This window comes from Furipterus horrens, unplaced genomic scaffold (genome assembly GCF_987537825.1).
Source record: "Furipterus horrens unplaced genomic scaffold, mFurHor1.1.pri manual_scaffold_1, whole genome shotgun sequence".
Taxonomy (NCBI): domain Eukaryota; kingdom Metazoa; phylum Chordata; class Mammalia; order Chiroptera; family Furipteridae; genus Furipterus; species Furipterus horrens.
The window spans coordinates 217068256-217136698 of NW_028327171.1; the positions used below are offsets into that span (position 1 = coordinate 217068256).

Sequence of the window (68443 nt, forward strand, 5' to 3'; positions counted from 1 at the left end):
ACTGTCGATCTCTGGCCCTCCAGCGCCAGGGCCCCCTTCCTGGGTCCAGGGACACTGGAGAAGAGAATGCCCGACCCCAGCCCTCACTCTCCAGCCTCCCTTCTGCCTGGGGCTGGTGCACAGCTGCTCACCCCAGGTGGGTGGGCTCCCAGGCGCGGGCAGCTGTGTCCAGGCGCGGCAGACCCTGATGAGACGAGGCCCACCTGTCCCCCGTGGTTGGGAAGGCCCTGAACGAGGCAGTGCCCAGAGAGCTGGTGCATCTGCCGTGAGGTGGTCTGCGGACCAGTGGAGAGAAGGCGTCTTTATGAAGGCCCGCTGTCTGCTGATGAGGGTGTTTGCTTTTAAACGAAGTATGGGTCCAGAGAAGGCTGTTCTTCGTTTTGGGGACATGTGTAGGTGTTGCGTGTGGTCACAGATCTTCCCCGGGAGCCCATGGGTTGAGGCATCAACAGGGAGCAGGCTCCATCGTTCCCCACCCCCACCCCTGGAGAAGACACTCTGAAAGGGAACTGAGCATGTCTTTGCACAGGGCTACGTTGTCCCTTTGCGAGAGGCATCCTGGAAATGACAGTACGATGGCACCGGCCGGGACCTTCCGTACCAGGTTGCAAGGAAGTGGTGTGCGTGGACATCCTTGCCCCATTCCCAGTCTGGGGGAGACTGTGCCCCAAAGCTCATCCTGAAGTGGAGGTTAGCCTCAGCCGTTTGGTTCTTACAGCTGTCCTTTGTCACACAGAGAAGGCTTCCTTCTGTGACAGCCTGCCAAGAGCCTTTTTATAAAATCAGACGTTGGTGCAATGGACTTTTAATCTGTGACAATTATTATTTTAAAATATTCCCCCAAATCAATCTAATCTATCTTTTGCAGATCTGCAGATAATTGAAATCACACAGCCTTGTCTCTACTATACTATACTATACTATAGATAGACTTGCTTGCTTCAGTATTGTGTCTAAAAAGATGAATTAAACGTTAGTGCCCAAGTCTCTGCCTTTTTAAAAATTTTTATTTATTAATTATTAGTATTTAAGAGAGGGGAAGGGAGAGAGAAGGAGAGGGAGAGAAACGTGGATGTGCGACCCTCCGGATCGCAGGCCGGCGCTCAGTCCCCCGAGCCACACCAGCCGGCGTCTCTGCCTTTCATACGTTGTTGGTTTCCGCTTTGTTGCTGTAGGAACCCAACGCCTAAATGTGCACCCAACGGACCTATCATCTGTGTTCCACACAAGAGGCACAATTTTAACAGAAGCCAAAAACCTGTTTGCGAACATGTCACTTGAGAAAGGATTCCACTTCCTGGTCATGAGGCCATTAAACAGACACCATGGGTCTCACTGAGAGGAGAGCTGAGCCCTTGGTGAGGACGGGGGTGGCGGGGCATGGGCCCCACTGGGGTCCGAGCTTTGCCAGGCTCAAGGGCCGATGGACAGGTCAGCTTCTCTGGTCTGGGGCGGCTTCAGCCCCACCCCACCCCCGCTCCCCTGATTTCCTGGGCCCCCATTGCCCTAGCTCTGCTGGCAGGCCAGGAAAGGCGGTGTGCCAGCAAGGACCCCCGTCTGCGGTGACATCTGTGTGTGAGGTGACGCCCGTGTCTGAGGTGACTCTTCAGAGGTCGGAATGATCCCTGAACAGCTGGTGTGCCACCCAGCTCGTCTTTGGTCCATGCACCTGGACTGGGAAGGCCCTTGTAGAACTTGTCACCCTGTCGCATTCTGCCTGGTGTGTGTCCCCAGGCTGTCACCTCAGCTTTGTCCCGTCTGCATTGCTTAGGCTGGTGCTGAGGGGTAGCCCAGCAGGCACCTCTCCACCCTGGAAGTCCTGGGCGGTGTCAGAACTGGGAACCCACAAGGCCCCTCCCTGCCAGGGTGTCTGACCTTCCACGAAGCCAAGGGTCAGGGTGGGAGCGGGCCTCTGGGTGCCCCTCGCCCTGGACCAGCTGTGATGTCTGTAGCGCGTGCTTACGTGCGCCCTGCTTGGCTCCGTCCGTGAGTTCTCTCCTGTAACCCTCACCGCTCCGCGGGGCCTGGGTTCGGATCCCCCCGCTCCTTTGCGGAGGCTCCCGCGATGTCACAGTGCTGCAAGGCAGCGGCGGTGCTGGGCCTCTGTCACGCAGGCATGACCTTTGTGCCGCCCGCCCCGCCCCGCCCCGCCCCTGCAGGGCTGGGAATAAGGTGACCAGGGTCCAAACTCCAATGTCCCTCTTGTTCCAGAACACTCCTCTCCCTCCCCAAAGTCTGTGTCTGCGACGTGAGTGGCTGGCCAGGCGCGCCTGCACCCTCGGCTCAGGGCGCCTCTCCTGGGTGATTTCCCTCCGCAGACTCTGCCCGCGCCCCCTCCCCGCCAGCTGCTGTGTCTGCTCTTGCTCAGCGGCTTCTCCTGGGAGTCCAGTATGGAAAAACGCCACGTCCCCAGGCCAGAGCTTTTCAGGAATCACAAAGGGGGTTGGCTGGACCTCTGTCAAGTGGGAGACATCCCCTCTGAGGGTGGTGACGGGTCACCTGGCTGAGTTGCAAAGGCAGGAGCCCAGGTAACTGTGGCTTGACCACTGTGTGCCCTTCCTCCCCCCCGCCCCCCCCCCAACAGACCAAGTCCTAAGAGGGAGAGGAGGGAAAATGGGAGACCCCACCCCCACGGCGCTAGGAAGCTGCTGCTGCCCCTGCTGCAGGGGGGCCACGTGTAGGTGGGAGTATAGGGTGGCTCAGAGGAGAGGGGCTCCCTGGTATTGCTACCGTCAGCACCCTGGACTCTCAGAAAGCCTGACAGTTTGTCCCCACAATGAGTGGCACATCCGTGCTGCTGAGCAAAGCAAATGGCTGATGGTGGGGCCGACCCAAGACCCCGGCTACAAGGTCAGCAGTCTGAACCGGCTGGCATTCCCGCCCGCAACCCCGTCCCAGGAAGCATGCTCAAGGGAGTCTGTCATCCCTACTCTGAGGGAGTTCCCCGAGGCCTTGAACATGAACGAGGACACCCCACGGAGGCTCCGGCGCCCTGGGAGAGCGTGTGGGAATCCACGAGGCCTCTGATAAGGTGCTGTGAACCAAGGAAACACCGAGTGACCCCCTGTCGGACAGGCACTCCAAGGTGGCCAAGGGCTCCCCGGACGGGAGCAGTGCTCCCAAAGCTCTGCCTGGGACAGGAGGGGGGCAAAGACTGGGAACCCTGCCCCCATCCCAAAATAAGTGACTCTGGCTTTGGGACAAAGGGCATCGAGAAGGAAACAGAGGTTGGCTGAGCCCTCAGCCGGGAGGGCTGGGAGCCCAAGACACACGGCCAGGGTCTGTGGCGACAGTTGGGAAGGGACCGTCGGAGGGGACACGGAGGATGGCACATCAGCAGATGGTAACGGAAGACTGAGAGTGGGGGACAAGCAGAGGGCTGGGACCAGCTGGGAGGTCAGACCCTGTCACTGTCGCCCTTGTGGTCCACCCTGAAGGACGGGGAGATGCAGCAGCAGAGCTAGCACACTGGATCCTGGTTCGTGGGGGGAGTGCTTGCGGCTCCAGGGCCCACCCGGCGGGACTGCTCCTCGTCCACCTGTCCCTTTGTCCTGTGTGAGTCCTTCAGACCGAGAGAAGGAGGCCCTGTCCCCACTGTTCCCTCCTGGGTCACACATGGTGAGCTCCTGTCCACACATGCTGAACACAGGGGGACCCCAGACAGCCCCAGGCTTGCTGGACTTCAGAGCCCAGGTGGCTGTCACGGTCACAGATGCCGTTGGGTTCTTCAGGTACCTGCTCCGTGGGCGGCAGGAAGCAGGAGGCAGGAGGCAGGAGAGAGCCAGCCGACCCGTTCCTCACCCTTTGCCCCCCGGTGGGCAAAAGTCCAGGGCCTGGTTCTCGGCAGCCAGACCAGAGAAGTTCGGGGAGCTGAGTGCGTCAAGCTGCCGTGCGTCTGGCCTGTCCCAGGTGGCTCATCGGGAGGCGGTGGCCGGCTCGGAAAGGCCACGTCTGGCGTGTTCTCCCTTGTCCTTCCCCCTCGCTGCCCCGGGGATACGGCTCCGGGAAGGCACCTGATCTCACGCCTGTCCTCACACTGTCTCTTGGGCACCAGCACTAAGCCTCGGACACTGAAACGCGGGCTTTCAGGGGTTCGTTTGCCAATGAGCTGCCACCTGCCTCAGAGTCGCAGGGGCCTCACTGCTAGTGGCGAGTGGGATTGTAATCAGCAGGGTCCTTGGGCAAAGAATGGGTGTTATGTTTTCAAAGGGAAAGGGGAGGAAAAAAAGGCGAAGAACATACCACAGAGGTCACACAAGGCCACAAAGCTGAGGTGACTTACTACGTGGCCCTGTACCGGAGGAGCGGCTGACCCCAGGACCGCCCCGTCGTGCAGTGGCATGGCTGTTACTGAAGTTGTCACCGGCGCTCAGTCATGGCGGGGCCCGGACAGAGAGCAGGCACCGGGGGATGAGGTAGGTGCGGGGCCCCACCCGTGCAGGACAGTGGTCATGATATCCATCCTGGCGGAGTGGAGGAGCCCCTGAAAAGAGGAAGTGAGAGGCCAGCTTCAGACCCACGCTGTGAGCGCGCCCTTCCCCCCTGCCCCCCAGTAAACGGGCGGAACGCAGGCCTACATTCTGACCTCAGAGCTGCAAAGGAGACCAATGTCGAGGTCAGGAGCCACAGAGGGGATGATCCCGGGCCATGGATGTGGGCAACCGGGGAGAGGAGCTGGAACTTTCAATGGCCCGAGTTCTCGGGAGCCTCCTAGTTGGCAGAAGCAGTCCCTTCCCCCTCGCCAGAGAACATGCTGTCCTTGCCCGACGTGTCCCCTGGAGCAGCACCCCACCCGGTGATGCCTGTCTTCCTCAGACCTGCCCTCAGCACCCCCTTTCATCCGGGCCTCTGGCGAGGGTCAGGCCTCAGCGCAGGGAGAGCAGAGAACGGAAGCCATGCTCTGGTAAGAATGAGCCTGCACACCAGAGGGGCGGCGGGCCCGGCTAACGTGGGGCTGCGGGCCTTCTAATGTGTGCCAGCGGGCCCCAAGGGACACAGGATAGTGCGTCACCAGGGCATTGCAGGGGCCACTGGAGGCTAGGCTGGGGCTCGCGGAGAATTTACGGGCATGGAGTGCTCAGCTATCACTCAGAAGTCAGTGTTTTGTCAAGGACGCCAGGAACCGGTTCTGCTCATTTCTCATTATAACGGTGTGCTCGTAAAAATTTAACGAGGGGAAGCAGAACGTGTAGCCTTTGCCGGTTGCTGTGGTGTGGCCACTCCCACCGTGAACGGCTCTGAGCTAGCATTCTTACGAAAGGGGCAATGCCAAGGTCAAAGGGGTGAAGAGAAGAGCCCCCTCCCCCCAGCCCCAGGCTCGGTCCCACCCTGCCACGTCCGTGCTCCTTTAGACAGGAGAGTCTGGGTCTGCGCAGTGACGTGGAGAAATGGGTGTCCCATAGTTAACACCGAAGAGGTGATTGTTCCAAACTCTTTATCTGGAAGATTTAAAAAGGGGCTGTTGTTACCAAATAATTAACAGAGGTGGGGAATGGGGACCAGAGTAGTAAAAGTCAAAAGTACTGAATTCTTCATATTGCGAAGTTATTATATTTTTTATTTGACTCCTATTGATTTTCCAGTGTCTGCCTGTGATAATTAGATTAATAGGAGCTTCACGCCACTTTGCACAAACAGCCTCCGGAGACCTACCAAGCTTAGGTTTGTCCCCCGAACCTTCGTAGAAGTTATAAGCAGATAGTCGACAGAGCTAAAGTCAGGTGATAAAACAACAAACAAACCACAAAAAGACGATGTGACAGACGTGGGCCAGGTGTGACCATGAGGGCGACGAACAAATGGCTGAGATAGGAGCCGCGGGCCCTGAGGCGGGGGATCATAGTGGGGCCTTGGGGGTAAGAGCCACGCCGAGATGGTCGCCAACGCCACGGGGAGGTGAAATGCAGAGTGATGGGCTGGGATAGACCTGTGGAGCCCACAGAGGCCGGCCTGGCCCTGGGTCTGAAGGACAAGCAGAGTCTGTGCCCTCGGGGACGTGCCGTCTGCTTACATCACCCAGCCCGTCTTTGCCGAGGGGTCACGGAGGAGACTCTTCTGTCTGTGGATGGAGTGGAAGTGTTCTCCCCGCCCACTCGTCTTCCCGCTCTGTGCGTGCCTTTCCTGTTCTGTTTGTACAAACAACCCAGGGGGCCCGGCCGCTGATTCCTGTTCTGTTTCCCACGGATTAAAAAAACAGAAAACTTTTTAAGGAGGTTTGCTCACAGCCCACGCATCTCTCCCAAGTGGGGCTTCAGGCCGTGGAGGCGGAGAGCTGGCGCCAGGCCCTTGCCTACTGGCCAGGCCCCATGGGTGGGCGTGCCCTGGTGTGGGCAGGTAGGCTCCCTTCCCCGCCCCCTCCGCCTCCTGCTCACAGCTCTGGACACTGCTGCCCAGTGAGGCTTCTTCATTCAGCGCGCCTCTGGGTCACTTTGCAGGCCCTCCCTTCTCCGACACCCGCGGGCGCTGGGTTTGAACGTGGGGCTGCCCTGCTCACGCTCTTCATCGCGGGTGTCGTTGGGGGAGGACTCGGAGCCCTGAAATACAGGGTCGGTCAGCACTGCGTGGAGCCCAGTGTCCTGGCGATCCCCTTGAGTCGGACAGTCTCCACCTGTCCCCAGCTCTCAGGTCCTGCCTGTGCGCAAGTGGGGGCCACTGTGTGCCCATGCCGCCCAGTCTGGTCCTCAGATTTCATCCCGCCGCCTCTCCATCCTCACCGCTCGGGACTCCAGGGTTCTTCTGAGCCTCAGAACCCATCCTCTGGCTGCCCCCTCCCGGCACCTTGGGTGGCATTCACCCCTGGGACCATGAAGGGAGGCATTTTTATTCTGAGAGGCTAAGTCCTCCCTGCGTTGGGCGCTGGGGTTAGGAGTGCTCTTCAAATCCCTTTGGAGCACACTTGAGCTAAGAATAATCCCCCCCCCCTTTTTTTTCCAAGGATGAGCTTCACCTCACTCTATTGAAGGACTTCTTTTTTCCCCTCTTTTATTTCCACTTCTCTTCCCTCCCCCTCAATATTCAGGTCACCGAGATTTCAGGCCACATTTCTGTACCTGTAGAGACAAACTATCCTCTAAGACACTCTTTACCGGCCAAGGAAGGAACGCACTGCAGGTCACAGGTGGAGCTTCTAAAGCTCAGAATCACGCCCCCGGGTCTTTGGAGGGTGCCCAGGTCAAGGCCACATGACACCTGGAGGAGCCGTGTCTGCGCCTGGTGGCTCTGGGCCTCCAGCGGCAAGGCCGTGTGTGTGTGTGTGTGTGTGTGTGTGTGTGTGGTGTGCCTATCAGCAGGGACCAGCATCTTTCAGTGGCATCAAAAGACTGACCCATTTTCAGTAACCACCTTCCTGCAGCCGGCGAGGCCTTTGTTCGGTTTGTATGGAGACCTGAAATACGTCCGGGCGGAGCCGGGCTGTGTCGGAGAGCAGGGCTGGGCGCCCAGCGGGTGGAAAGCAAGCGCGACCCCGGCTCTCTCCACCTTCCTTTCTGGAAAATTTCTTTTTCTCAGTCATAATGTAAGCTTCTTCTCAAACACAAAGTCAGCAGTGGACAATGGGAATACCCTGAGAGCGTGCCCCCGGCTGGTGACCGGGGCTCGGAGCCGGCCCTGAAAGCCTTCATCCCAGAGATCGGGGTTGGGGGGCGTGCGGGCACTGGGCCCAGCGCCTGCACCTGGTCGCTTCGAGGCAAGACGGAGCCACAGGCACGCGGCCTGTGCGGAGAGCCTGCTACGTCCCAGCAAGCTGAGCTGCGTTCCGCTCGTTCGTGGAATCTCGTCGCTCTTCCGATGAACGCAATTGCTTCACCTCCTAACCTCCCGTGCTCCCGGGCAGGCGGCCGGGGCCTGGCGCTGCCTTTGCCGGCGCAGCGGACCTCTCCCCCAGGGGCTGGCGCTGCGCCTCGCACCCCCGGCCCTAAATTCACGACGGTGGTTGGGTGTAGCGTGAAACTTGCATTTTGACTGAACAAAGGGAATGACAGAGTTGGTGTCTATCTAAACTGTGAGTCAGATGTGGTCTTTCTGAGGAAATGCACTGATCTCTGCCTCAGTAAGGACGCAGAAATGGGGGTGTTCTCCCCCTTTTGGGGCGGCCTCAGGCCTGTTCCCAGCGGTCAGCAGCCGGCGCAGTGGGGTGTGGGTGCCGAGGGCCCGTCACGCCGCTGCGTGGATGAACCCCAGGTCTGGGAAAGGGCTGGAGGCCCTGGTTTTCTCCTGGAAAACCAGGTTAACAAGGACACCTACCTGGGGAGTTGTTTAAAAAAAAGTGTCGGCAGCCGTCCGTCTCGAGAGACGATGGCGTAGCTTCTTGAGAGTCTATCTGCACCGCCGAGAATGGCTGTGCAGTCCGACTCGGGAGTGACAATCCCTGCCGCACTTGTTACAGGTGAAGGCAGATGGCTGTTGTTGCTGCTACTGACGCTGCTTCCGCCTCGATCTTTTCTGGACCGCCTCCTCGTTGCGCGCAGCCTCCGCGCGTGACGTACCTTGCCTGACCGCGAGCCTCCAGGCTAGGTGGTCGTCTGCTTGAACTTCCCATGTGTTGAGATTGATGGAGTATTGTGTCATGTCCTTTTTGCAGATGTCTTTGAACCGCAGTTTTGGGCGCCCTGTCATCCTCTGGCCTTCTGCTAGCTCGCCGTAGAGGAGGTCTTTGGGGATACGGCCTGCATCCATTCTTTTGACATGGCCGAGCCACCTGAGGCGTCTCTCGCTAAGAACTGCATGCAAACTGCTCATATTGGCTCGCTTCAGCACCTCGGTGTTGGGGACCTTATCCTGCCAGGCGACATGCAGGACGCGTCGCAGGCACCTCATGTGGAAGCTGTTGAGTTTCCTTTCGTGCCTTGCGTAGGTGGTCCACGTCTCGCTGCCATAGAGGAGAGTGCTGAGTACGCAGGCTTGGTAGATGCGCAGTCTGGTTTTCTCAGTGAGGCTGGAATTGTTCCACGCTCGCCGGTTCAGTCTGGCCATAACTGTGGCGGCCCTGGCGATTCTCCGGTTGACCTCCAAGTCGACTGACAGAGAGCTCGAGATGGTGGACCCGAGGTAAGTGAAATCGTTGACAACCTCCAGGGTGTATCCGTCGATGGTGATGCATGGGGGAGTCCCCGTGCCTTGAGCCATAACGTTCGTCTTCGTCAGGCTGATGGCTAGTCCGAACTCCTTGCATGCGTGGGAAAGGCAAGTGACTAGCTGCTGGAGTCCCTCTTCGGAGTGTGATGTCAAAGCTGCGTCGTCGGCGAAGAGCATCTCACGGATGAGCACCTCTTTGACTTTGGTCTTGGCTCGTAGACGGGCCAGGTTGTAGAGCTTGCCATCGGATCTGGTGTGAATGAAGACACCCTCGCTGCAGTCCTTAAAGGCGTATTGGAGGAGCATGGAGAAGAAGATTCCGAACAGCGTAGGCGCGAGGACGCAGCCCTGCTTTACTCCGCTGCTGACTGGGAAGGCCTCAGAGGTTGCGCCGTTGTAGGACACCGTGCTGTGCATGTTGTCGTGAAAGGACATGACCACAGCAAGCAGATGTGGTGGACAGCCAATCTTCCGTAGCAAGCCGAAGAGTCCGCTTCGACTGACCAGATCAAACGCCTTCGTGAGGTCGATAAAGGCGAGGTAGAGTGGTTTATGCTGCTCGTGACACTTCTCCTGCAGCTGGCGTAGGGAGAAGATCATGTCCACTGTTGAGCGGCCAGCTCTGAAGCCACACTGGGACTCTGGGTAGACGCGGGAAGCAAGGGTCTGCAGGCGGGCAAGAGCGACCCGGGCGAATACTTTGCCGACGACGCTGAGGAGAGAGATGCCCCGGTAGTTGTTGCAGTCGCTGCGGTCTCCTTTGTTCTTGTACATGGTGATAATGTTGGCGTCTCTCATATCCTGGGGGATGTAACCCTCCTTCCAGCAGCGACAGAGTAGATGGTGGAGCGGCTGTAGCAGGACTGGTTTCCCGCTCTTTAGGATTTCTGGAGGGATTCCGTCGCTTCCTGGTGCTTTCCCGCAAGCGAGGCGGTCGATGGCTTTGCCGAGCTCTGCCGCAGTAGGTGGGGTGTCTAGCTCCTCCATGACTGGTAGGTCTGGGATGGCGTTAAGAGCAGTGTCTGTTACGGTGTTCCTCGTCGCGTACAGCTCGAGGTAGTGCTCGGTCCACCGCCGCATTTGCTGTTCCTGGTCAGTGATGACCTCACCTGTCTTGGACTTAAGGGGGGCGATCTTGGAGGGGATTGGGCCTGTTGCCTTCTTGATACCCTCATACATTCCTCGTGCGTTGCCTATATCGGCGGCTTCCTGGATGCTTCTGCACAGGTTTAGCCAATAGGTGTTGGCACAGTGGCGGGCGGTCTTCTGGACTTTGTTCCTGGCAGCCCGTAGAGCTTGAAGTGTACTGGGAGTGGGCGTGACCTTGTAAGCCAGTAGGGCCTTCCTCTTAGCCTCGATCACGGGTTCCATTTCTTCCCAGTGAGCCTCGTACCAGTCAGCGTTCTTCCGCTCTTTCTTCCCGTAAGCAATAATGGCGGAGTTGTATATGGCGTCGCGGAGACGTGGCCAATTGGATTCGATAATGTCATCTGCCGCCACTCCCTCGCCGAGTGCATCTTCCATCTTGTTGATGAATTGCTGGGTCTTAACTGGGTTGCTGGCACAACTGGTGTTGATGCGTGGGCAACCCTTCATCTTGGAGTGGTGCAACCTCTTAGGCATTATGCGCACCTTGCTTACCACGAGGGCATGGTCCATGTCGCAGTCTGCACTGTGGTAGCTGCGGGTGAGGAGGGTGCTGCCAATATCCGTCTTCTGGTGATGACGAGGTCAAGCTGGTGCCAATGGCGGGAGCGGGGGTGCCTCCATGACACCTGGTGGATCTCTTTGCACTTGAAGAATGTGTTTGTCACGCACAGGCCGTGGTGACACGAAAGCTCAAGCAGTCGCTGACCATTCTCATTGATCTTTCCTCTCCCAAAGTTTCCGAGGCAGGTGGGCCAGGCCATGTGGTCGGCTCCTACTCTTGCGTTGAAGTCTCCAAGGAGATAGAGAGCGTTACTTCTGGGAATCTTGGATAACGCTTCGTCCAGTGCATGGTAGAACTGTTCTTTCTCTTCAGTGGTGGCGCAGAGGGTTGGGGCGTACGCGCTAAGAATGCTGACTGGGCCGAAAGTTGTTGACAATCGGAGGGTAAGTAATCTCTCTGTGCCTCCTGTGGGTGGCTCTATGGAGTTAACAAGCGTGTTCTTCACAGCGAACCCAACACCGTGCTGTCTTGGTTGGTCCGGAGACTTCCCTTGCCAGTAGAAGGTGTAGTTGGTTTCTCTGATAGTTCCGTTGTCGGCCAACCGGATCTCCTGTAGAGCCGCAATGTCGATGTTTAGTTGTGCCAGTTCCCTATCGATGACAGCGGTTTTCCTGGCACCATTGATCCACGGAAGGTCTGCAGTAAGTCCGGGACACATGGTCCTGATGTTCCAGCTAGCGAGGCGAAGAGCTGGAGGCTTTTTTCTTGTTGTTTGCTTGGAATTGCCTGGTGCGAGTGTTTTGTGGCCCACTTTTCAAGAGACGCCTCTCTGATCCCCACGCACCCAGTGGGGCAGGTGAGCCATGGCGAGACGGCACCTAATTGGCTGGGGGCTGCCCAGCTTGAGGCGGGCGGTAGCTGTCCAGTGAGGTGCGATGACCTCTCCCACCGTCAGAGGAGACCCCTGGCGCTCGTTTCCTTCGCCAATCGGATGAGCTTATAACCGGTATCTGTCTCCTCCCGTGTTGAGTCGACATCTTGCGATGACGCTGGAGTGTCCTCTCCAGTGAAGCTGAAGCTACAGAGCCTGGGCAGGGTGATATGGAGGGTCTGCTGTTGCACATGCAGCAGACCCCCCCTCTCTTCGCAGCTGAAGGGTCCAAGGGAAAGACGGAGTCAATACAGCTTGGCTTCAGGTGCGCCGCAGGAGTTGCCGGTGTTGACTACAACGTCAAACCGCCTTAGGGACTCCGGCTCCGGATTTTCTGTCGGGGTTTACTCCCTTAGCCTTTCCCCTGAAGAGGTATGCCGCAAGGCAGCGGAGGTTTTTTGGAGTCAGAGTTTTCCTTCTCTGATGTGCCCTGACTGGAAGATCGAACCGGCGACACTTAGCTCGCAGGCCGACGCTCAATCCACAAAAAAAGTGTAAGTTGCAGTAAAGTACATATGACATAAAATTTACCACCATAACAACTTTTTTGAATCCTTACCCAAGGACATGTTTATTGATTTTAAAGAGAAAGGGAGAGGGAGGGAGAGAGACAGAGACGTGCGAGAGGAACCCCATCGGCTGTCTCCATACGCAGCCCGACGGGGACTGAACCCGCAACCTTTGTGGTGCCTGGGACAGCACTCCCGCCAACGGGGCCCCCTGGCCAGGGCTTACCGATTTCCAGGGGCACAGGTCACTGGTGTTAAGGACATTCACACTGTTGGGCCTCAACCTCCAGAACTCTTGTCATCTGGTGACACCAAAAACCTGTGCCTGTTTAATGACCCTGTGCTTCTCCCTCCCCGAGTCTCTGTCTCGATGAATGTGACTGCATTAGGCTCCTCACATCAGTGGGACCATACAGTGTGCATCCTGTTGTGACTGGCTTATTTCCCTCAGAACCACGTCCTCAAGGTTCATCCACGCTGTCGCCGGTGTCAGTTCCTTCCTTTTCAAGGCCGAGTAATATTCCACTGTGTGGACGGGCCACGTTTTGTCCATCCAGTCACCTGCCCATGGACGCCTGCGTTCCTCCCACCTCTTGGCTACTGAAGAATGCTGCTGTGAACACAGGCGTACGAATATCTCTTTGAGACCCTGCTTTCAGGTCTTCTGTGTATATACCCAGAAGTGCAATTGCTGGATCACATGGTCACTGTGTTTTCAGTGTTTTGAGGAACTCCCACACTGTTTTCCACAGTGGCCGCACGGTTTTACATGCCTGCCAGCAGCACACGGAAGTTCAGATTCCTCCGCATCTTCGTCGACACTTGCTATGTGCTGTTTTTTCTTCCCTGCTAGGGGCTGTCCTAAAGAGTATGAGGCGTTCTCTGCCTGTGGTTTTGGTTTGCGTTTCCCTAGTGACCAACTGAAGGAGCCTCTCTCCACGAGCTTGCTGGCCACTGCATAGCCTCTTTGGGAAAATGTCTGTTCGAGTCCTTTGTCCAGTTTTGTCTGGAATCGAGGCATTTCTCATTGCTGAGTTGCTCTGGAGGTTGTTTTCAGGACGTAATGACCCTCTGAACAGAACATGGCAGTCCCTTCCCCCGATGCCCGTGTCTTCCGGTCCAACCAGCGCCGTGCAAAGGAAAATAACACGAGCCGGAGGGACGGGAGTGTAACAGCCCTCTCCACCCCCACGACGTTCACGTGGGGCAAAGAGAAAGCCGCTGCTGAGGAAAGGAAGAGCACACGTTGCTGACACTGCTCAGCAGCCGCCATCCTGGGGTGTGCTCCGTCCCCATGATCCGGGTCCAGAGAGGGGAGGTGGCCGCGCTGGCCAGGGCAGGACTGGGTCCCTCCGCACGCCCGTCCCCCGCTGACATGGCCTGACTCCTGCCGCGTGCCTGGCTTTCTCTTGGGCCTTCTTCTCCTTCCTGCAGAGAGCTTGCCTCTTATCTCTGTACTGTTATCACAAAATCCTCGCTCACGTCGCTTCAAGCCGACTTCTCGTTTGAGCTGTTTTGCCAGGTATTCTCTTTGGGGGGCCTCCGATGCGGGGGTGGAGGGGAGAGCTCTGGGGAGAAGCCCACATAGGGGGCGAAGCAGGCAGGATGGGGCAGGGAGACCTGAGCAGCAGGTGCAGCTGAGGACCCCAAGGGCCCCCCCACCCCCAGGGCTGAGTCCAGGCGAGGGGCAGTCATTGAAGGCCCCGCACACCGTCTCCCCGCGCCTGGACCGGCGGGAGCGCCCCCTGCTGGGCCCCCGGCCCCCCTCGCTGCCGGGGTTTCCCTGACTGTTGGGTGACAGCCGGCCAGTGGTGCGCACGGAGGCCTGGGCGCAGGGTGCGGGCACGGGGCGCAGGGCTGAGGGTCGCAGCACTGGGCACCTGCCCAGGTGGGCATCTCTCCGTTCTCACCCGCCCAAGGCCCCCCTGTCGACACCGACCAGGGCAGAAAGCTCCAGATCCACAGGTGTGACTTGTCCTCATTTACTCTGGGAAAGGGCAGACCGTGCCCAGGCTTGGGACACGGGCGAGCCTGACCGGAAGGGCGTGTGTGGGACGGTGGCTGGCTCTCGCCCTGCCTTTGGGAAGAGCGCGCCGTGTACTCGGGGCGAAAGCAGGAGGTGCGCTCCACTATCGCCCTGTCTCGACTTCGGGAGCGAAGGGCCCAGCGCCAGACCTGGGAAAGCCAGGGCAGGGCAGCGGTGGGGGTGGGCGTGGGGGGCTGGCCTTCACCCTGGGGCTCCAGGGTTGCTGCTCTGGGCGCTCATCATGAGGACAGGCTCTCGGAAGAGACGCCCGAGGCCTGGGCTTAGTTCAAATGCTTCGCTGTCCTAGTAAAATGGCTGAGGACTGAAAAGGCCAGAAGTGACCAACGTCCTACGCTAGTCACAGGGAAAGGTCGCACTTGGTGACAGCTACCCTGCTGCTAATTCGGGAGCTGGTGCGGCCCCAGGCAAGCCTCAGGCTTGTCAACGAGGCTGTGGGAGGCAGTGGTACCGGAATGGGCGGCAAAGGGGCATCGCTACCCTGGTTCTCACCATGTGGGGGCTCTCTGACAACTTCCCTTTTAACTTTTGTATCTGCTTTAAAAGTTTTTATTGAGAAATAAATCTAAGAGACAATGAGGTATAAAAAGTGGAAGAAACCTCCTATAATCCTGACTCCCAGATAATCTCTGAAACCTGGACACACACAGACTCCTGCTCACACACACACACTCATACACACTCACACATACTTACACACATGCACCCACACACAGATACTTAACATCACTGAGATCATTTTGTCTACATAACATTACAGTTCCATTTTTTATATTTAAAACTGGGATGTAAGCACACCATATTATGAAGAGCCGTCGGAAAGAGCTGTTTTAGCAAGAGTGTGATCTATTCAACATTCGGCAAGCAGCCATGGAGTGCCCACATGTGCAGCAACATGGAAGGTTCAGGGGTACAGGGGAGCAAGTCCCCCAGGCCTCTGACTCACGGAGCGCACTTTCTGGGGGCGATTGGGGTGGGGCAGGAGGCAGAAAACAAAAAGGCAGACAGGAATAAAAATTACTTTAGCGAGGACCTGAAGGAAATAAAGCTCTCTGGCGGGAGAGTCCAGACGTGGTCTGCCTCCGAGGCCATCGCAGGTGAGCGGAGGCCCAAATCGTGACAAGAGTCTGGCCTGTAAGGGCCCAGCGCCGCCTGTCCCTGCTCAGCGGGAGCAGCCGGGGGCCTGGGCTTCTTTTTCTCCAGGCTCCCTTGAAGAGGAGGGGACAAGGCCTCTGGGAAGGCCCGCAGGTTTCACGGGCAGGTGTGTCAGCCACCTCCCAGTTTAGCGGCTGCCGCGGACAGCTGGGCCCCTGCCCCGCCTCGCAGACCCATAGTAGCCCGACTGAGCCCGTCGGGGAGCCCGGCCTTGGGTCCAGGGCTGGTGAGGCTGTCCCCACGCTCTGGGCCCCTGCTCCTGCCTGGCACCTGCCACCCCAGCCCCCGCACCGGCTGACCCACATCCTGGGCGCTTCACAGGCGAGGACAGGCGAGGAGCTCTGAGTGGGGCCGAGGCAGCGGCCCCAGGCTTTTGTCTCCTGGGCTGTTTTGCTCCCAGGAGAGGGAAGGTAGGGCCTGGAGGCCACTTGGCTTTGTGGGGAGCTCTCCCTCCTGCAGTGAGTCATGGTCATGGTCATCTCCTCCATTCATTCAGAAACTACTTCTTTCAAAACACCTGCCAGCCTTTTATGTTTCAAACAAGTTTCTTTGATTTGGTTTTCTACAGTTATTTAATCAATTATCTTTTTTTATGAATGACTCCTTTTTTATGATTTCTGCCTTTTCCCTGAGTCCTTTCATGATTCTGAGGGGCTCAGCGGTAATTCAGGCTGCAGCATCCAGCCCCCCCCTGCCCCCCAGAACTGGAGGCTCCAGGCTGGTCTGCCCCCCCGCCCCCCCCATGGCCCAGCTTCCAGTCTCTTTCCTGAAGTGGAAAATCTTTACTTGCGTTTTGTCAGCCCTGCTTTCTAAGGCACCAGAGCGCCTGCTGGAGTGGAGGGTGTGCATCTGCCTAGGGGCAGGTTCAGTAACCTCCAGGGGTGAGTGTCCTCTCCAAGGCCACCTCCCGCAGACAGGCCCTCAGGGGAGTCAGGCAGCTCTGTCCTCTTGTCCAAGATCCTCTCAGACCCTCTTCCATGACCTGGAGCTCCCATGGAGCACAGCAGACTGGAGCCCTCGGGCCTCTGCAGGCCTAGATGGCTCTCTGCTTTCTGCAGACTGCGGGAGAAACTGGACTCAGCCGTTCCCCCATGTGGCACTGGCTGGTGTCCTCCATGGAACCTCGGGGGCCAGAGGGTTCCCCATGGCTACACACATCTTCCTGGCAGTTCACACTGGCCCTGCTGCTCCTGCAGCCCTGGGCTGTGACTTGTCTGGGTGGGAGTCCCCAGCTGGGCCATGGCGAGCAGATCAGGGAGGATGCTGGGGCCACTTGGCCCTTTCTCCGACACCCGGAGAGCAGGACACTGCTGCAGCCTTGTCGCTTCCAAGCGTTGGGCCAGCCTCGAGGAAGTATGCAGTCCCACTGTGGCCCCCTTGGAAAAGACTTTCAGGGGGCCTGAGGTGGGGTTGGGCGGTGGGCAGGCCAGGGTAGGACAGGCTAACACTCTTCTCCCGGTGGGTGTGAAGTGTTTGTTTCAGGTGGGCAAGGATGTCCAGAGATGACCAGGCAGTTGGGAAGCTTTTTTTTTTTTTTTTTTAAGTATATTTTATTGATTATATTGTTACAATAGTTCCAATGTTTTCCCCCTTTGCTCCCCTCCGCCCAGCACCCCCCTTCCCCGACAATCCCCTCCCTAAGTCCATGCCCATGGCTCACCCTTTCATATATTCTTCTTCTTTTTTTAAAAAATAATTAATTAATTAGCTAAAGGGAAGCTTTTTTATTCTTCTTTATGGGGTTCGATGAACTGCCTGAGAATGAATGTTTGTTCCTGGGAAGGAGGACACGTATGTGACAAAGACCACATAAGAGCATAACAGGAATCTGGGAGAGCTGGAATGAACCTGGTTCACAGTATCGACCATCTCCCCAGACAGTTCCAAGGGATCAAAGTGCTGAATGTCTCAGGTGACTGTCCTGCCGAGACCTTGCGGTGTGAGCCTGGAGGATCCAGGCTGGGAACTGTCTGGAAGGGCTCAGAGGAAGGGGGTGTTTGGCCAATGGGGTGGGGAGTAGGGTTAATAACTGAGGGTCACGGGGGCCGGGGGGGACTCTCTCTGAGGGTCAATTCCCACGGACTGTGGGACAGTCCTCGACAGTGACTGGTCACATCCCTTTCCTCATGGAGGATCATCCTCTTCGGCTTCCCCAAGCCTCTCAGTAAAGTCTCACACAGCTGACCCACCCGTGCGGTGAAATGTGGAAAGCGGTGAGGTTGTTGCTGCTGAGGGGGGATGTGCCCCGGACAGTCACCTGGCCTTTATCCAGGGGACAAAGCTTACACAGCCCTGGACGCAGTCAGCATCAGGGGCAGTGATGCTCCCAGGATCAGTGGACAGCGGTGGACGGTGAGGAAACGCCTGAATGACACTTTATGGGCTATCTTCACCAAAATATGTCCAAAAAATATGTGAAAAGATGCTCAAAATCATTAACCAGTAGAGAAATGCAAATTAAAGCCAGAATAAGTACCTACTCATACCCACTGGGATGCCTGAAGTTAAAAGACTAACATAGCAGGTGTTGGGGGATCTGAAGCCACTGAAATCCCAGACATGGCTGGGGGGTGGGGGGTGACAAGTGGGGCAGCCACTTCCCAAGCACTGTGATAGCATCTCGTGAGACTGAACATGTTCTTACCATCCAGCCAGCAATCCCACTCCTAGGTATTCATTCAGGAGAAGTGAAGACTTACGTTCACACACAGACTCGTATGTGAATGGTCTAGTCAGAGGCGGATTTAACGGCAGGGCACCGGGCGCGCGCCCTGCGCCCCGACTTCTGAAGGGCCCCGCGAATTAGTTTGTGGCTATGTACTTGTTTCATTTACAGTTTTAAAAGTAGTTTTCTGTGCATATAAATACATATTTTTATTTTCCCTGCCTCTTTTTTTTTAAGAGGCCCAATATTTTCTTCTGTGCCAGGGGCCCCAACTGACCTTAATCCGCCTCTGGGTCTAGTAGTGTTATTCACAAATAACAAAAACTGAAAGCGGCCCAAACGTCCGTCAACTAGTGTATGAATAAACAAACTGTATGATGGGGTACTACTCAGCTCCCCAAAGGAATGACATAGTGATACGAGTATATGTAGCAACGTGGGTGAATCTCAAAAACATTGTAAGAGGAAGAATTAAACACAAAAAGTTACGTTCTATATGATTCCATTAATAAGTCAAATTATAATAACGGAAACCAGGTCAGTGCTTCCCTGGGGCTGGAGTGGGGGAGGAGATGCAGGTGGGCAGGAAAAATGTTTAAGCATGCAGGAATGTTGTGGTGGTGTTAACAATTGTATGTACTTACCAAAAGGCATCAGTCTGCACACTTAACACGGGTGAATTTTATTGTACGTCAATAACACTCAAACAGAAATTTTAAGTAAAAAAACAAAAACAAAAATAAAAACAACCCCGAAACTTCACACCCAGATACAGCATGGGAAAACTTACGGAAACCGATGATGAAAGGAACATCTTGAAGGCAGCCAGACACACAATGGACAGAAAATAAGAAAGACAGCAGACTTTTCTTCCAAAACTCTGTGATCTAGAAGCCAGTAGAGTAAAACGTTTAAAGTACTGAAAGGAAAACTAAAAGTAAACATAACGCATAATTCTACAGCCAGTGAAGCTATCTTTCAGATGTGACGGTGCAGTAAAGACTCTCAGGCCAAAGAAGCGGAGCGCGTTCACCGCCAGGCGCCTGTGCGCGAGGAAACGGCACGGCGAGGTCCGCGCGCAGGAGGGGCGGCCCCAGATGAAACTGCGGATCTTCACCAGGAACGAGAGCGCTGAAATGGCGAAAAGGAATGGAAGTGGTAGCTACAGAGGTGCCCATTAGAAGAGCTACACCCAGATCGGCAAGCTTCCGGACCGCTCGCGCGCCTCTGCGGGGAGCCTGTGCGGGTGGACGGAGCGGACAGGCGGGGCAGGACCCCCGGCACCCGGCCAGCGCCGGGGACGTGGCTTCGCGACGGAGACCGAGCGGGGGCGCCGCTCTGTCCGCACCGCCCTGGAAGGTAGGGAGGCCGGAGCTTGCTGCCCCTGCTTTGCGGGCAACCAGATGTGGTCTCAGAGGAAACAGTGACTGTACTTGCGCCACCAGCCGCGAGGCAGGATCGGCGTGTTCTCTGCCGCGTTCTCTGAGCTTGGTCCAGTCCCCTTGGAATCCATGAAGCAGGCAACGCAGATCTCGGAAGCCGCGTCGCTGTTAAGCAGTCCTCGGGCGGCACCTCGCACCCGCGCGAGCGCCCGCTCCGCGGAGCCGCCGGGAGGGTCCAAAGCCGGGGCGCCGTCACTCCACGCGGGGGCGAGCGCGCCTCGCCGCAGAGCCGCGCCCAGCGTGCGCGCGCAGCCGGGGCAGGGGCGGGGCGGGGCGCCGCGGCGCGTCCGTTGCTAAGGCCGCGCTGCCCTGGCGACCGGGCGTCGGGGCGCCGCGCACGCGCCCTGGCGGACTCCGGTGCACTGTGGGATGGAAACCTTTGCGGCGCTTACGGGCCGGAGCGGGCGGCGGCGGCGGGGCGGGAGCGGCGGAGGCGCTGGGCTTAGGCTCGGCGGGCGGGCAGGGGCGCCGCCATGAACGCGGCGGTGGTGAGGCGGACGCAGGAGGCGCTGGGGAAGGTGATTCGGAGGCCGCCGCTGACGGAGAAGCTGCTGAGCAAGCCCCCGTTCCGCTACCTGCACGACATCATCACGGAGGTGGGCGCCTGCCGGGGCCGGAGTGCGGGCCGGGTGTCGGCGCCCTGGTGCGGGTCGCAGGCAGGGCCGGGGCCCGCGGCGCGGGTGTGGGCCCGATGATGGCCCAGGTGCGCTTCGGGGTCGCGTGTCGGGACCCTGGTGCAGGTTCGGGATCAGGGCCCGGGCCCGAGTGCGGGCCGGGGTCGGGGTCGGAGACTTCGGCCGGGGGCCAGAATGAGGGCTGGCGTCACGCGTGGGCGTCGCGTGGCTGTGCGCAGCCCCCGCCCGCGGAGCCCCGCCTTCGGCCGGCCTGCTGCCCGAGGGGCGACCGCGGGCCCGATGCCGCCGTGTCCCCGCGCAGAGTGCCTCGCCCTCACCCCTGCGCTGCCCTTGCCAGCCCCCGCCTGGGCCGCCTCTTCGGGGAGTCCCCTGGCCCCTCGGGGAGCGTGATTCCTTCCCAGCCGGCCCCCGCGCCCGTCAGAGCACATCCACACCGTCGTTCACCTGCCAGAGCTGTGGCGGCGACACTCTTCTCGGTGCCTGGCGCGGGAGGCGCTCGGAAGTCCCGGGAGGAGGAAACTACCCTGTTTTTGTTATCCCTGCCCCCGGCTGTCCTCCACAGGGCTCTGCCCATGGTGGTCACGTCCTGGGTGTTTGATGTGTACGTGTGGGCGCATTTGTTGGAGGTGGCTGTGGGGGCGCCTATGAAAGAGCAGGTTAGTGTTTGGTCGTAAGTGGCTCCGCCGGGCTTGGCTGAGATCGGACGCCGCTTCTGCCGAGCGCAGGTGAGTTCCTGAGTGACGGAGACTTAGCCCGGTTGTTTGTTGCATATCCTAGGTGAGCTGCCCGGGTGAGGCGCGCAGACGGTGCGCACAAACATTCACCGTCCCCTGGATTCTGTCCAGACTCCTGGCAGCTCAGGTGGCGGTGCCGCCTCCACGGATCCCCCGGGCCGGGCCTGGGACGCGTGTGCCCTGGGGACTGGGGACTCAGCTTGAACTCGCGGGCCCCAGGCTCCTCCTGCCCCCGACGCCTTTTGATCCCTTGGACAGGCCTCCGTTAGCCCAGGGCCTTTCCAGGACTGTTGTTTAGCCTGGCAGTGCTTCTTGCTCAGTGCCACTCCCCCGATGCCCCTTCTCCTGCAGGCCTCTGGTTTCAGCCCAGATGTGATTTCTTCTGGGCGGCACTCCCTGACACCCCTCACCCATCTTGAGCGTGGGTTAGCTCCTGATCCCCTGTTCCCTTAGCGGTGCCCATCTGTGATGCTTCCTCTGCCCATAACCAGGCTGGTTTCTGCCTGGTGCGGGGCCTCGTCAGTGGCAGACGCGTCAGTCGGGCGCCTGCCCTGAGTTTGATCCTGGGTGCGGCAGCCTCGGACAGGCCGGGGCGCGGCGCAGGGGAGAGGCTGATGACGGGGCTGTCCCTGAGGTGCTGACCACGGCTTTGCTTCCTCTTGAAGGTGATCCGGGTGACTGGCTTCATGAAGGGCCTGTACACAGACGCCGAAATGAAGTCCGATAATGTGAAGGTAGGTGGGGGGCCAGCCCTGCCACCAGGACTGGGGCTGTGTGTATGCTGCGCACTGCGGCCTGTCATCTCTGTGCCGGTCATGGTTGGACCACAGGGTCAGTTAATTCGTGAATTGCTGTGTGCTCCTTCTCATTCCATTTCTTCTCTTTTGGTAACTGCATTCATGCTAATTTTATTCCCTGACAAATCGATGGTGTTATAAAGGTTAGCGCTAGCCCAGCAACTAATATTAAGAGCTTTAAAGAATTGTTTTTGTTTTATTATAGAAGGTCAGTATTTCTAAATTTTTTCATCTAAAAATAGCTTTTGATGCAAATAGGAATTGTGCCTGTTGAACATACTGAAGTTAACACAGACTCTTTGGAAGTATTTTATTATTTGTATTTTAAATGAAAAAAATTTCAGGATAAAGATGCAAAGATTAGCTTCCTTCAGAAGGTCATAGACGTGGTGGTGATGGTTTCGGGAGAGCCGGTGACAGCAAAGCCAGCCCGGATCGTGGCCGGGCACGAGCCCGAAAGAACAAATGAGCTGCTCCAGAGGATTGGGAAGTGCTGCCTCAGCAAGGTAATGAGTGCGCTCAGCAAGGGGACGGGTGTGCGTGCAGCAAGGGGACAAGCGTGCTCAGCAAGGGGACGGGCACTCTCAGCAAGGGGATGGGCACGCTCAGCAAGGGGACGGGCGCGCTCAGCGAGGTTTGAACGCTGCGGCACCACCTCGTCTCACCAGCACAGGGAGTAGTGATGGAGGATGTGTTGGGGTGGTGTGTGGTGGACGCTGCACTTTGAACCGGATCCCCTCGATTCTGGCACCACGGAGTCAGAGGGGCGTAACTTAAAGTTGGATAATGAAACAGATGCCCACGTTCGCTAGGCTGGCCATATGGAATTGGGACTGTGTGGCCCTGGGCTTCCGGGGCCGATGGCCACAGACTGCGTACCCCAGCGCCAGGCCCTGTGGTCCTGCTTTCAGGCCTCCTTTCAGGGTGTTTCCAGCTGGGGCCCCAGGGCTGGAGGAGCTGCTTTTCTTCCTTGGGGCTCATGGCCATCCCTCTTCTCTGCCTACCGTTCCAGCCTCTGGTGTCCCCTCCTCCCCCCCACCCTCCCGCCCTCCGTCCTCGCCCTTGCCTGGCTGTTGTTTGCGGAGCTGTGCTGCCCTCAGAGAAACCCTGCCTCAGGTGCCCAGGGACTGGGTTTGTTACTGACCGAGGTCCTCACCGTGGGCTGGAAACATGGCCTCTCCAGTGAGACGCAGGCTGACCCCTGTGTCCTGGGACGTTGGAGAAGGGCGTCCCCAGGGCCTGCCTTCTTTGTGGGAGATGGGTAGCCCCCCCAGGGGAGCGTAGCTGGACCTTGATCAGGGGTGTAGCTGATCAAGCCCTTGTGTACCCAGCGGGTTGTGGGCTGGGGTCTAACCTTCATCGTTCCCTGTCACAGCTTTTCTGGGCTGCGTCCAGCTGACAGGCCAGAGACGCAGAAGCTGGTGGTGTTGGTGCAGGGCCTCCCCACCGCCACCCCACACCCTTCATGTTGCTTCTCTTTCTAAAAAGCAAACCGGCTGCTCTCGTCCCTGTCTGACGCACACACAGCTCTGTGGTGTGACTGACCAGGCCCCGGGCCCTGCTGCTACTCCCTGCCCTCCAGTTCTCCCGTCTGCTGCCCCTGTGCCTGCCCAGGGGCCTCCCGCCAGGGTCGGGTTCCCTCCTCCCGGCTGCTGCAGCAGCAGCGGGGGACCCGCAGCCTCTCCTGCCCCCAGGCTGACTGGGGGGCCCTGTCGCCTTCCCGTAGCCCACGGCTGTTTACCTGCTGTATTTGGCCACGAGCCCAGTGCACAGCATGTCCTCAGCCTGGGTCTAGTGCTGGGGTCTCACAGGCCCTCGGTGCCTCCGTGTGGTGAGTGGGGGCGTGGGCGTGAGTGTGCGTGAACGGACCCCTGCGTGGAGCTGCGCGCCGGCTCCGGGCGGTGGCTGCTGTGCTGCTGAGGGGGGTCTCATTTCCTGGAGCGGGTTGGGTCCTCCTCTGGGCCCTTCAGGTGGGGCCTCTGTGGCCCTGTGGCAAGTGGCGGCATTCGTGGACTTGTCCTCAGGCAACACGCGTCCACACGCGGGACTCGTGGAGCGTGGGCGGGCTCGGCTGGCCCGCAGGCGCTGGGCTTTGACTGGGGGAGCGGCGTGTCGCCCACGCCTTGTCCTCCGAATCTCCCGGAGACACAGAGAGCCTGCGTCACGAGCTATCTCGGCGTGTGGCTGCTGGCATCTGTCCCCCGTGCTAATCCCATTGTCACCCTGCGTTTCATTTCCTCCCGCTGGGACCTCAAGCTGTCCAGTGACGACGCGGTGAGGAGAGTGTTGGCCGGAGAGAAGGGTGACGTGAAGGGAAGGGCCACGCTGACGCTGAAACCTCACGAGTGGGACGACAGGAACACGAGAGGAGAGGAGCCCAGGGTCCCCAGGGACAAAGAGGTGACCACAAGGCGGGGCCGCTGGGACGTGAGATGGTGAGCCTTTCTGTGGCCCAGGCAGAGACGTTTGTGCGTGACCCTGTTATGTGACTTCTTTTTCAGGGCAGAGGAGCCGCTGAAGTCAACGAGAGGAGTGCAGGCAGAGAGCAGAGACAGAAAGAAGAAAGCAAACCGAGAGAAAAGGGGAGGGACAAGGAGAAGACCGAGGAGCGTGACCGCGGCCGGCAGAAGGACGCTGAGAGAGAGAGGCCCAGGCCCCAGGCCCGGCCCGACACGGACAGGGACAGGGACAGGGACAGAGGCAGCAGGGCCCGCGACAGGGATCCGGACCGCGAGAGAGAGAGGAGGAGCGAGGCCGCGAAAGAGAAGGAGCGGGGGACAGACAGGGCGAGAGAGCGCGAGCGGGACCGGGACCGGGACCGGGACCGGCGGAGGGCGACAGACGGGGAGCGCGCCCGGGACCGCAGCAGGGAGGAGAGCCGAGAGCACGACAAGCTGGGGAAGAAGGTACCGCCCCCTGGGAACCCGTGGCCTCTGCCTTAGAGGGCGGGCTGTTCTCCAGAGTGACTCTGGCCTTTCTCAGTGTGAGACCCGTCTTTGCAGTTGCCGGGTAGGAAGGACGCGGGCCGGGGCCCCAGCAGCGCCCGGAGAGCGCGCAGGGTTTGCCCGCTGGTTCCGACCTGCTCTGGGCCCTGTGTGCTGGGGCGCTCGGAAGCCCGAGGGCGGCCCGCGGGGTGTCGTGGGCGGGGCTCGGCGCTGGGGGCGTGGCGCTCGGTACCGGGTATGGGCGGGGCTCGGCGCTGGGGGGCGTGGCGCTCGGTGTGGGCGGGGCTCGGCGCTGGGGGCGTGGCGCTCAATGTGGGCGGGGCTCGGCGCTGGGGGGCGTGGCGCTCGGTGGGGGCGGGGCTCACTGCAGTTTCTGTTTAATGGCGCGCTCAGGGGAATTGGGGCGGACCCGGAACTTCGTCTGGTTTCCGTGTTTTCTGAGTGTGCAGGTCCCTTTGGGCTCCCGGCCGGCGGTGTAGGTGTCCTGTCAGGGCTGACGTTGCGGCTGCCTGCTCGTGGGGACAGCACGCGATCGTGGAGTGCCCTGGGAAGGATGGGGTCTGCTGGTCTCCAGCTGCCCGGAAGCAGGGCCCGAGGTCTGGGAAGGTCAGGCTCAGCCTGAGGACGTACAGGCGGTGGGCGCGAGGCCTGAGCTGCGCTTTGTCCTGAGACAGGCCCCTGGTTTGTGGCGTGGCGTTTCGGCACTGCCCAGGGACCCGGTGGCCGGCAGACGGGTCCTGCGGGGCCCTGGGAGCTGCGCTTTGGGTTTGGATCATGATTGAGTTTGTGTTCTGGGCCTCGGGGTCCCCACAACCTGGAGTCCCATGCCGTGTGGCAGATGTCGTGAGAACCAGGCTCCCGCAGGAGTCAGAGCCGTGCAGGCATTGCCCGCGTGTTGTCTCTTCAGAGTCTAGGACGTGTTTCTCACTGACCTGAGCTTTCTGCGGCGCGGGTGGGCTCTGGTGTGTTTGTGCACCCAACTGCCGGCGTGGGGTGACCTTCTCAGCTCTTGGGGCCCACGTGGCCCCTCCGTACTGTTCATCACACTTGCTGGTGCGGGGACCAGCATTTGGATGGAGAGACAGTTCTGAAGGGAGGTTTGCTGGTGGACAGGGGACCTCCTGGGGCCAGTGAGAGGCGGAGTTTAGTGTAACGGGTGTGAGACCAGGGGGCGGGACTGTTCCTGCTCAGAGCTGGGCCACAGGGGGAGACAGACGGACACCAGCTCAAACTGCGGTACGTGACCGCGCTTTGGGAGGTGGGAGTCCCTCCACGTGCCTCCGCTTGCTCCTGTCCAGCTTGGACAATGGCGCCCCAGCCTCCCTCTGGGGTTTGTGAAGAGCAGGGGACGTGGTGGATGTGGACGCACTCTGAGAAGTCAGCAGAGTGACACACAGGTGTGGGGCCACAGCTGCAGGACGACGCAGTGGGGACGTTCAGTTGTGGGAGTGGTGAGCGGGCACCCATGCTCCGTCCTCACAGAGGGACAGCCTCGCTGATGGGCCCCCTCTCCTGACTGACGTGTGGCCCAGGAACTGGTTCCAGGTGCCAGGTGGTGGTCTCAGTTCTGTCATTTGTTTTGAGAGGGCTTTCCTGACGCAGTCTGCAGCCTTTGCTAGAAAGAACCAGAGCGTCTGCAGGGGACCCACTCGCAGGCCTATGATGGCAGCAGCTGGGTGCTGGGTTTCTGCGGTTGCCAGAGTCCCTGTGCTTCACCGATGTCCCCAGGAGGTCTGGCCTGGCATCCGGAAGGCACAGCCGCAGTTCCCCAGCGTCCTGAGAGGCGCTGCCTGAGTGCGCGCATCCCCTCTTTGCCCCGCGTGGGAGTGGCCTGGAGGGCCCTGTGGAGGCCAGGCAGATCACGGCCACTGGGAGCCCGATCTCGAGGGGACGTGGGGGTGGGTGTCTCGCGCCTGGATCTCTTCTTAGATGTAACAGATTTGAATAATTCTAGAATTTGGAGAAAAGTAAACAGTTTTTTTACAGTCATCAAGCTCCGCGGAGGTGTCTACAAAGTTGTCAGACGGGCCTGTGAAAGACTGCCAGGCTGAAGCAGAGGTGAGCTTGGGAGTGCGACCCAAAGAGGTGCGAGCTGGTCGCCGTGTTGACACAGCAGCTGCTGTGCGAGGTGGGGAGAGCGTGGAGGGGTGCAGCCTGGAGGCCCCCTTCAGTGATGGTTTAGTGGCTTGCTGCTTGGCCACTTGGCCGGGGTGTACTGTCCTTGGTTCCCCGGGTGGAACCCAGGGTCTCCTCACAGCTCCATGTGGCCAGTGGGATGCAAGGGGCACCAAGGGGCAGGGCGGTCATTTGGGGGAGGGGGAGGGGCAATGGGGATGAGTCTGGGAGGGTGTTAAGTCACCAGGCAGACAGGGAAGGGAGGCCCGTGGGGAGCGACCGTGCAAGCTCGGCCTGGCTGGCGTGGGCCTGCAGCGTCCCCGGCGTCTCCGTGGGCTGGGGAGGCGGTGGAGGCTGGGCCCCACCCTCTCCGGCAGGGCCGTCCTAGGGAGCAGACGCATCCCAGCTCTCGGAGAGCAGCAGGGAGGTGCCCAGGCAGCTGCGGCCTGGGGGTGGGGAGGGGGCAGCGCAGGGGCAGGGGCGGCTGTGCCTTCTACATGGCGCTCACAGCGGCCTGCGGGCGCGCAGTTATGGGTGTAGCGACAGAGGTCGCGTCAGGCACGGGTGGCAGGCTGCTGGCCTCTGTGCATCTGCACAGAAAGACGGATTCTAAATTGAGAGCAAAAGAAGGCTCGGCTTCCCTCTAACTGCTCCTCGGGCCGCAAGTGCGTAGAAGCGCCGACTTGGTGCCGGTCCCCCAGAGGGTGCGGTGGCCTTGCTGTGCTTCCTCCTCTCCCTCGGGCAGCGCCTGAGTGCGGCATCTGCTTGTGGGGTCTCTGGGTGAAGCACCCATTAATTTTTTCATTCTCTTTTCTTTCAGGCGGAGGTTTCCCCTCGAGCGTCCAGGTCTGCGATGGCAAAGACGCCCCAACGGCGACCCCGAGCCTCGGTGGCAGGTACTGCGGCACCTGTTGTAGGAGGGGCTGGCGGTGGGAGCCTGTTTCTCCGCCTTCCTCAGCACGTCTAGTAGGGAAGCCCTCCTGCAGCTCAAAACCAGATCTGCCCTCGGGGGTGAGCAGAGACTGGGAAAGCGCTGACGCCACATGGCTCTTGCATGCACATGCGTGCACACATGCATATAGGCACGCATATGTGTGAGCTTGTGACACGGGGCAGAGCAACCCCTCTGTTGGGGATCTGGGTTGCAATCTAAAAGGTGCGATCCAATTCTGGCTTCTAGAAACGTGTATCAGCTACCCATGTAACAGCGGCTTCTGCTTTTCGTAGGACAGGCTAAATTTAATCATGATGCAGGGTGGGCGCAGAAAGCCTCCTGCTTGTAGCCAGCTGGTCTCTGTGCAGACATTTCAGTGGGAACCGTGCTGGGGCCGGAGCTGCCAGCACAGGCCTGGCCAGGGTTCGCCCAGGGCAGACTGCTGGGGACAGACAGCCGGTGGGAGAGGCAGCCAGGGCAGCGGCGGGTGGGAGGTCCAGGGAAGGATAAAGTTACTGTGAACGGCAGTAGGTTCTGGAAGGTCATCCTTTTCCCAGACTATGGAAGTTGAGGAAGCGGGGCTAGAGCATAACCTCCGGAATCTGTCATGTAGAAATTAGACCTGGGTGGTGTGTCCCCTCTTCCACGATGACATGCAGTCCTTGAATGAGCATCTCTGTGCAGACACGCCACTCTCCGTGGGAGGGTCCCAGGAGCGTCAGCGCTGGCACGCACCCAAGGCACGCCTTCCCGCCCCCCGCCCCGGGACGTGCTGCGTCCCATCACTGACGCTCACGGGGGGCTGCTCTGGCCACCGTCCGGCACGTCTGCGCCTGCCTCCGCCGGCTCAAATCACCGGGCTCCCTGCCCACGACGGACAGGGCCGGTTCCTTAAAACGTGTTTGCTCTTGCACGTTTGACGTTCGTTCCTGCTAACGAGGCTTGGTTGCGGGCGTGCCTGCGCTGGCGGCAGGCCGTCTTTGCTTTCTTTTCTTTCTCCCTGTGTTTTCTTCTTCCGTAGTTTGTCCACAGACCAGGGAGAGGAAGATTTTGTGTTTTGTCACACGTTTTTATGTTTAATTATTTTAGTTTCCTCTCACTTTAATTCTGTGGAAGGCGAGCTCTGGGTTCTACTTGCTTGTTCAGAACAGCTGTGCAGTGTTCCCGGACCACGTCCTAGTGGTGTTGCTTCTCCCTGCCCTTTGGCTGCAGACGCACCTTTTATAGTCCGGGGTTTGGTTGGTTGGTTGGTTTTTAACTTTCGCTGTTTTCTGTGTTGCTCCTAGTTTCCTATCGTTACTCTGAGAAAGTTTTCAGCCGTTTTATGTGCCCAGTCTTCCAGATATATTTTAAAACCACTTGATGAGTCAGAGAATCCTGCATCCCACCAGCACAGCCACCTGACTTACCTGAGTGCCTGGACTTGGGTTAACTCGTGCTGCCATTATTTTGGGGGGCTCGGATTCCCCCTAATTTTGAGTGGTGGCGGGTGTGTTTTTCCCCCCAGGGCGTGTGTGCACATTTGTCTGTCGGTCAAGGGTAACCTAATTGGTGGTTTTGTTCTTAGTTTTTTGGAGCTGGGCCTGTCCGGCTCCCTCACCGCTTCTGAGCGATGAGAGCTTTACTGACTGTCGCAGTTGTTTCTCACCTCTAGCCTGTGGCGACTCCTCACCCCGGTGCCCCTGCCGACTTCCTGGGTTTCCGAGCTGATGTCACGTGTTCTGCTTTTCTTTTCCCGTAACTCAGGGCGTTGGCATCTGCGTTCACTGGCGAGCTGTGCTGTAGGTCCCCTTACAGGGTCTCTCACAGGCGTGACTGTCCGATTGCAAGCTCTGGTATTACTGGGCTCTTTGCTTCCCCGTGTGCTGGCTGGGCGCTGACCTCCCGTGGCTCCGCACCCGGCAAAGCGGGCACTGCCGCCTGGCAGGCGGTCAGCAGCGTGTCCTGGAGCGTGGCCTCGCCTGGCGACACGGAGCAGAGAGGCACTCGCGTTCGGTTGAATCCCTGGAACTGCAGGCTCCTGAGGCGTTAAACTAAATTCTCCAGAAGTGGGGGAATTCTTGAGTGACATTGAAGGGAAAAAATAGTGTAAATCTTGACTGTAGGGAAAGATAAAAGCCTTGTGGGCTGGACTTGCCTTGTGTCTCTGAGTTTTACAAACCCTGGACCTGTGGCTACAGTGATGGCAGGCACCCTGTCAGGAGTTCCCCCGGTGGGAGCAGGCCCCTGGGCCGTGTCTGCGGCCCTGCTCCAGCAGGGTCCCCCGCCGGCGGGGCGAGGCGGCCGTGACCGTGGAGTCCCAGTAGGTGAGCTGTGCGGGGCTTCTCCAGGCCTCCGCTCTGCGGGGCGGCTGAGTGGGGGCGCGAGGCTGGAGCAGCAGGACCTTGTCCCAGGAAAGCGCTTGCGCAGAGGGCCCCCGGCGGGCGGCTCAGCAGCAGCCTGTGCCGGTGCGTTTATTTCGCTTTTACGGGAGCGTTCTCAGCTGCGGGCGGGGTCCCGGGATAAGCTCCCAGACGGTCCCTGGGCCACGGGAGGGGCTTGGTGCGGAGCAGCCAGTGTGGACCCACTGAGGCCCAGGCCAGTGGGAACAGTCCCACTGCACCCGCTGACGCGCCTGCTGGCCGTGAGCATGCCCCCAGGGTTGCGGCGGGAGCCATGTGTTCGCGTTGGCACGTGGGGCAGCGTGAAGGGGCTGGTGCCCACGCAGTGGCTGGCCTGCCACAGGCATGCCACCCTGATCTGCCTCATTACACGCCACTTCAGTTCACCGAGGGCCCCAGGCAGGGTGGCGTGGTGCTCCCTGAGGCCCAGGCTGAGACGCGGTGGGCGCTGGGGACGGTCCCTGCCGTGGAGTGGGTGCTGAGACGCGGTGGGCGCTGGGGACGATCCCTGCCATGACGCGGTGGGCGCTGGGGACGGTCCCTGCCGTGGAGTGGGTGCTGAGACACGGTGGGCGCTGGGGACGATCCCTGCCATGACGCGGTGGGCGCTGGGGACGGTCCCTGCCATGGAGTGGGGCGGTCTGCTGAGTGGGTGGCCGACAGCAGACCCGCCTGCTCGCTGGCCCTGGCTGGCCCTCCCCAGACACTTCTCCCCCTCAGCCCTGGCACAGGACGTACCCCGGGTCCCTGTGGTCACTGTCAGGCTGGTCACACAGCTCCTCTCACATGGCAGTCGTGGAACGTGGGGACGTGCGGTCCGTCCACAGTTGTCCCTCAGTGGCTCTCGGTGAGTGGGATTCCAGGTCCAGGGCCACCGGGCCTGGGTGATGAGCCTCTCCCCACGGCCCCTGCCACTCTGGGTGTTGGAGGGGAAGCCGGGCCCGTGTTGTGCCGGCCCCCCCAGGTCCCAGCCAGCCTCTGCCGATGCCCAGTGGCCGGCCTTGCGTGCTCGGTGGCCACAGGGACGCATGGAGGTGATTGTTATTTGCTTTTTCAGGTGGATCGAAGAATTCCACAGGGAGTTTATCCATTTGTTTTTCAAAAGGGGAACAATTTGTTGCTCCGTGTGGCGCTGTAAGCCCGCTGCCTGTACGTCTTTCTCTGCACGGTGGCTCCACGGCCTAGGCCTTCCTGGAATGCAAAGCCTCCTTGTCTTCATTTTGCTGGGGCCCCTCATTGAAGTTTGCATCATTGCTTAAACTCTTACCATGAAAGGCACAGAAGAGTCGGGAGATGAGAGTGATTAAGGCCCCCAGCCCTCACTGAGGCTGGGCTGCCTCCAGCGCCCCGCTCGGTGGGAAACTTCTCTGTCCAGCCAGGGTTCACGACCACGGCAGGACAAACTTACCCAGGACACGGTATTTTGTCGGGGGGGCAGGGAGGCGGCTGTTCCCTCTAGTGGAGAAAGCCTAAGACCTCTGTTCCTCATGCTTTTTATTGAGAAGAGTACACATGGGAGATACAAGGTCAAGATTCACGAATCATCAGTAGCTTTTAGGCGCCTGGATTACAGTTGACAGTAACAGATGACATGTACCAGTACAGAGGGCTCGGGGACCAGTCTGTGTCAGGGCCTAACAGACATCTTGATGCCACACTGGCATTAGGTACAGGGTTTCATACATTCCTTGTTAGAGATTGTTTATAGTTAACTGAGAGGTAAGAAAAGCGAAGCAAGCTCTGAAGCGTAATATGCACTCTTTAAACCCAGCTCCCATGGGACCCCTCTGAGTGGCCTTCGATTCTGGGTCCTGTCTCCGCACAGCCTTCAGGTGTTCTGTTGAGACTCAGCGGCCCCCCGGGGGTCTGGCCCATGGCTTGGGCTACAGTTCCCGAAACCACAAGGAGCGGTGCCCACACCTCCCCTGGACCCGGTGGTGATCACATCTCATCATCCTCGGCCCCGTCTGTCGCTGTGTATTTTATGAGCTATTACGAAGGACATTAAAAACATCTTAAGGCTTCACCTCTAACTACTTCCCTTTAAATACCTCAGAATGCAGCTTAAAAAATAAAAAGCACACACTCCTGCACAGCCACAAAGCTGTTGCCGCCCCTGACAGAATTCTCCTTACCACTGAGGCTCCGTGCATCTGAAAGCCCAGGCAGTGTTCTGATGGTCTCAACTTCTTATGATTTTAAAAACCAGGATGCAGTTAAGATTAATAGACTCTATTTTTAAAATTATCTTTGCCTCTTCAACCACTTTGAACTTGGAATGACCCTCCCACTTCCCCCGCCTCCCCCGCCCCCTGTCCCAGCACATTGACTTCCGGAGAGTTGAGGTGGTTTGTCCTGTAGGATGTCCCACCTTCTGGATTCGTCCTGCTGTTTCCTTGTGGTGGTGTTTAGCTTAGGACACCCCTCTGCCCCCGTCCCCCCTCAGTTCTGCCAGACCTAAAGGCTTGCTTCCCCCTGCTTCTCACTGACCCCCGGGCAGGTGCGCTGGGCCCCACCCTGGTGCCTGTCGGAATGCGCTGTGGGCCTTTGCGCCCTCACGCGGTGCTAAGGCCGAGCCCGTCGTGTGCCACGCTGGGCATTGATCACAGCCACACCTGTGGTCCCGCAGCTCTGCAGGTGAAAGTGGCCCCGAACTCTGGCAGAGCGGCAGTCTGGCTGCGGCCAGCGGTGGGCGGTCCGCCCGGTTGAGGGGCTTCAGGGGCAGGACCGGTGCAGCCTGGCCCTGGTCAGGCCGGCTTCCCGCTCCGTGCACGCAATCGCATTGGACTCCAGAGCGGCCCCGGGGGCGTCCGAGCTCAGGAGGCCCTGCTGTCGCCCCCACCTGGCCTGCGAGGTTGCCTGGTGGCCGGCAGTTCAGACCACAGATGGCGCTTTCTTGCCAGTTTATACTAATTTTAATTTTTCATGAGCGTGTTGTTTCTTTGAGCTGTTATTTGGCAAACGGGTTCACCTTCCCTCTGGAATTAAGGCTTGGTTGTGTTACTGGTGAGCGTAGGGTCTGTCTCTGTCCTTCCTGTTCAGTGCAGCCTGCTCAGGGCCACAGCCAGGACCTCAAACACACAAAGCCATGCCGTGTGCCGCCGGTCTCCGGGAACTGGCGCGAAGGTGACACGTTTGTAGTGTGCTTACCGTGCTGGCGGGGTTCGCAGAGCATAGGAAGCTGACACTTTCAAGTCCAATGGAACTGAAGGCTGTCGGGGGCTTTCCTCCTGAAGTTGACACCTGTAGCTGCCAGGCTGGTGCTTGTTTTTAGCTGTTTGTTTAGAACTTGGCTCCCCTCTGAGATGTCATGAATACCCGGCCACGCGGGTCACACTGTTCCGTCAGCGTCCCTTTGAAGACTGGAGCGCGGTCCCTCAGACAGCGATGTGTCCTTTGCTGTGTGCTCTCTGCTCCGTACAAGAAAGCAGTTCGACAGGTCGACAGACACTGTTTCTTTGAACACTTGGCGACATTATCAGACGTGATTCAGGAAAGAGAACGTTTTCTGATGTTATTTTTCCCCCCCAGGTCCTTGGCAGACAGTGGGGCCCTTCGGTGGCGGGGGACGGGCCGGTTCTGGGCCCGGGTCCCGCCACAGCTCAGCCTCCGTTCCTCTGGCAGCTCCCGCGCCCTCTGATTGTGATAGGAAGGTGTTCCTCACGTGCTCGATTTCTTCCTAATCGTGTGAGCTTCGGCGGGTCAGTCGGGTCGTAGCCAGTCCCGGGAGCTGGAGGGTGTCTGGCCCGAGTGCCGGCGGAAGAGGCGTTTCCTTTCCTCCCGCTCCCCTGGAATCACTGCCTGTTGCGGCTTCTTGTCTCCCAGGCTGGGCGGTAGTGGGAGGCCGTTCTAGCAGCAGAGGTCGGAGCGAGTCTGCCTCAGCTGTGGGGGCCCGGCCTCCCTGCCTTCCTCCCTCCGGGCCCCAGAGCCACACCTGGGGACCGTGGCGGCCGTGCGTTCTCAAAGGCCACCTTTGCTGCATCCGCTGTAAACCGCGGGTCACCGTCCGGGGGGCTCTGTGTTACCAAAGCCGCCAGCCTGCACTGCCCGGCCGGAAGTACGCATTTTCAACTGCTTCCTGTCAGGACCCACGGGCGCTCCTAACTCAGCTGGTGCCCCGGAGGGTGGGTCAGCTGCTCTGAGGCGGGTCACCCCGCGCCAGGGCCCGCAGCGAAGCAGGAAGGGAAGGGCCACCCTTCACTCCCTTCCTGGGCGAGCCGAGCCCCCCGATGCCGCGCGCTCTGTGGGCACCCCCTCTCGGGGCCCCGTCAGAGCCACAGGTTCCGCTCGGGTCAGTGAGTCCTGCCCCCTCTCCTTGTAGCCAGGCCGGGGCATGGCCACTGGCTCCCTTTCCCCTCTTTATGTAATTGAGGGGAACATTCTGGTCTTGTCGGGGGGCAGCGGCCTCTCCCGTGCCCGTAGTTCTGAGGGGTGTGGCGGCAGACCCCGGCAGTGGGGGGGCGACCGGGAACAGGCGTCGGTCGCCGCGGCGCTCCCGCGGGCCGAGGGGCGCGCGCCCGATTTCGTGTGCAGAGCAGACGCCCACACAGCTCGGAATCTGTCACAGCCACGGTTTTCTGCCTTTTATGAGCGTCTCCAGTTGTACCTGGTCCGTGTCTGCTTTTGGCATCGTTTTCACGGCATTTTTAAAAGTTTGTGGTAAAATACACATTCAGTATTTGTCTTCCGAGGCCTGGGGCTCCTAGCAGGCTGGGGGGCCCCGAGGCCTCCTTGCGTGTGGTCGCCCGGACCCGGGGCTGCGCAGGCGGCAGCTGAGGGGCCCAGCGAGGCTGGTGGGGGGCTGTCTGCGCAGACGGAGTGCAGACGGAGCGCACCCGTCGCTGCCCAGCGTGCCGGGCTGTCCGGCGGAGAGCGCATTAGTGGGCAGAAGGCCGACTGGGGAGTGGTGGGTGGGGTGGCGCGCAGGGCGAAGGGACGTGGCCGCCTGGCCGGGGACACCATTCGGGCCAGAGGAGGCAGCCGGCCGCCGCGGGAGCCGCGGAAGTGCAGGGGCTGGCTGGGGACAGGAGCGCCGTGGCCGTCAGCAGCAGGAAGCCACGACGTTTTCAGGAGTGGCTTCGTCACGTGTAGGTCAGGTGACTTGGGCAGGCGTGGCCGGGAGTCGGGCGGAGAAAGTGGCCTGGCCTGGGGACCATGGGGCAGAGGAGGACCAGGCCGGTTCTGCAGGTGCCCGGTGTCCAGGGCAGACACAGCCCCGTGCGCTGAGGGCCGGGTAGACCCAGGGGCGTTCAGGGGGGCGGGGCCTGGCTGTGGTCCCGTCTCTGTCCCTGGGACCGGAGAATGGCATGGGGCAAAGGGAGGGGAAGGGCCTGCCACAGCCTGGCCCGGGTCCTAGGGTGTGGGGACAGGCTGAGCCGGCGCAGGTCCGGGGGCGCAGAGCCAGAGAGCGGCTGTGGGGAAGGACCGATGGGGGTGCTGAGGGGCCGGGGACCCATCCTTAAGGGAGGGAGATGCGGTGCCCCCACTGTCTGGGTGTCGGCCGCGTGAGCCCACCACCCCACCCCGCAGCACTCTGTCCGAGCTCACGTGCACCCACAGTCAGCCCCGGGCACCACCAGGGTGAGCTCGGAAGAGGGGTGAGTCTGGGGTCCGGGCCTGGGTCACACAGCCGCTCTACGTGCCGTTCCTTCCAGCACCTTCCGTGAGCCGCTGCCTTGCCCGGGGGGCTCGCTGGCACCTGGCCTGCCCCTGCGGCCGTCGGGCCCAGGCCGGAGCCTGAGGCCACCTGCTTGCCCCCATCCTGGCTGTTGGCTCTCAGCCGGAGTCACAGTGGCTGGGCCCGCACACCCGGAGTCGACCCCGGCACCCCGGCTCCCAGGCTCCCTGGCTCCCGGGCTCCCGAGCGCCTGTCCCGCTTTGTTGCTGCCGTGACACACTTTTTGAGCCCGCTTCCTGCTCTGATGTGCTGACATTTTATGGGTCATGGTTTTCTTTGCCTTTGTCCCCTGTGGGAACAAAGCGGTGGCCGCCGGAAAGGAGAAGAGCGGCTGTGAGGGAGCCGTCGCCCCGGCGGGCGCTGGAGCTGCCTCCTGGGCCCCCTCCTCTGACCCTTCCTCTGGTTTTGTGCTGGGGGAGGGGCGACCCAGCGCGGGTCTCTGACGCAGTCTCTGCGACACAGGTAAGGGCCGGCCTCCGTGCGTGTGCGCTGTGCGTGGTGCACACGGGTTCCTGCACACGTTTCGTGTGTCAAAGAATACATGTCAGGTTTTCTCCCCGGAGGACAGTGCATTTCCAGTACTCAGATTCGGGTGGATTTCCACTCTTCCCTGAAGCCTAAAGCCCTCGTACTGCAAACAGTGGAGGAGGTTTCGTTGCCCTAACAGCTCGGGCTTGTTATTTACTGATTAAATGTTTTCTTATCAAAGGGAAGAAAACCCTGTTCCGCTATAAATACAATATGGTACATACCCAAAGCCGAAAGTTTTTAAAGTGCAGAAAATGTGAAGAAGAAAATGAAAAGCACTGGTCGCTCCACTGCTCACCATGTCAGTGAAGGCCGTCCAGGCCCCACATGTGTGCCCGTAACTATGAGCACATGATCAGACCGCTACGCACACGTGAGAGCGAGGGCCTTGCATGTGGCACTGCCTCGGTTCCCTCCATCCATGTCCTCGCTGGCGCGGACCGGGGAGCCGTGGGCGCGTGGGTGCTTAACGTGGCCGTTCCTTCCTTTCCGTTGTCCTTCCTGTCAGTTAAGTTGCTGACTCAGCCGACTGGCCTGCTGCGGTCTCTTCCTTGAGAAGGTGACCCAGGGGGCCCCTTTCCTCGCCTTCCCCAGACGTAGGTCCCGAGTGTCTGCTCCGCCTTCACCAGGAGGACAGGCGAGGGAAGCTTGTTTATAGCTGCAGTTCCAGGGTTCTGTCTTCTCCTGTGTGCATCAGTTATTTGTGTTCCTTCCTTTGCAAGCTGCTGATTGGGGCGCCGTCCCTTCAGAAGGAGAAGTGGGGCCTGCCGGCCAGGACAAGCCACAGGTGTCCGAGAACTCCGAGGGCCCTGCTGACCCCCCGCCCGACGCCAGGTCCGTGCCCCCTGCCCCCCCCCCGTGCTGACACGCCCCTCTGCCGTCTGGGGTCTGTGTGGTGCTTGAGCTCCACGCTGAGGACACGTTTGTTGTGCAAGGCACGCCGAGGACACGTTTGTGCAAGGCAGGCAGAAGCCGGGGGTCCTCCTGCGCTGGGCGACAGCTGACCACACACGGGGCCCCTTAGAAGCGTGGGGAGTTCATGATTGCTGCTCAGTGTGTCGGGCTCTGATTGCTGGGAGCTGACGCTTTGGTGTCTTCAAGTGGATGAGCGTAGACGGTCAGGAGATGAGTACCTTTTAGGGTGACGGAGTGTCCGTAACAGTCTGCAGCACGTGAGCGGACGAGCGGCAGACGGGCCTGCGAGTCAGGGCGGGCGGGCCTGGGCTTTCTCTGCTCCCCTGGGGGACGCGGGCACGCTCACACCCTGCTCTGCTTTAGAAGGATTCCCCGGCCCGGGAGCGCCAGGCCGGCCCCGCCCCGGGTGAAGCGACAGGACAGTGCGGAGCTGCTGGCGGCCGACAGGTGAGGGCGCGGCCGGGGGGGCGGGGCCTCTGCGGGGGCGGGGCCCCGGGCTGAGTGGGGCGGGGCCCCGGGCTGAGTGGGGCGGGGCCGGGCCAGACCCGCGCCTGGACCCCCGCGGCCCCGCGCTGCAGCGCAGTGAGGGAGCACAGGGCTTCCGTGCGGCCCGTTAACCTTTCAGATACGCGGGACGGCGTCGGGTGCAGCTCTCTGACCTCTAGGTAGAGGGTTTTCTGAGCGTAACAGCAATGAGGGGAAAGAAAGGGAAGATTTAAAGGCTAATTGCACAGAAGGTAAAAAGCCAGCGGGAGCGCTGGGTGAACAGTGTGGAGCCAGGGCCTCGGCCAGCCTCCAAAGCTCCCTGTGGCTGCGGAAGGCCAGCGGCGGGGGCAGCGGCCTCAGGCCGGGCGACCCGCAGACAGAGCAGAGGGGAGGAAGGCAGGCAAGGAAGTCACCGGCTCTTGTTTGTAGGACAAGGGAACGAGCATGTTTTTGGGGGGCCAGATGACCCAGTGGGCGCGGGCGCGGTGATGGGGGAGAAGCAGGCTGGGGGTGCCGGCAGGGACGGGAGCGTTGCCACGTGGGTGGTCGGGGGGGGGCTGCGTGTGCCAGGGGCTGGCAGAGGGCAGGGCCCCAGGGACCCGGGCCGGGGGCCTTCACGCAGCCTCCCCTCCGTGTTCTGTGGCCGTTCTAGCGACGTCCTTGTGAACTGCCCTCCGGCAGCCCCGCTTGCCTGGGGCTGGTGGAAACAGTCGCTGGTGTCGCGTTTCAGGTTGACCTGATTTCCTTCCTCTCAGGAGCGGGAGTGGTAAGACGGTGCCCAGTGTGATTGTCGACACACAGACCCCCGACGAGGAGGACGACCAGTTCGTGGTGGAGGCTGCACCCCAGCCCCCCGACGGGCCGGAGCGTGAAGGGGTCAGTCCACCGACCGGTGTTTGGTCCTTACGCTTAGACTCCAGCGTCTGGATCCATGTAGATAGAGTGGCCTCCGGTTTTTCAGTTAGTTTTCCAGCCTCTAACTCCTCGTCCCTCTGGTGAGACCCACGAGAGCAGGACTGGGGGGTTCAGCACACCCACGCCCCCCTTCCCGCCTCTCCCACGCAGGTGCCCGCGGTGGAGCTGGACGGCGACGAGAAGCACGGTGAGTCCTGGGTGCCGGTGAGTGGCCAGCTCGGCGCAGGGGGCTGCGGGCGCCCGGCCGGTCGGGACCCACGTGCCGCGTGTGGGGTCCCACTGGTGCGGTCCCTCCCAGGGGGGCGCTTTTTATTCTGGGGGACGATGGGTTCTGCTCCCATCCTCAGGGGACTTGGGGGCACTCTTGACTTTGGGGGTCAGCTGTGAGCTCTTCTGGAGGGGACGCCTTTCCTTACCCACATGCTGCAGGGGTGGCGCGGTGTCCAGGGCGCTCCCAGACCGGCGGCTCTGTCCCGTTCGGCCCCACACCCCGTGGCGTCTCTGCTTTTCCCGCGTCTGTGGAGGGTTCTCGCCCGACGGGGAGGCAGCGTCAGTGCTCGGAGGCTTCTTAGGAGCAATTCCCTGTGATCGTATCTGTTCTCATTGTCTTGTCTGTTCATCTCCGTTTCATCTTAATCTTCGGAAATAGAAAAGGATTTTATTTTCGAAGTCTTTTTTTACCTTTCAAGGAGCTGATTACTTTGAAACTCTTGGAAATTGCAGAACTCATGTCCAACCCGCTGTCGTACCAGCCTCCTGTAGCTTTTATCAGGTTAAGGTTATTGAAGCTGTTTCCGGTGTAGGAGGAAGAACAAGGACTAGCCTTCCCACCCTCCACCCACTCCGAGTAGCGTAGCTTCAAAGGGCAGAGAACAACCTGAACACAGAGCCACTGCTTTTCAACAGGAGGACTTGTCAAAAAAATTTTGGAGACGAAGAAAGATTATGAGAAGCTGCAGCTGCCACCCAAACCCGGGGAGCAGGTAAGGAAGGGCCTGCCGCCCGTGACTCCCAGCACTGGCGCTGCTCCACACGGTCACTGTCACAGACGTTGTGGTGACCAGTGATGTCCGCTCGTGTCCTGAAAAGCAGCCCCAACCCCTCAGTTGGGAGGACAGACACTTCGGGGCCCTTGTGGTGTGACGTTCCTCCCCTGGACCCTGGACCCTGTATCAGTCCTTTCCTGGGGGGCAGCAGCCTTGCTTGGGGGCTCGGGAGTGGAGGCCAAAGGCCTTCTGTGCGCTGGCTCTGTGCTGGCTGCAGCTCTCCCACCTCGCACGTCCCTCGCCGGCCTGCAGGTCGGCCGCGGGCCCTGGCTGACGGCGGAGTGAGGGGCTCCGGCTCTCACGTACGGGCTCTCTGTGCCGGCCTCCCGCACCCTTCTTCCCGGGTGGGTGTGGGGCCCACGGCCTTGCCTGCCCCGCCCTCGGGCACGGGGCCCTGCTGGGGCACCTGCAGGCCGGGTCGGCTCTTCGATGTCACGGCTGGGTTTCTGCTGCAGCCATGTAAAAAACCACAGTAAACACTTAGTGTGGGCTTGTTTTTGGTTTTTTTTAACAGAAAGCAGTTTCTTGGGTAGTTTTATCAGCAGCCAACAGCTCCTATGTTTTATACACACAGAGATATGTTTGTTTAATGGTTTGAGATCATTTTGCTTAAAATGACCTGGCTTGTCCTGAAGACCGGCCTGGAGCGGCCGACAGGAGGACGGTGCAGCGTGGGCACCACTAGGGGGCGCGCTTGGCCCGCGGGAGAGTCGGGCGCCCGGGCCGCACCTGCTGACCGGCCCGCTGCTTGTCCCGACCTGTCCCCGGGCCCCGCTGCCCCTGGCGCGGGTCCGCAGCCCCGGGTCGGAGACTGTGCCTCCAGGCGGTCACCGAAGGGGACCGTGGGAGCTGCCGTGGGTTTCCACCGGAAGGCTCTGGCTTTATGCAGCGCATTCTAGGCCTGTGTTGCAGCCCCTCTGGGGGTCGGCCGCAGAGCCGGAGCCCTCTGGGCTGGGAAGGGGAAGCGGGAAGGGCACGCGCGGCTTGAAAGAAGGGGGCCCAGGACGTGTCCCCAGTCGGGCGGCCGGGCTTGCTGCGGAAACGGGGCCGGCGGTGTCTGGCTGGTGAAGACCAGACTTACATGGAGCTTACTGGTCCTCTGAGAGACCCTCGATTTCCTTAAATAAGGAAATTAAGGTGCACAGAAGAGCCGAGTCCTCCCTGCCCGGCCCCGCCTCCGTCGGCCGCGCGGCGCTCCCTCCCACGCGTGCCCCGCTGCTCCATGTCTGCCGTGGGTCCGGCAGCGAGTGTTCCTGAGACCCTCCAGGGTCCCTACTTGCAGACCTAGTCTGGTCATTCTAATCGATGGCTGGCTGTCTCTTCGTTCCCTGACAGAGGGACATTGGGTTTCTTCAGCTGCTCGCGTCTCCTCGAGCGCAGCCCGCGGGTGCTTCCTGTCGGCCGGGCAGCGAGCGCTGCAGGCTCGGGGCCGGGCCATCGGGGCAGCAGCCAGCGCAGCCGCAGCCGGGTGTGCGGCCGTGTTCTGCCGACGCGTCGTGCCCAACAGGGCCCGGCCTGGGGCTGTCGTTGGCGACCGTCGCCTGCGGCTGTCTAGTGCTTGGCACAGGGGCTGCTGCACGGACCTTCCCTGCGGACGGACGTCTCCGCAGGCCCGTGTGGCGGCCTCAGGCACGGCGGCCCCGCTGCCCTCGGTCGGCAGTCCTGGAGTTGTGTGAGCGGAGCCCTGTGGTCTGGCTGCCTTCTGTCCGGGGTAGTGTCCTTGCCGCAGCACGGACCGCGGTCCTCCCTTTGCGCCGCTGAACGTGGTCCGCGGCGTGCACAGACCGCGGGGTGCTCTCCCGCTCCCTTCTCAGGGGCCCTCAGGCTGTTTCCGGTTGGGACGCCCATAGATCAAGCCGCGGCGGGCACCCGTGGGCCGGGCTTTGGGCGGACAGACACCTCGTTCCTGGGTAGACACACCTGCCGGGAGGGCTGCTGGGTTGTATGGGAAACGTGTGCTCGCTGTTTGTGAGCCGTCCGTCCAGTGGTTTTCCTAGGTGGTCGCACCGTTTTATTGGCTTGGCCAAAAAGTTTGTTTGTTTTTTCCCTGTCAGATGGCTTTAGTAGCACTTAGTTGTCTTTAACTTCATTCAAAACAATTTTGTTAGATTGTATTGTGACAGATGTTGTATCAGCCAGCATTTAAAAAACTTACTAAAATTGGTGAATTTTTGTGCAGTCATTTTAATATTGCAGATGGAAGAAAATATGCAACATTTTTAGCATTTATTGTGCTTTATTATTCCAAGAAAGGTAAAAATGCAACTGAAATGCAAAAGGAGATTTGTGCTGTGTGTGGAGAAGGTGCTGTGGCTGATCAAATGTGTCAAAAGTGGTCCGTGAACTTCCGTGCTGGAGATTTCTCTCTGGACAGTGCTTCACGGTCGGTTAAACCAGTTGAAGTTGGTGTTGATCAAATGGAGACATTAACTGAGAACAGGCAACATTATATCACGTGGGAGATAGTGGACATACTCAAAATGTCCAAGTCAATGAAGTTATTGGTGGAAATGAAAAACGTATCTTCTATTTTATGGGAGAAAACGAAATAGACTTCTGGCCACCCCAGTACTTTCCCACTGGTCAGCCTGGTGACCTGTTGTGGCTTCACGTCCTCAGCGCTCCTGGCTCCTGCTCCGTCTGCCCGTCCCGATGCTGCCGCCCATCCCCTTCCCTCAAGGCCACCCTCTCCGCCTGTTTACCGCGTCCACTTCTCTTTGCCGGTCTCTCTGGGTCTCTTTGGTAACTGGTATTTGAATCAGTGAGGATTCAGTTTGTCTGTGAGTGCAGGCGAGGTCTAGAACAGGAGTGGCTTCCATTCGGTAGAGAAAGTGCTGTAGTCGCTGCGCTCTGCTCCCCGGTTCCAGCGGCAGGAAGGGGTGCCGGGGAGCAGGAGAAGGGCACACCGCTTCTCTTCAGGCTCTTTGTGGGGGGTCGTGCGCACCGCCGCCAGATCCCTGCCACGAGGGAACCAGGAAGTGACATCTTCCTTCTGGGCATCCGTTCGCTGGCAACCAGTCAGGGGTTCCATTAACACAGCGTGGACCGTGCCAGCTTTTCTCGCTGCCTGGCAAGCTCAGAAAATGGTAACATTTGCGAGGCACGTGGGTCAGGGAGGAGCAGGCTGCCTGGCTGTGCATTGGCCCGCAGTCTCTCCCCGGCGCTTCTCTAGGAAACGGGTCCTTCATTCACGTCTGACGAGGTCGCTGGGGCTGACGAGGTCACTGCGGAAAGGTTGCAGTGCGCTGTGTAATTTAAAGGAGGCTCCAGCCCCAGCTTCCCTTCCCTCGGGAGTGTGGTCTGTCTCCCCCTCCGTGGGCTTCGTGAGGCCCGTTGGAATCGGCTCCCCCAGCAGAGCCCCCTCTCGCGTTTGTCGTCGGTCCCTTCTGTCTTTTCCTGTCCTCTCCTTCTGCTCTTTATTCTTCTTGTGATCTCTTTAGGTGTCCGCTTTCCCTCGCTCTTGTGTAAAGCTTAGCTCATTTATATTTTAGTCTGTCATTTTAAAAATTAATATATTTAAGACTTATATTTCTCCTTAAGCATACTTTGTCCTTAAATTTTAGATTTCTTGAATAATAAAGTAATATTAAATATTACAGGGTCTTGAATTTTACTCGGAAGTCCTTTGTTGTCATTTCCTTTGAACACATGCTGTTTAGGAGGCTGTTCTTTAGCTTTCACATAAAAGGGTTTTTAAAAAGTCTTTTTATTGGGGATATCTGACAGGGTCGCACACCCCCGGAGGGCGGTCTGCGTGCTGCTGAGCTTTCGGAACAGAGCCCCGCTGTGCTCGTGTCCGTGAGTGCCTCCGCGGGTGGGTGGGGCAGCTCTGCCCGCCGCGCCGTGGGGCCGGCCTTCCACGCACTGAGCACGTCCAGTCCCGGGGCAGCGACCGGCGACCCTCTCGTACGCGAGGGCAGTGGGCCGGATCTGCCTGTTCTTGTTGGTCTATACAAATTAGTTTTAATATTCGCTGCTTATCTTCTCTCTGTCACTTAAAAATTCAAATAGTCGATGTTTTATCTGCTCTTCACCTACGTTACAGTCTGCCCTTGGTCTTGGTGCTCTTACTGTTTTGGGAGGGAGCCTTTCTTTGCAGTGCTGAGGAAATACATATTTGTAATCTGGGCGCCCCGCCAGCCTGTCTTTGAAGTTGCGTTGGAAGGAAAGCCATCTCTTACTGTACTAATGGACTGAGTAATTCATTATAGAATAAATATGGGACTCAGGCTGCTCGGAGCATTTTTATTATGGTCCGGACTGACTTGTTCTCTTTTCAAGAGGACACATTAAACTTTGTTAATAGTAAGATATTAGTGCATGCCAACATTTTTCCCTTCAGATTTATGAAGTTTTTGAAAAACAACCAGAAAAGCCCTTTTATTAGTGTCTCTTATGCTTTAAAAATACTTGCTTTTTAAACTTTGTAAACGAAGATGCTTCAGGTTAGTGGCCAACAATTTCACAAGTGGTTCCCTCGCCGGAAGGTGCTGTGTGCGGTTTCTCTTTTTCCTTTCTCTTCTTCCTGCCCCTTTTCGTGTTTTACCTGTTCTGATCGAATGTACATTTCAGATTCTTCCTCTTTTTGTTTAGATTCCTTATTTTCAAATAGACTCCGAGTATTTCCCTTTGTAGGTTTCTTTCGAGTTTCTGTGACTGCTCCTCACCTGCTGGGTGCTGGTGGGGCTGCTTCTCTCTCTTCAGGTGTGAGCTGGGAGACGGGGTGCAGGCTGGGCCAGCCCAGGCCTGTGTCTCTGTCCCCCTCCGTGAAGGCTGCATTGGGGCCCAGGTGGCCTTGGTGTCGCTGGGGGCTGGGGAAGCATCTCCTGGGTCATAGGAGAGCTGCTGTGTGTTTAAATGCCTCTTGATGGATAAAATGATCTGATCACACATGTTCTGTTTTAATTGAATAATTAGCCTGAGGCAAATAGTAGCTACATTTTTATGAAAGCTAGGGGTTTCAGTCTTACTCTTTTATTTTGTTGATTTAAATAGAGCTTTGAATTATTTCTTATCTTGATAGCTAGATGGTGCAGTTTCAACACAAATACTTTAACCCTGTTGGAAAAATACAACTCAGAACTCTTCCTAACTGAATTCTGCACCTGATGAAAGTATTTATGGTTTGGATATTTGTGATCCCAGTGTTGGAATAAAAGGGGACAAATGCGGTGATCCTCCTTCCCTGGGGACGCTGCAATAGCTCCACTGGGGGCCCCTGAATGATTTTAATGCTAACAAGTCATTACTCTTTCTAAGGAAACAAGGTGACAGTCTGATGTTTCCAGGCAGTGCGGTATCTGCCAGGGCACACAAGCTACGGGCTTTGAGTTTTGGATATAAAATTCTCACAACCAGATTATCAATAGTGTCACTTAAAAACATTTACATGTCCATGCCGTGGGTGTATTACAGACCATCAAACCATTACACGTATGTAAATTCCGTGAAGATGGTTGTGAGTAAATAGGCCTTTTGTGTGTAGGCAAAGGTCGGGATGTGGGCAGAACATCGGAGTGCTTTTACCTGAAGTGAAACATAGGACTTAAGGAAGCTGGGCCATAAACATGTGATACACTGGCGTCTTACGACACTTCCAAGCTGGGTGGTCACCTTCTGTTTAATGTTTGACTTGGTGAACGATGATGTGGGAGCGAAAACCTTATTTTTACTCAGGACTTCAGCTGGAAGTTCACACACTGTATTTACCACGTTTAGATTTTAGCTGCGTTGGCTGAGAAGTCGTTTCGGCCTCAGTGCCGTCAGCGCCCTGTGTGCGCTTTGCGTGAGAAGCGCCTGCACTCTGGGTCACGGGGCAGCCTCAGTCTCTGGGTGTAAACTCGGTCGCCAGGCAGCGCGGACCCTGGTGCTGAAGCAGATCCACTGGGACACCCTTATGACCGTGAGGGGCCAGCGTCATGGGGGCCTGGTGTGGGAGCCAGGCGGAAGCTGGTCGGACTGATGGGCGCGTGGGGTGGAGCGCGCGGGAAAAGTGTCCCTTGTCTGGCGAGCGGTCGCTGAGGAGACGGAGTGACACCGGCCAGCCGGGCCCCCGTACGCGGGCGGTGCCTCCCCTGGTTAAGGAGTTAAAGCTGTCCGGGCAGGAAGTCCTCACCCACCTGGAGGCCACTGTCCTGTGTCGGGGGAGGCGGAGGTGTTTTCCCCGGGTGGACCACCAGCTCTTCCCCCTTTCCACACTCCTCTGCCGAGGGAGGGAGTTTTTCTTTGGATTCGCTATACCGGGGGTCAGCACGCGCTTTCTAGAAAGGGCCAGGGGGTCCGTGTTCTCAGCCGGGCGTGCTCTCGGGCCCCGCCCTCGGTGGCGCCCTGTGGACAGCACTCTGGTGAGTGTCCCAGGTTCCGATCTGCTTTGGCTTGTGGGTGCTGAGATGGGAACGGTATTTCATGTCGCTTTAACTACTGAAGATGTACAGACTGTCCCCGGCGCACGGGCTGTACAGAAGCCTCGGTCGTGGGCCAGGCCCGGGCTGTGCGCGGTCTCCCGGCGCTGCGACGCCACCTGCGCTACCTCCGCAGCTCTGGCACCAGCGCGGGTCTGGTGGCGGGGCTGTGACTGACCCTTTCACCGCCACGAGCGCCGTGGAGGGCTCCCTGGCCAGGCGGCAGTGCTGGCGGCGGCCACCTGGGGTGGGTCTCCGTACACGCGTGATTTTCTCTGAAGAGGCTGTGCGCGTCTTTAGTCCCATCGCCGCTGACATCTGTGTGTGTGTCTCCCGTCCTGACCCCTGTGCCCTGGACACTTTCATGTTGGAGTCACCGTGTGCTGAACACACAGGAGCTCTCAGCAGTCACTGTGAGTGGGCTTGGGTGGGGCTTTCAGTTTCCCAGCTGATCTGTGTATCGTGAGGATGCTCTTTTCGTTCGTCACGTAGTGTTTCTGCAGTACTGCCTCTTCCCTTTAACTGAGCTTGTTCTGCGATAGCTGTTTCCTGTCGTGGCCCCGTGAACCCGTGACACAGTTTCCCCACTGGGAGCGTCTCGCACACCCTGGTGCAGAATCACACCAGCAAGACACAGCATGTCCATCACCACAGGGTCCCTCTTGTCCTTCTGCAGCCCCCGCCCCCATGCGCTCCTCAGCCCCGGCAGTCACCACCTGTTCTCCATCTTTATAGCTCTGCCATTTCAAGGACGTTCTGTAAACGGGGCCGTACAGCATGCAGTCCTCTGAGCGTGGGGTGGCTGCTGTCCCCCACATCGCTCCCTGAGGGCCCTCTGGGGGCTGTGACGCAGCAGCGCACTCCTCCTCCGGACGGGGCAGCGGGACTGTTAGCTCCGCACCTGGCCTGCGGCGTCTGGGCGGCTGCCGGGCGGGGCCCCCCGTGGATGGAGCCTCTGCGCTGGGCTGTCATGTGCGGCTTCATGTGAGCCTCCGCCGCCCTTTCTCTGGGATGAACGCCCGCGTGCTCCCGGCTTGTTCAGCTTTTAAAGCAACAGCCAGACCGTGTGTAGCAGCCCGTGTGCGGGGCCCCGGCCTCTGCTCCCCCCAGCGCGGGCGGTGTCCCCGCCGTCCCGTTGGCCACTCAGACAGGCATGGCTCTCACGTGCCTTTGCTGACGGCAGTGACGCTGAGCACCTTTCCCCGGGCCCGTCCACTGCCAGGGGGTCCCCATGGTGACGTCTGCTCATGCCTCTTGTCCATTTTCTAATTGGAAGGTTTGCTTTGTTGCTGCTAAGTTTTGAGAACTTTTATATTCTAGCCACTGGTGTGAAAGTATATTCTGACTTGTCTTTCGTCCTCTCCTCAGGGGCTCCTGCAGAGTGAAAGTTTTCATGTTCAGAGTCCACTTTCTCCGTCTTCCGTGTTATTTTGTCCAGTTGAACTCTGCCCAGCCCTCGATCCCAAAGGGTTCCTCCTCGCCTTTTTCCTAAGGGGTCTGCAGTCCGACACCTGATGTCAGCCACGGTCCCCGGCGAGCTCACTTTTGTCTGACCCGAGGCCCGTCGAGGTTCAGTTTCCCTCTGGCTGGCCCGCTGGTCGGGGCCATGTGTTGAAAGGCTCTGTTTCCCTAAGAATTGCTTTTCTACTTTGTCAAAAATCAGGTGGCCCTTCCGTGAGGATCTACTTTGAGCTCTCTGTCCTGTTCCGTTGGTCTGTGTGTCTGTCCTGCCAAAGCCACACTGTCCTGATCAGTTCAGCGGTGTCATGGGTCCTGAAGTGGGCAGACTGGCCTCTCCCGCTGTCCCGCTGCGAGCCCGCCTGGCGGCTCCCTACAGCCCGGGGGCGGGGGGGTAGGGCGGGTGCCGAGCCGGGCTGTCCAGCTCCCTGCCCTCCTGCCTCCTGACTGAGGAGGGTCTTTCTCTCCCCACACCCTCCCACCGACGGCAGAAGTCGCTCGTCTTCGAGTCAGCGTGGAAGAAGGAGAAGGACGTCGTCTCCAAGGAGATAGAGAAGCTGCGCGCGTCCATCCAGACCCTGTGCAAGAGCGCGCTTCCCCTGGGCAAGATCATGGACTACCTGCAGGAGGACGCGGACGCCATGCAGCACGAGCTGCAGCTGTGGCGCGGGGAGAGTCGGCAGCACGCGGAGGCCCTGCGGCGCGAGCAGAGGTGGGCGGGCCGCGGGCGGAGCGGGGCGGGCTGTGGGCGGGCTCCCGGGAGTCCCCAAGTCTGCAGGCCCTTTTGGGGGGGCTCTACCAGACGACGCTTCAGCCAGCTGAGCCACACCAGCCGGAGTGAAGCGGCAGTTATTATATCAATAATTCATATGGAAAGAGTTGGGAGCGTTCCCAGACCTCCAAGGAACCTATCAGATCACAGCCAATAAGACGTAAAGCCTAAGTGACGCCAACACACAGAAAAGCAGGGTTGACGTGACAGACACCAGGCTTTGCACGCACACGCGTCCACGCGGGACTTCCCGTGCCGGCCGGGGCACCCTTTGCTGCCAGCTCGGGATCCTCTGCGTGCGCACCGCGCGCGGCCGGACACAGGCAGGCTCAGCGCGCACAGTCTCGACCCCAGTCCCCGCGGTCCGATCGCTAGTTACGCGCGGGCTGACGCCGAGCTTCACGCCCTCACGAGCTCTCCCTGGCGGTTCGGATCCTGAGGACGCAGCTCGCTCACGCTCCCGGACGCACAGAGTAAACCGAGCTGCAGCGCAGGTGCCCAGGTGCACTTCAGGGCTCTGGCGGCCGATGCTGCGGCGCCGAGTGCGGCTCCCTGGGCGGGGTGCCGCTGCCTCTACAAAACGCGCTGGGTGCTGTGTTTGCTTTTTGCCTTTTTTGTAAAAGTAAGAATCCTCTTTGGATTTCTTTTGATTAGGGAAAACAGATACTAGAGTAGTTCCCTCGTAAAGCAAAGCTTCCTCGCCTGAGCTTTCCAAAAGCGGGAATGCCTGTAATGGGTTAGCACTGGCTGTATTTTGATTTCAGGTGTTAGCAACTATCATCCCAGACATTTCTTCCTTAAAGAGCGGAGCTCGCTTTGTGGTAGGGTAGTTGGGAACTTGCTCTTCTCTGTTTTGTATTCGTGTGCTTAGACCCCTGGAGGGGAAGGTTAGGTCTGACTGGGGCTTTTGCAAGTTCTTCTGCCTCCCCGTGTCTAACCCGTGAGTGAGAGGCGGCCAGCCGGGTCTCCGTGGGTGAACCTGTCCTGGAGGTTGGGTTTCCTCCACTGAGGAAGGTGGAGGGCATGTCGGGCGGTCCAGGTGGCGCCTCTGAGTGTTGATGGCCCTTGCTTCCGTGATGTCCCCAGGGCTCTCTGTGACACCTGTAATTTAAGGACTTTAAGGAATACTATCCTCATTTCTATAAATTTCACGATCAACTTCACTTTTGGTTGTGGCAGGGGATGAGAAAATCCTTAAATTTAAGCAGATGTGAGTTTTTTGTCCCTTCATGTCATTGTCGGGTACATTTATATTTTTACCCTTTTTCTTTGGATGAGATAAGCACTTTAATTAAGAAGCACATCTATACACGCATGAGCCATGGACAGGGACAATGACGAAGGGACTGCCTGAGGGAGGGGCTGGGGGTGGGGTGGAGGTTGTTAAAGGGAGAAAAAGTGGGGACAACAGTAATAGCATAGACAATAAAATAAAAATAAATAAGTTCCAAACGAAGCGGCAGCACTTCTAAAGCAAGACGAGACCCTCACGAGCTGCTGCTTTTTCTCGCCAGCATCACTGACAGCGCGGTGGAGCCCTTGAAGGCGGAGCTGGCGGAGCTGGAGCAGCTGATCAGAGACCAGCAGGACAAGATCTGTGCCGTGAAGGCCAGCATCCTAAAGAACGAAGAAAAGATCCAGAAAATGGTGTACAGTATCAATTTGAGTTCAAGAAGGTGAAAGCTCAGAGGTTGCAAAGATTCGAAGCCTGGAAATAAAGAGGAAGGTAGAACATCGTTATTCTTTTAACTATCAGTTTGCAGAGAAAATGAACAGTTTACAATGTTATCCAACTACCTGTAGGCGCTTTAGAAGGGTGGGGACGTTCCTTATATAGAAAGACCGTGTTTTCTACCTCCGTCGGGCTAGAGCGCGTGCTAGTTACACGCAGCCTGGGTGGGGGCCTCTCTGCAGCCTGTTCTGTGTGTCTGCGGAGGCGGGCCGTGTGCAGTTCTTCCCAGGTCCTCCGGCCGTGACTGCTTGGCGCACCGAGGGGGACAGAGTCAGCGACGTCCGCTTCCGGGTCCAGCGCAGACTTGCGAACGCCGAGCACTGAGTGAGGGGGACTATGTTTTGGAGGCACTTTATAACTAAAATGAGGCCTGAACGGAGAGGATTATATTTTTAGTTCATTTGCACTAGAAAAGGGTTAGTATCTTTATAAAGGTACATGTGAACTTTTTTTAACTTCTTTATAATTGTGTATACTTCTTTATGTAATTTTCTTACTGGTCCTTGTCATCTTTTGCTTGTGTTTCTAACCCTTAATGTTCATACATTTAAGAGGAGACTCAGTGTGGCCCTCATGGTCTGGACGGGAGCTGGTCCCCGGCCATCCTCGCTTTGTTCGGCGCGGCCTGGATCCCCGGTGGGTGCTTGTGAGACTCCGCGGGGGCCTTGCTCCCCCAGGCCGGATACCCCGCCCTTCGCCTCGCACAGATGTGCCCTGTGCACCTGGGAGACAGGCAGTTCAGGGAAGTCTCAGAAAGGAAGGCTCAAAGGGAGGCACCGATTTAACATTTTTTGATGTTACTATTTTGGGGAGGAAATTATTTTTTAAAATAAAAGTTTTTTAAAAACATGGTTTATATTTAGTTTTTCACGTACATATATAATGCTATACATACTTAAGTCTTCAGGTTTGTTTATAAAGGATTTCATTGTTTGGAGACATAGTTATTGGTCCTGATACTTTTATTTCTAGATAGTGTATCTGTTATGGAAGCCAAGGAGTGCCATGGTAAGTGTTAGACTTGCCTGAGGAAATACTGTGTAAGACTTAGCACACATAACACAGGGTAGTTTTCCTTAGTATGATTTCCAAAATAAATCTTTCACTAAGGTAGCTGTATGATTTTGTAGGCTGAGCAAGTTCAAGATCAGATTGCTAAGATCTACGATTTGGAAACATTGATCTCTTTCTCCTCTCTCGAATTCTGTTTGATCCGACTACACGCAGCCCTTTCTTGGAGGAGGGAGGTCTTTCAGGCCACCCGTCCTCCGTGCACGTGTAATCCGTTTTCTGTTGAGTTGGATGACTTCGCCACAACCCTGAATGGCCCCTTTTGCTTCAAGTTAATATGTCTGCCTTTTATGAATTTGCATATGTGACTAGAAATTTTGTGTTGCACAAAATTATATACATTGTATGTGGGTAAAATTTTGTATGAAGTAGTCTATCAAATTGTATCACAAAATTTATTTTTTTCTTTTATATAGAAATCATTAAAAATAATCACATATTTTTTCTATAAGTGTATGGTTGTACAATTCAGTTCACACCTGGAAAAAATTTGTAAACACTTGGGGTTTTTTTATTTTTGAATGTGCGTTGTGTTTTTCTCGGAAGGAAGTTCAGGGGGAAAGTCATCTTTTTTTTCCTGTTGCGACACTTTTCCCTTTTCTGTATAAATTGAAGTTTCATAGGACAGGTTAGCATTTATCAAACCTTAGGACTGCTTGTGAAGTTGTAGAGTCTCTGAATGTGATCACAAACGAATCAAATTCGGGTTATTTATTATTTAGATAAAATGCACAAATGGGATTATTAAGTGTTTTCTCTAATTTGGTTTATAAGTTTTCAGGAAGTACTGGAGTCATGAGAAATTTTAGTTTAAAAGTTGAGCTGATGCTAATTTATACTCAAAGGAAATGGTTAAACCTTTGGAACAAATAATTCAAGACAAAAAATTCAAGCTTTCTACTTTGATATTTATATTTTTTAATAAGCAACATTAAAAGAATGATGGGAATCTATGAAGAGAGACGCTGCCATTCAATGGCGTTAAGTGCAGGTCAGGATCTCTGGGGGCGGTGGGGTCTGGCACTCTGTTCTGTGCGTTGGTAGGTGCCCCCCAGAATTTGCTGGACCTCTCGTCTCAGCTGCCCAGCCCCGACTGAGACTGCCCTTCCTTGAAAGAAAAGCTGCCGGCAGCCGTGGCCAGGCAGCGCAGTGGGTTAGAGCGTCGGGGACAGTACACCGAGGTTGTTGGTGTGATTCCTGGTCAGAGCGCCTGCAGGAACCCACCAGCGAACGCGTAAACAAGTGGAACGACCAGTGGAGGTTTCTCTCCCTCGCTCCACCTTCCCCTCTCTCTCAAATCAATTGAAAAAAAGGATGACCTGACCTTTAGCAGCTCCTAAATATGCAGCTTGGTTGCCGCAGCCCCAGGCTTAGGACGAGCAGTTTGCTTAAGCTTCCACAAGACACGAGGCCTCGTGCGCAAGGCCTGGGCCCAGGTGTGCTGTGCCCACCGTCAGGCAAGAACTTCCACGCAGCCGAGACTGGGCCCAGGCTCTGGAATCTCCGCCCACACCCAGAGGCCCAGAGAGCAGACCACCTTGTTCATCCGGCCTCCTGAGGAGGCCCCTCCAGCAGGAGCCTCCGAGGGGGCTCTTGAGTTCGCCCCCGTTCTGTGCCACACTTTATGAACAGGAAGGTTTTGTGTTTTCCTAACAGGTCTCTGGGAAGCAGAGTTTGTACAAGCCCCACAGCAGGGCGGAAGCGAGGCCCCGGAAGGCCCTCTTTCGCTAGTTTTGTGTGTTTTCATAAAGGGGGTTTGGGAAGGACTTTATTTTAGTGCAGAAAAAAAAATTTTTTTAATGGCTTTTTATGCTATAAAACAAATTCTTAAGTCCATATTAAGAGCTGAGTTCCAAATTTTAATTTTCAGCTTCTGAAACCAAGTAGGTCTGTCTTCCTGGAGAGAAAATGGGGTTCAGAAGAAGACCATGACCCTCAGGGAGCCCCAGGGCTTGTACCTGAGTGAGCCTGCTCCCCAGGGCCTCCTGGCACCATGCACAGCCCGTCCCTCGGCCGCGAGGTCCCCTTGTCATCGCCGCCAGCCATATCCTAGTCACACACTCGGGCTATTTCCAACAGCTCCGTTCTGTGGGGCAGGCTAGGAGGTGCGGGAGTGAAGCCCGTAGCAGAGAGCACAGGAGGCGCAAATACGCTTTCGGGGGAAGCACTTCCTGAAAAGGACGGTTTTCAGGAGCCGTAGATGAAAAAAATGAACGTTTGGTTTTATAAACATTTAAAAATTTGTACGTAGCCAAGCAAAAGTGAACAAGCGACACTGAAAAGTACTTGCGACGTCTCGACAAAGAGCAAAGGCTCTAAGGAGGGAGAACACACGCAGCCGTGGGACGGCAGAGGAAAGATGCGGCAAGGAGCTGCGTCAAAACGCACGTTCAGCCTTATCGCCGCTGCAGAGCGGACAGGCGGGCAGGCGGGCGCTGCCTGTGTGTGACCCCGGCGGGGCGGGGCGGGGCGGGGGCTGCCCTCTGCGGGTGGCTGTGCGCAGGGGGCCCTGAACTTGCGGCCTGACTTGCGTTCAGCATTTGATTGGATGAACCCGCCTGGTACCTGCCACGCAGTGCGTTGTCAGCGGGTAAGTGCCGCGCTGGTTACAAAGGACAAGGACAGCAGCTGGCGCAGGGCTGCCCTGCGTGGGAGCGCTGGCTGTCGCTCACGGTCCCAAACGGTGCGGGAGGAGCACGCGGGCCGAGTTTCCTATCGGCAGACGTTCAAGCGGCGAGGAGCACGCGGCGTGGCGGAGGATGCGGAGCGACCCGTCCCGCAGTTGTAGAGGGCGTCCGGGAAGCGCCTCCCAAGGGGAAAAACCCGATGGCCCTGCTGACCGAAGGGCCGCTGGCGCCGGGACGTGACCACCGTCTTCACAGAAAAGGGGGGCGGAGGTGGGGCGAGCCCGTCTCTCGGCCCTGGGGCCCACCCATGGGTGAGAAGTACGGAGAGGAGAGACTTCAGCTCTGGATCTCCACTCACACACCACGGTCCCCAGGAGGCGTGGGCTGCCTGTCACCGGAGGCGCGGCCGAGGCTGGTTGACCGCTTCTCGGGACGCTGTCGGGGTGCACTGGGAGCGGCCTGTGCTGCTCCAGCCCTGCCTGCCCCCGCAAGGAATGGACCACCCCACCGCCCCAGATCTTCCCCAGATCTCCCCCAACCCCGCTCGTTCTGCTGTCCCCACCGCCTCGCGCAGGTGCGCACAGCGGCAGCATCGATGGCGCTTTGGGGGCTCATGGAAGTGTGAATTCGTAGAAGAAAAAGGTGAATTTTCAGGTCAAAGTAAGTGTGTTAGTATGCAGTATTAATAATTTGCCTTTCTATCAGTGCAGCTGTGAAACACAGGATTTCATAGTTTCTGTGGAGGAGGGGCCCAGGAAGGCACAGGCGCCGGGGCTGTCCTGCAGCCTGGGCTGGTCGCCGGGACACACTCTGCCTGTCCGTCCCCTGTGGCTGGACCCACCACGAAGGTGACCTCACTGTGCTCTCCCCCCCCGGGACCTGCAGAGCGGAGCCCAGCCTGCGCCCTTCCGGCGGGTGTTCCATTCCAGGGGCCGGGGCTCTGAAGGAGGGCGTCTTTGGGGCAGTTTCAACACAAACGCCAGGATGCATTTAAAAATAGCACTCTCCCATAAAAGCTCTTAAACCGCTGAGCTCGCTGGGATAGTGGCGCGTGGACTTGGCCCTTGCAGGGAAAGCACAGCGCCCCGCTGAGAGCCGCCAGGCTCCCCCGCCCAGCGCCGCCCCTGTGCCTGTAAAACCGCGCGCACGCACACACACATGCACGCACGCACGCATGCTAGGCCCCTCCTGCCACACCTGCCCAAACAACCGCTTTTGGGGTTAAAGGAAGATCCTCGGACCCCTTACCAATGAACAAGGTCACAATTCACAAAGAGCGAAGTGGCCCCCGGGGGAGTTGTACGGTGCTAAGGGGTCCCCTCACTACCCCCCCCCCACCCCCCCCCAAGGATGACCCTGGCAGAGCCCTGCCTGTGGGACGCCTCGGGCCCACACTTGCTGCCCCACCCCCCACCCCCGCCCCAGACACTGGCTCCCGGGGGCCTGAGCCCGGGCCTCCAGCGCAGCTGCTGGGACCAGTAACTTACAATTTCAGGAATTTGTCAAACCATCATGTTAAAGCAAAAGCAGTGGGTACTGAAAACTCATCACTTAATTGTTTTCATTACACGTTACTGCTCTCAATGCCCTGGAGGTTATCACTGTCTTGTGTCTGCGCCCCTCCCAGCTCCGACCGACTGGGGCCCATTCAGTCACCTCTGGCTGGAGGGAGCCCGGGCACCCCCGGCAACTGGGAGGTGTCACAGGCGGCCATTGTCATGACGCACGTGAACGAAAGGCTGTTCTGTTGGCAGCTGGCCGACCGTGAGCAGCACAGGGAGCTGAGCAAATTCCTCCCGGGACCCAAAAGCATCCTCCAGACCAGCGAGGAGGTCGCCCGTCACTGCCGAGCAAGTGAAGTCCCTGGGCTCCCGCTCACCTACGTGTCACAGCGAAGGAAAGGCTGACCGACACGGGGGTCAGAGCTGGAGCCGAGGCCGGCTGTGGGTCCTCGCAGCCGACAGAAATCCGCAGGAGCCCGTGAGAATCTCTTGTCTACTTGAAACTCACAGAAAAGAGTATATTTTATTTGTTGGAAATTGTGTGCTACGCATCCTTTTATCACTAGTTTCAAAATGTATTATGTGCCCTGGCTGGGGTGGCTCAGTGGGCTGAGCGCCGGCTTGTGAACCAAAGGGTCGCCAGTTCGATTCCCAGCCAGGACACAGGCCTCGGTTGCGGGCCAGGTCCCCAGGTAGGGGCGTGAGAGGCAGCCACACACGGATGTTTCTCTCCCTCTCTTTCTCCCTCCCTTCCCCTCTCTCTAAGGATACATAAGTGAAACCTTTTTAAAAAGTGTGTTATGTATCATATCATTGTTAACATGTATAAGTCACCTCCGTGGACTGGGGGGGGGGTGCAGTTCGGTTTCCGGGGCCTCGGCCTGGCCCCTGGAGAAGTCCACCCCCCACGCCAGGGCAGTCCCTGAGTTCCCCTCTGACTAGCGGGGCTTTGCCCTCCCTCCTGAGGTCATCTCCCTCCTTAACAGTGCTGTGGGGCCGCGTCCCCCCGAACCCCCCCCCCCGCCGGTGCCCCGCAGAGGCAGGTGTGCTGCATCTGGGAGGGGAGGGCGCCAGCACGGGGTGCTGATCGCTTTTCCAAGCCACTACACCTGCCGCCTCCTGACAAGATAGCCGCTTGAGGGTCCAGCTCCTTCAGGCTCTGTTTTCTGGAACAGACACGTTTGCAGGCTTGGGATTTGGCCCGTCCCCCTCAGTTTAGTGGCTTCAGGGCCCTGAGGTGCTCTGGGGGTCTGCACAGTCAGAGCCTGCAGCCTGGGGGAGGGCTGGGGGCGGTGGGGGTGGGGCAGGCCTTGCCGCGTCCACTCCAGGGGCAGAGCTGGGCGGCCCCACCCAGGGTCCTTCTGGGCAGTGGGCAGCACCCCTCACCTGGGGAGGCGACGGGGAGTGGTCTCTGGTGTCCCTCCCTGACCACCCGGTGCCCTGCGGTTGGTCCTGATTGAGTAGACCCAAGGGTGGGTTTGGGGCGGTTCCCAATCCGCCATCCGCATGCGACTGGTTTCTTTGATCCATTAAATACATGTCATCGTCCCCCCGCCCCCACGTGGCCTGGCACATTGTCCATTTTATAAAAGGTCTATGTAATTTTTTTTACAATGTATCACTTTATTGGGCTTGACAAACGACATTTTGACATGTCATTATCCCCCCCTTCTTATTGTGGTAAACGACACGCCACGCAGGATTTACCGATTTAGCTGCCTGCACGCGCCCAGGTCGGGGTATCCAGCTCACTCACACTGCTGTGCAGACATCCCCGTTCATCCCCAGAGCTTTTCCATCGTCCCCGAAGGCGCCTCTGTCCCCATTCACCTCTCGCTCCCGGCCCCTCCTCCAGCCCCGCCCCTCCGTCCTCTGTCCCGTGCAGCGGACCTGCCCACGGCGGGCCCCTCCCAGGAGCGGACTCGCGCAGCACTCGTCCCTCTGCGTCGGCTCCTTTCCGCACACTGTCTTCAAGGTGCGTCCCTGTTCAGCAGGTGTCAGACCTCTTCTCCTTCCAAGCCTGTGTCGTGCCGCCACAGGGGCCGATCCGTCCGCCCACCCACAAGCACGGGTCCCGTCCGCCTCTGGCCCCCGAATGATGCTGCCCCGAACATGCGCTCCTTTGGACGCACAGCGGGCTCTGCCTCGGCGGCCGGACCGCTTCCTGTTCCTTCCGGCCGAGCATGGGGGCCGATTGCTCCACATTCTTGCCATACTTACCTTTGTGCTCCATATAATTTTTTAATGAAATATTTTATTGTTCTGTTACAGTTGTCCCAGTTCTTACCCCTTTGCTCTCCTCCCCTAGCCCACCCCCCTTCCCATAGTCAACCCCGTCCCCGTTGTCCACGTCCATGGTCATGAGTTCCTTGACTAGACCCTCCCCTCTTTCCTTTCTTCTCCTCCTCTTCTCTGGTCACTGTCAGGCTGCTCCTTGTTTCCATGCTTCTGGTTCTGTTTGCGCATTTGTTTGTGTTGTTCTTTAGTTTCCTGTATTAGGTGAGATCATATGGTATTTTTCTTTCTTTGCCTGGCTTATTTCACTAAGCATAATTCTCTCTAGTTCCATCCATGTTGTTGCAAATGGCAGGAGTTCCTTCTTTCTCTCTGCTGCATAGTATTCCATTGTGTAAATGTACCACAGTGTTTTGATCCACTCATCTACAGATGGGCACTTAGGCTGTTTCCAGCACTTGGCTATTGTAAGCAGCGCTGCTATGAACATAGGGGTGCATACGTTCTTCTGAATTGGTGTTTCAGGATTCTTCGGGTATAATCCTAGCAGTGGAATCGCTGGTTCAAAAGGCAGTTCCATTTTTAGTTTTTTGGAGGTAATTCCATACTGTTTTCCATAGTGGCTGCACCAGCCTGCATTCCCACCAGCAATGCACCAGGGTTCTCGTTTCTCCGCATCCTCGCCAGCACTTGTTTGCTGATTTGCTGATGATGGCCATTCTGACAGGTGTGAGGTGGTATCTCATTGTGGTTTTTATTTGCATCTCTCTGATGGCTAGTGATGTTGAGCATCCTTTCATATGCCTATGGACCCTCTGTGTGTCCTCCTTGGAGAAGTGTCTGTTCAGGTCCTTTGCCCATTTTTTAGTTGGGCTGTCTGTCTTCTTGCTGTTGAGACATGTAAGTTCTTTATATATTTTGGAGATCAATCCCTTGTCTGAGAATCATTGGCAAATATGTTCATATAATTTTTAAAAAAAAATTCATGCTTTCCAATTCTTGGGCAGCACGTGACATCAGTGACACTCCTGCCGTTGGCCTTGTGGGGCGTCTTGCTCCCACCTATGTTCTCATAGATGCTTTCTCTGCATCCTGAGAGGGGCGTTTAAAGTCTCCCGCTCCTACGAACACGCGCTGATTTCTCCTCGACATGTTTGCATCCTTTGCCTTTCAGCCTCTCTGGATTCTTCTATTTCAGTTGTCCCCTGGGTTTACTGTCTTACTAAGTGATCGCTGTTGGCCCGCTGTTTGCCCCCTCAGGCTCACGGGTTTCGGCCTTGTTCTGGAAAAAGGAAACATTTTATCATACTTTTCCTTATTCAGTTTTTTAGATCGGCCTAGTTTGGAAATGACGCGTTATATGGTTGTTGTTTTGATTGTGACCTTAGCAACTTTAATACCGACGGTGTACAAAGTCTGAGGTTTATCCAGGTCTTTAACTTTCTTTCAATAATGCAATGACACCCCCAACTAACGTGCTTTATTATCTGGTGTTTAGTTTTTTCCTGTTTATTAGCTCATGAATTACAGCTTTTATTGCTGTTTGGGCAGCCAGGACTGGTCCAAATTTATTCACGTGCTTAGCAATACCTGCTTATTGCTTCCTGTGCCTCAGCCCTATGCGGGGTCCTTCCTTTCTTTCTAAAACTGACCCCACGGAGGCGGCTCCCAGGGGCCCACCACGCACCCTCACCGAAGGTCGCCTGGGTGGTGGCCTGCAGGGCGGCCCACCCTCACACAGCCGGTCTGTTAGCGGGAGGGGCTGCCCTCCCTGCCGCCCTGTCGGGGCCAGCGCAGTGCCACCGCTGCCTCGGGGGACCCCCCTCTTTGTAAAAGGTGTGCTCAAGCTGGGAGTGAACTCAACAGACTTCCTCCAGGAAACACCCGCCCTCACGCGACTGCTAACACCGCTTTTATGGACATTTCCCCAAGAAATATTTCTCCCTGGAAAAATAAATGCACAGGATGTAATTAAAACTACGCCATGTGTGTGTTGGCCTGGGCGCCTCGTAAGTGCTTCCGCAAACGCCCCCGCAGATAGAGAGGTGAAGGCCGGCTTTGTTCACGGCTGGGAACAACGGTCTTTATTAGCTGTAACCCCAGCGGTCCGTACCTCGCGGACTCAGAAGCAGCCTTTCCTCGGCCGGCGGCCTGGCCCCAGGGTGCCCGCTGCTGGGGATGCAGGGCAGGTGGCACTCTGAGCCCTGGATAAAGGCACCTTCTCAACTTCTATCCCGGGATGAATGGCAGGTGTTTTCTGGCTTATTACCTTTAAGAAAATAAAAACTAAACTCGTCTTGTCTTCAAACATCAGATAAATTAATAAAACCTGCTCTGGGGCAGCACAGCTCGAAGGAGCCACGTGGCTGTGCGTCTCCCCCCATCTGCTTCCTGTTCTCCTTCTGCCCATTCTTTGGGGACCTCCTCCCACCTCCAGGGCCCCAGGACGGCCCCCGGGAAGGGCTCCCCCCATGCCCTTGGCGTGCAGAAGGGCCGTCGGAGTCCTTCCTGGGAGTGATCTGTGACGGGACTGAGAGACGGCATGTCCTGCAGTTGCTGAGCTGGCGCTGGGAGCCCTGCCACACCGAGGTCACTGTGACATGGGACGTGGGGCTGGGCTTTGAGGTCCTGGGTCCCAGCTGTGCCTGAAGACCACCCTGCCCTGGACGGCCCCGTCCGTCAGATGGCTCAGCAGGTGTGACGGGTCAGTTTTATCTCGGCCGGCGGGGCCACGAGGCCACGGGCCGGTTACTTGGTCAAACGCCAGTTCAGATGTTGCTCCGAGGTGGTTTTGTAAGTGGGATGAACGCCTACCACGTGAGGACTTTAAATTGAGGCTCTTACCCTTAACAATGGGGGGACAGGGCGCAAGCAACCAGTTGAGGCTTTAAGGACATAAACAGGTTACCCCAGAAAAGAGATTCTGCCTCTAGTGTGGAGAGCCTGCCTGAGCTTCCAGCCTGTTACCTGCCCTGAGAGTTCGGACTTCAGCCCTGCCGGCCTCTCTAGTTAAGGCCTGTCCGTTGGCCCTTGGACAGAGCGCGCTTGCCCACTGGACAGACTACAGCAGAGTGTAAACGGGTGCTTCATATGCACAGGGGGAAGGAGTGTGACCCACTTTGTTGTGTATTTGCTTTATTGCTGTGGTCGGGAGCCAACCCACAATATGGGCCAGGTTGGCCTGTGCTTGTAGGAGGTGCTAACCCTCATCTGAGCCTCCCGCGAGCGCTCACCTTCTGGCGGGTGGAGGCCTTGCCTTGTGCGGGAGAAAACGCAGTACCTTCGAAGGCCCTGAGCGGGACACGGCAAAACGTGTGCGGTGCAGCCTTCGCGTCCAGGCTGACAGTGGGGCCTCCCAGGCCGGGGGCAGCTGACCACGACCAGCCGGCTGGCCAGGGCTCTGTCCCCAAAACGTGACCTGAGAGACGCATGGCGGAGGTGGCTGTTGGCGCTGATGGTCACAGAGGCTCAGGGTGGGGTCTCTGACTCAGTGGGACCCATGCCGGTCACGGGGATGGAAGCTTAGAGAGGGGCGGGCAGAGGAGACCCAGGGAGCTGAGAGTGGCAGACAGAGAGACAGGGCTGCGATCAGGGGAACGGGGGAGACGTGATGGTGACAGGGAGTGGCAGGGAGAGATGAACAGAGAGAAGGGGGACACAGGTGACGTTGGCCCTTCATTACATCTGCAGCGCTTAGGACGTGAGCTCCTCTGTTTGGGGACCGTCACCCACCCCCCTTCATGGGGCCCTTGGCCATCCCTGCACCCGGGACCAGGCACAGCGCCTACACGAGGTGGGCGTTGAGTGACGTGGTCCACTTGTTCAATAACACACCCTGGTGACGGTAGGGGGGAGAGTCAAACTATCTGTGTGACCAGAGACATCTTTCCAGGAAGGGACCTGTCTGCCACTGTAGATAGGGTGGGACAGCCCCTGGCAGTAAGTCAGGGCGACAGACAGGCCATCTATGGGAGGCTGGTGGGGAGCCCAGGAGCCCCGCTGTGGGGAGGGACGGGGCAGGCATCTGGCCAGCTGGTGGTCGGTGGGGGGCTGGAGTGCCAGGGTGGGGGGCATCACGTGTGCAGACGCAGGCTGTAGAACCGAGTGCTGGGAGCAGGGGGTGGGGGAGGCTGGAATGTAAATTTCTTTGTAAAGGACACAACGCCCAGCTAAGGGACACAGGGCGGCCCAGCACCCTTCGGGAGCTGGCAGCCTGGGCTACAGAGAGGGAGTTAACTGGCAGGAAAAATTCACTGATGGCGAAGAGCAGGGGGCAAGGCAGGATGGTGGGGCAGGGTCCCCACTCACGCGCTGGCTTTGAAGCTGGGAGCCCTGCATTCTGGACCCCCCTTGGTCTGGACACACAGAACGGCTGGTCACCCTGAGGTGGGAGTCGCTCTCTAAGGCCTGCCGCTTCCGCTGCGAGGCTGTGAGGCACAGACAGCCCCTGGGGACGCAGGCTCAGGCCTCTCCCTCCTCTGATTCCGAGTACCCTTCCCCCCTCCCCAGGCACAGCACACAGTAGGTGCTCACAGAGGTCTCAGCCAGCTCTGCGCATCCCCCCGCTCCTGGCCTGAGGCTCTGATGGAGGCCGGGCTGGTCAAAATGTTTCAGGGCCAAGCTGGGAGCGCTGGCTGCCCTTGATTTGTGGCCTTCCCCGGGGTAAACCTGAAGAATGGCCCCCACCCCAGCTGCCTCCTGGAGGCCAAGGGCAGAAGAGGGGCGGATGGGGGCAAAGGAGATCTTCCAAAGAGGAGGGAGGCCCGAGGTGTCCTGGGAGCAGCCGCCTCAAATGCAGCGGCCGAGGACCGGAGCTGCCTGTTTTCTGCCCTGCAGGGTGGCCGGCTGGGGCCCGATCCCCGGGGCTGGGCTGTGGGGTCCGCTGCCCGCAGCACCAGCACCCCGGGCTCCGCCAGGCCCCCCTCACGCAGCTGTGCCGCTCAGGCCTCTCGCCGCCCCGCACACCCTGGCGCTGCGCCTGGCTCCCCGCTGCGGGAGGGAACCGCCGGACCGTGGCTCCTGGCCTCCGCAGACCTCCTGCGCCAGAGAACGGGTGTGAACATTCTTGCTATAAAAATTATGTTTAATGAGCATCACTGTGTCTAAATGTCGCACACAGCGGACGGTTTCCTTAAAATGAATGCTTAGAAGAATTTCTAATGAAGGCTTACAAACATTTTATGCCAAACTATGCTCCTGAACGACTGCGCCAGACTCCAAGCGGGGGGTCCCTGGGGGTGCTGGGGGTTTTATTTCGGGGACACAGATGAGAGGGTTGCTATGGGAGAGGCCCGAGCTACCAGATGGCAACAGGGTTCCTGGGGGAGGGGGTGTGATTTTAGGGAGGAAGTGACGGGGGAGGTGGGCAAAGGTGAGGGTGCCGCTGGGGCTTGCAGGGGGGCAGAGACAGCCCCCACTCTGCCTGAGGTGGCACTCGCCCCATGCCTGTCCGGGCTCGTGCTGGTGGCGTGACGGCGCGGGCACACCCCCATTGGCTGCAGGTCACGGGACGGGAATGAGCAGCATCTGCCACTTTCCGTGGGCAGCCCTTTGTTGGTGGGTGTTCTGGGCTTCAAGGCCCCAGAGGAAGTGGGACCCTGGATAGAAGGTGAGGTTCGAGGAGAGGGTGTGAGTCCCGTCTCGGCCACTGGGCGTGCGTTCTGGGCCTGGCACGGAGCCCCCTGATCTCAGGGTCCTGAAAAATGGGGTGGGGTCAGTGCCACTTCCAGGACTTAGGAGGAGGGGGAGGGGCTGTCGTGGACCCACTGGCGCCTCCAGCTCTTCCCCAAGAGACAGGATCCCCAGGGCAGCCTGCCAGCCAGGCACGGGCACCGTGACCTCTGGCCAGGCCACTGAACCCTCCGAGCAAAGGTGCTGAGGATGGGCCATGCGGCTGAAGCCAGAGAGACTGGCTCTCACCTGGCTGCATGTGGAAGTCACCTGGGAGCCGCGAACATCTCTGCGTCCAGGTCCAGGACCTCTGGGGCGGGGAGTGGAAGGCTGGGCTCCCCTCTTCCTGTTGTAGTAATGCAGACATCATAAACTCTACCGTCTCCCCTTTTCCAAGTGCACAATTCCGTACTGTTAGGGAAACCCACGCGGTCGTGCAACCGACCTCCTGAACGTGATCATCTTCCCGACCTGAAACCGTTCATTAAACACCTCCTCTCCTTGTTGGATGCGGCTCAGCGGATTGAGCATGAGCCTGTGACCCGAAAGGTCACTGGTTCGATTCCCAGTCAGGGCACAGGCTTGGGTTTCGGAGGAACGTGCAAGAGGCAGTCAGTCAATGCAACTCTCCCTCCTTCTCCCTCCCTCCCCATCTCTCTAAAAATAAACAAAATCTTTAAAAAAGTAAACAACTCCTCATTCCTGCCCCCCACCCAGCCCCAGGCACCCACCCTTCTATGCATCTGACTAGGTTAGGGACCTCGATGCGTCTGTCCTGCTGGGACTGGCTTGTTCCACTCAGCACAAAGTCCCCGAGGCTCATCTGTGTGGTGGCAGGTGTCCTCCCTTCCTTTCCAAGGCTGAGCCAAGTCCCCTGGTGCGGAGGGACCACATTTGTTCATCCACACTCTGTTGGACCTGGGTTGTTCCCAGGCTAACGTGTTTTTTTATTTTTAAATCTTCACCCGAGGATATGCTTTTATTGATTCAGAGAGAGAGGAATGGGGAGAGCGAGCGAGAGACAGAGACATCGATGTGGCAGAGGCATCCATCTCGGTGGGTTGCCTCCCATTTGCACCTCAGACCAGGGATTTTAACTTGCAACCTCGGCCCGTGTCCTGACCGGGTATTTAACCCGCAGCCTTTTGATGCGTGGGACGATGCTCCAACCAACCGAGCCGCCCCGCCGGGGCCAGGCTCAGGCTCCCAGGTGTTTGTTTGTGCAGCTCCGGTGGGGGCCAGTGGGCAGTACCGTGGGCGTCACCCCGGCCCTAGTGCCAAGGGTGCGCCCTGCTGTTATCAGGTCCAAACAGCGGTGCACGGAGCCCCCCTCCCCCAACCAACGCCCAGCAGAGCCTGCCAAGGTCCACAGCGCGCGCGGTGCCACCCAGGGCGTCGGGCATCTCGGCCGCGGGCACCCAGCCTGGTCTTCTTATCGCAACGCAAGGGCCAGCGGGTCGCGTGCACAGCTGTGAGGGGCTCCGGCCTCACACTCGCCAGGCCCCCCGCCGTACCCCCCGCTCCAGCTCTCGGACCCAGGGCCGCCCCTCGCCTGCCGCGTGCGCCCTCGCTGCCCGTCCACCCGGGCCCTCGGCGCCTCCTCCTGCAGAGGCCAGGCACGCCGTCTGGTCTGCGGGTGGGGAGCGCGGAAGGAGCCAAGGGAAGCCCTGCTTTAGCACCGACCCAGTCCGCAGGGTTCGCCAGCACTTCGTGCACGGAATTTGGGGGGAGCCCTCATGGAGTACCCCATTAAAGAAGCCCAGCGCGGCGGAATCCCTCCACCACAGCCTGCTGCGGGGAACAGAGCTGGAGTCCCGCACCTCCGCGCCCACGCTCGGCGGGGCTGCTCCGAGCGCGGGGCTGCGCGCGGACACGTGGAGCCGGACCACCGCCGCCGGTGCGAACCTTGGGGGGTCCTAACCGCCCCGCGTGGCTGAAGCCGGGTCGGCTCCAGCCCGGGGCCCCGCCCACACCCTCCAGGCGGCGGCCACGCCCTCTCCGTGGGGGCGGGGACGGTCCTGACCAACCGGGACTCCCGGCTTGCGCGTCAGGCTCCGCCCCCGGCGTGCGTGCGTTTCCCAGACGCCCCCGCTGCCTCGGTGCGCGCAGAGCTCGGGCCCCGGGGACCGACCGCGCGCTCCGGCTTCGGCGCTCGCTCGCGCTCCCGTCGGGAAGCGAGGCGGGGCGGGGTCCCCCGCGTCCTGCGCGGGGCTGCGCACGCCCGTGCAGAAGGGGTGCGGCCCCCGGAAGTCGCGCCCCCGACGCGACCCACCTGCCGCGGTGCCGGAAGCGGTCGCTGTCGCGCTGGTTCCGGTCGGCGGGCGCGCTCGGGCCCGGGAGGCGGGCCGCGGACCGGCCGAAGGTCGGAGCGCCCATGGCGGAGGGCGGCGGCCCCGACGGGCGGGCCGGACTGGGGCCCGCAGGTAACGTGCGCGCTGCCGTCCCGCGCGCCGGCTTCCTTCCCCGGGAACCCTGCATCTCACTGCCCGCCCGCCGGGACTGCTCGCCGAGGACGCGGGCCGCGCTCCAGCCTGCGGGCACCGGTCGGGCAAGCCGCCAAGCCGGCCCCGCCGGCGGGCAGGTGCCTCTTCTCCACCCGCACCCGCGGGGCGACCGTCGCCGCGAGCGGTCAGTGACGCAGCGCGGCCCGCGCGGCCCCGCCAGCCGAGGGGCGGCTCTGGCACACTTCGTTCAGGCCGCGGGGACCCACCACCCCGACAGCCGTAGGCCTTAGGGTCTCCCCCTGAAACGCCGCTGCCCTGCACGAGGGGCCCGGCAGGGGCCGGCGCCCCCTAACCTGCGGCGGGGTCCCCTCGCCTGCCGTCGGAGTTTGCCGTGTGTGTCAGCTGCTGTTGCGTGGCCCGGACCTTCCGTGCTCGCGGGCACCTTCCGAGGGAGATCCGCCCCGAGAACGTACCCCTTTCCCAGTAAACCAGGGAGCTGGTGACTCCGCACCAGTTCAGATACGACGTTGCCGTGGAGATCGGTGCGAGTACCGCCCGGCAGCCCTCCTTCCTCCCCCGCAGCCAGCGTTTGGGGAGCACCCAGTCTTGGCTGGACCTGGCTGGGCCTGGGACTCCCAGTGGGCGGGAGCAAGTCAGGCAGAGCCCCTTGCACCCTGGGCTTTGATGCCAGGGACAGCCAGGACCTTGGGGGCTGGGGTGTCATCTCGTGAACGGGGTGGAGTGAGGTGTTCAGGTGGGAAGAGCGGGGTCTGGTGGAAGAAAGGCTGGCGCCGCCTCCCAGACGGGGTCCCGGCGTCCACGCAGCGCTGCTGCTCAGTGTGCTGCAGGTCTGGGGGTGGGAGGGCCCAAGGGATTTGCAATTAATGCCTAAGGGCCAGCCTGCGGGTGCGGTGGGGTGACCCTCGCCCGGCGGCTGCCTGCGGCCTTCTCTGACCTCCTGCTGCCAGGGGACTCCCAGCCCTGGAGCGCAGGGGACGCCTCACCGCCACTGTGCTGTGGCCGGCTTGTGTGCAGCCAGGGACTCAGGAGTGACATCAGCACGGGGCGGGGAAGGGGAGGGACCCTGTGTGGGGTGAGCTTGACGCCTGTGCTTGGTCCCACCCGAATGCGGGCAGTCGGGGCCAGCATCTTTCCCCCACACACCCCTTGTTTTATGTGGGGTCTTCTCTTGGGTGGGTTTGGCTCACTGTCCCCCATCCCACCGACGTTTCGGAAGTTATTCTTCGTGTCACGTTTGGTGTCAGGAATGGGCCGCTTTTATCAGGGAAACTCCCAGTCGTTTTTAGTGCTTTGGGAGTTCCTGATGTCTTCCCAAGAGGGGGGTCGCTGCAGACGGGGCCCCCTCTGGTTCGCGTGGGCCAGCCCCCCGAGCTGACAGGGGCCCCTCTCTCCAGTGCAGGTCCCAATCTGAAGGAGTGGCTGCGGGAGCAGTTCTGCGACCACCCGCTGGAGCACTGCGAGGACACCCGGCTGCACGACGCCGCCTACGTGGGGGACCTGCAGACCCTCCGGAGCCTGCTGCAGGAGGAGGGCTACCGCAGGTGGGGGCGCTGTCTGGTGTGCCGCGAAGGGCCGGGGGCCCTCTGGCTTCAGGGGATGGGGAACGCAGGAGCCCAGGGAGCCTGGGCAGCCCCGTAGGACACGGCCAATCCTGTGGGCAGGGAGACCCGAGTGCAAGCCCAGCTCTGTCACTTGACCTTGATGTTTTCTGGCAGCCGCTGGCCTGTCTCGGTGCCAGCTTCCTCGATGTTACTGAGTGGCACTGTCACTCTCTCCAGGAGTGGGTGGCCCTGCCCCTTTGAACAGCCCCGTGGCTCTTTATCCTAAACTGTGTTCGTAAATCAGGCTTCCTTGTTTGTTTTCTGCTGGTGTCCCCGGGGTCCCACCTCCTGATGGACCACACGTGACCTCGTTCCTGGTGTGCTGTTGTCGGCTCCTCAGGTCTCCGGGCAGCGGCCTCCAAGGCCTGGGGACGGCTGCCTGTCGTGCCGGCGTGCGCGCTGGGGGCTCAGCGTCCTGCCCGCTCTGCTCCAGCGCCCCGCCGGTTCTCCTGCCCAGGCCGCCGGCCCTGCCAGAGCGGCTGCAGTCCTTCCTTCGCAGCAGCGGGACTTGCTGTCCCTTCTCCCGACCTGGGGCACCTGGGAGAGCTCGAGTCTTCTCCCTGGGGTGCTTTCTGATGGCTCGTGTGTCTCAGACTGGAGTCCCAGCTAGATTCAAAACTCCGCACCTGGGACCGCACCCCGCTTTTCCTGTCTTCCTGTTCCCCCCCAGGGCTGGGCTGGCAGCGGGTTGAGAGAAGAGAGGCCTGTGTGTGGCCAGGACCGCCTTTGTGGCCAGTCCCCAAGGGGGCTTTCTGACGCTGCAGGGGTGGGACTCTTTCTGCTTCTCCGGTGCTGTCGTAGTGTTCTTCCTTCAGAGCAGGTGCCAGTGTCTACAAGAAGCTCTTAAACGTCCTCAGGGATTGTCACAGGGCGTCAGAGGGCTCCACACGCACATTAATGTGAATGACACACGCCCCGAGGAAACCCTGAGTGCCTGTGTAACCGGGGGGTACAGTCAGCAGAATGAGAGAGCTCAGCTGGGTCTTAGACCAAGGAGTTTATTTTTCTCATTTTTTAAACTGTCCTATTACAGTTGTCCCATTTGCCCCTCCCTGCTCTCCCCTGCCCCCGCCTCCCGGCTCCCACAGTCAGTCCCCACCCTGTTGTCTAGACCAAGGGTTTTTATAGTGCTTTTCCGAGTACTTACTGTATTTTCTTCTTTTTATACTCAGGTAGAGTGAATCTTCTGTTTCTTTTTTCTTTTAATTTAATTTTTAGCTGTATTTAATTTTTTTATAAAGTTATAGACATGGTTTTATTTTATTATTATTGTTTTCTGAGCTATCACTTATATTTAGCGAGAGGGGAAGGGAAGGAGAAAAAGAGGGAGAG

The 68443-nt window shown here is 58.8% G+C and overlaps 2 protein-coding genes across 3 annotated transcripts in view; both read left to right on the top strand.

Annotated features, from left to right (window-relative positions):
• Nucleotides 1–19885: 19885 nt before the first annotated feature.
• On the top strand, nucleotides 19886–49944 carry IFT54 (intraflagellar transport 54). Its single transcript, XM_090285234.1, has 14 exons — nucleotides 19886–20065; nucleotides 21504–21572; nucleotides 21980–22141; nucleotides 23892–24035; nucleotides 24137–24541; nucleotides 26567–26638; nucleotides 27516–27591; nucleotides 36938–37049; nucleotides 37494–37577; nucleotides 38372–38492; nucleotides 38682–38718; nucleotides 39438–39514; nucleotides 47928–48148; nucleotides 49723–49944. Exons 1-14 carry the CDS (start codon nucleotides 19943–19945, stop codon nucleotides 49886–49888), a joined length of 1869 nt encoding a protein of 622 aa, XP_090141360.1. The 5' UTR covers nucleotides 19886–19942; the 3' UTR covers nucleotides 49889–49944.
• A 14804-nt stretch (nucleotides 49945–64748) lies between these two features.
• ASB1 (ankyrin repeat and SOCS box containing 1) overlaps nucleotides 64749–68443 on the top strand; it is a 10970-nt gene continuing 7275 nt past the window's right edge. Inside the window, exons 1-2 of one of the 2 annotated variants that reach the window (XM_090285243.1) lie at nucleotides 64749–64942; nucleotides 66905–67051. In XM_090285243.1, coding sequence (XP_090141369.1) covers nucleotides 64782–64942; nucleotides 66905–67051 — 308 coding nt within the window. In that variant the 5' untranslated portion in view covers nucleotides 64749–64781. Of the gene's footprint in view, nucleotides 64943–65353; nucleotides 65469–66904; nucleotides 67052–68443 lie in introns of those variants that run through there. The other variant, XM_090285250.1, reaches the window with a different exon arrangement.

What these genes read in the sequence shown, in the direction of transcription:
- IFT54 (XM_090285234.1), top strand. Translation starts at nt 19,943, where the DNA reads ATGAACGCGGCGGTGGTGAGGCGGACGCAGGAGGCGCTGGGGAAGGTG. An exon ending in GGAAGTGCTGCCTCAGCAAG is followed by an intron (nt 22,142 to 23,891) that starts GTAATGAGTGCG and finishes TGGGACCTCAAG; the next exon opens with CTGTCCAGTGACGACGCGGT. An exon ending in CACCCAAACCCGGGGAGCAG is followed by an intron (nt 39,515 to 47,927) that starts GTAAGGAAGGGC and finishes CACCGACGGCAG; the next exon opens with AAGTCGCTCGTCTTCGAGTC.